The 72,089-nt window shown below is 38.4% G+C and overlaps 1 protein-coding gene across 1 annotated transcript; it reads left to right on the top strand.

Annotated features, from left to right (window-relative positions):
* Window positions 1-14,091: 14,091 nt before the first annotated feature.
* On the top strand, window positions 14,092-58,715 carry LOC137658712 (protein PRRC2C-like). Its single transcript, XM_068393709.1, is given in 18 exon segments — window positions 14,092-14,251; window positions 20,656-20,791; window positions 21,508-21,783; window positions 21,965-22,082; window positions 24,147-24,719; window positions 24,850-24,942; window positions 25,203-25,363; window positions 27,318-27,571; window positions 27,742-28,934; window positions 40,308-41,109; window positions 41,552-41,674; window positions 43,393-45,115; window positions 49,581-50,135; window positions 50,137-50,830; window positions 51,495-54,170; window positions 54,855-55,045; window positions 55,319-55,658; window positions 56,848-58,715. Coding segments are annotated over 17 exon segments (9,978 nt in total). The 5' UTR covers window positions 14,092-14,251; window positions 20,656-20,710; the 3' UTR covers window positions 56,973-58,715.
* The last annotated feature ends 13,374 nt before the right edge of the window (window positions 58,716-72,089 follow it).

Raw genomic sequence — 72,089 nt, 5'->3', positions numbered from 1 at the left:
CATTGTTCGTTTTAGGAAGATTATTATGCACTCTAGAATACATATTCCACATATCATGTGGAAAAAGACGTGGACGTCGACCGTACCGTCTATTATGATATTTATCACACTTCCAATAAACTCGTTCGTCATTTTCACCATTTTTGTAAAACGTAAATCCATTCTCAACTAATTTCTTACGACCTTTTTCCGATTCGATGAATTCAAGAGGCATTTTGGGCTATAGGTGTAACCAGTTTGAATATTACCATAATAAGAACTTGTTTTGTTTATGTAAAATGAAGAAGGATTTTTTTTCCATATCTGTTTTTAAGAGAACAGCAGTTATAATTACAGTAAACGACTAATTTTAGTAAACGGCCATGGTTTAGAAGTAAAACGATAAGGAACGATAGAAATTCAGGAAAGATTGTTTCCCTTTCAAAACAATCATTACAGTTCTGTAAATAACTTTTTTTATTCACCTTTTTCAATTTTCGTTTATTTGATTTGATTAGTTTGATTATTTTTTTTATTTTTTTTTTTATTCTAGACAAATTGTATTTTAGACATCTTGTTATTAGACAAATTGTACTTTAGACAAATTGTTTTAGACGAATTGGTCTAGACAAATTGATTTAGACAAATTGTATTTTAGACAAATTGTTTTAGACAAATCCGCCTAGACCCAATATATATATATATATATATATATATCTTATGAAGCTGGTCTAGTGTAGAGTACATAATTTATTAATTTATTTCATTTATGTATTTCATTTGTATATCTAAGAGGATTAACCAGCTCTTAAGGTGAGTTCCTCTCATGTAGATATAAGTTTTATATGTAAATTTCATAAGACTTTCGTCGTTTATTTCATTGTATTCTTCATTTTTAAGTCAGTATATGAAAATTTACGTTATTTTTAATAAGAGTTAACTTTTTATTTCACGTATTTTGTTACAAAGTCTTATATAAGCGGTATAGGAGTGTTATATGACCTTACGAGGTATGAACGAGGACTTATGTAAATCTAATTTTTATATTTTTATGAGGTATTGCGTCATGTTTGTGAGAAAATACCCAATCTTATATTTACCACATGTTTTGGAAGGTTCTTGAAAACCCCAGTGTTAGATTTTTTCTTTTTTTTTATTTCCAAGAACAGTAGGTGGGCGGAGCTAGCTGAGAGAGAGTTGCCGTGCAGCGAAGATGATTCTCCTGTTCGGTTTATGATAGTTGTTCTCCTGTTCGATATGTTACTGTGGATAACTCTGGAATCGCTGGGTGCCGGCCCCAAGCCATGAGAATAATCTATTAGAATAACTTAGAAGTTACTGAGTTCTTATATATGCACCCCCAGGATTGCATAGCAGCAGAAGAGAAACAGCCGTCCTGTGAAAGAGCCAAATTTCATCCTCTCTCTCTCTCTCAAGTGCCTCTTTAGTGTGCCCTCTCCAAAGTGATTTTGTGCCCCAGTGTATATTGTGCGTAGTGTGTTAAAACGTTGCTGTAAATTTGCCAGAAATTTAAAATTTACTGTATTGTGGTGAGTGCTGGTATTGTGTAAATCTTTATAACTGGCCCAGGGAGATTTATGTACAAACGTGAAGTATATTTGTATCGTTATAAGGTTAATTATTTTCATTTGGTGTCAAAACTAATTAATTGTGTAAAATTTAATTTCAAGTGAAAGAAGTGATTGTATAATTTTCATAAGTATCAATTCCTTTTGTCTTAATTTAAGTTTTGTTCAGACTTAATATTTCGAGTGATTTATTTTTTTATGTAAATTCTTTCAAAGTACTGTAATTTTTATAGAATATATTTATTTTTGTAAAAAGTGTATTATTTCAATTACCACTGTTTATTTCTGTACTGAAAGTTTGACGTCTTTAGTCGTCAATTACCATTAAATCCTTTTATGGGAGAAAACTGGAGCAAGATACAGGAATGTGTGATACCAGTATAATCGGATACCGGATGGTACGTGCACCCTTCCCCCCCAAAAAAAAAAAAAAAATGTGACCCCACCCGCCAAACCTACCAACAACCCCGGTTTTACTTTGTAAGCCCTAAAGTTTCACTTGTTTGGTTGTCAACTACAATTAAATGCTCTTACGGAAGAAAACCTGAGGAAGATATATGAATGTGTGATTCCAGTTAATCTTGTCCTGCCATTTACCTCCCAACATTCTTCTGAGAGCTTTGCTGTCAAATCTATAAAATCTGTTGGATATTGTTTCACTTAATGGAATTTGGATATCAAATCGCTCAAAATTACATATAAAAATCAGGAGAATTGATAAATAACACATATTTCGTTCAAGAAGAAACTGAAGACTTTCTTTTTCGATAATTTGGATTTGATAATAATCACCAGTTATGCAGTGTATTATGCAAAATACCTCAGAATGTAGCCTGTACGATAAATCAAACGTGTAGGATCCACTGGATCTTCACTTTTCTAATTCTATTGATATAAATTGGACGGTTCATAAAGAAATAAGCCTTTCAAATAATAAAAAAAAATTTTTAAATGAATATTAATTAGCATTTTATATTTCTCAACTTTAAATATTATATATTTTTTACATAAACGTTTTTAAAATTTGAAGACTATTTTTTATTAGTATAAATATGGAGGGCAGTAATCCCTTACCACAAGTTCTTCAACATCTCTCTACAAAAGCATAATCTTCAAGATAACATTTCCAGTCAACCACCTTTCCTGTCCCTCCTTCAGCTGCCACTGATCCTCCACAGGCCATTGTATATCCATCTCTCAGCAAGAAAAAAAAAACAGACCAAGTCTTTAAAAGCCTCCACTGCCTCCAGCCACGCCTCTTCTCTCCATTTCAGACTTGCTTCTACTGACCCACCTTCTTCCAGCCAAGGCCTCTTGTCTTCAAACCCACCTGCCTCCAGTCTAGTCCTACCAACTTCAAACCAACCTGCCGTCAACCTAATTCAGTCTTTTTCAGACCCACCTGCTTCCAGTCTAATCCTTCTGTCTTCAGACCCACTTGCCTCCAGCCTAGTCCTGCTGTCTTCAGACCCAACTGCCTCTAGACTAATCCTCTACTCTTCAGACCCCCTTACCTCCTGCCTAGTCCTGGTCTCTTTGGCCCACCTGCCTCCAGCATAGTCCTACTCTCATGTCATTCCACTGCCGCAAACCCCACACCTTCATCCTCAGATCCTGTCCAATCAACGTCTTACAGCCCAATCTCCACTGCAATGGAAACAGATGGATCCACTGTCAGTGTCCTGCTCAACTCTGAAGGAAGTCACCACAGACACTAATTGTACGGACTGTCTCACTCAGCTACTGAATGAAGCTACTGTCATGGTCTCCAGGTCTCCTTCATCATCCTCACCTTTGCCCAAATTCAAGTTCCAGCCCACCGAAAGCACCTCTGCGTTTGGGGCAGTTGTTGCCCTTGCACCCTCCAACTCTAAACTGAAGTTATCTATTTGACCGAACTAAAAGAGGGATCTTATCCTCAGCCCCAAGAATCAAGAGAGCGTTAGCCTCCTTCGGATGGAATCCTCCCAGGCGCTCCTTGATACAGCCAAGAAACAGAAGAAAGGCATTGCCTTTAGATAACCTGTTACCATGCCTCTATCCATAGTCACCTTTCTCGGAACGCTGCAAGGACAAAGACGAAGTTCCTGTCAGCAAGATCATTGCCACCTTTATCTGCCATGTTCCACCTTCCCTTGACTTGGAAATATAGGGAACTTTCTCCCCATCAAGGACTATATTCCCAAGCCACTCCGGTGCTACCGCTGCCAACGGCATTGCCTCCACCGTGAAGACTGCAGAGGACCCAACATTTGAGCAGTCTGCAGCCAACATTACTCAACTAAACAGTGCATTGAGGCTCACAAGTATGGCCAGACGACCCAGCCCAGATGTCCCAACTGCTCCCTCCCCCACCATGCCTGGAATAGGAGGTGTCCAGAGCATCTGAAGAGGATAGTATCCATGCCTGGTGCCCCATCGGTCAACCCACCTCAACCACCGTTGCAGCCGCCTAAACCTCAGAGAATTCATTGCCAGAGACTTCATTGTCAGCCCACCTCTCCTTCTAATCCTGACATCCCAGGCACCACTGCTCCTGATCCTCTCATCTCTGCTGGTCCTAGCACCGTCCCCTCTCCCTAATCCTTCTCTGTCCCAGTCCTCTCCATCCCTCACTCACTAAATTAATACCATGTCCCTTCCGGACCTGTTCCCCATTGCCATTCACCTCTTCACCCATGTCCTATCCCTTTGTAATGTCCTCAGTTCCCTTCACTCGCTTAGTCAAGTCCTCCCTTTTTCCAATCTAATCCCTCCGTCTCACCTCCCCTTGATCAGGGTCAAGTTCGAACACTTGAAACTGTTTTTATTCTCTCCTACTTAGACTCTTTCCATTCTCTCCCAGTCTCTTCTACTCACTGGGGCTTGCTGCTATACCACTAATCTGTACTACTAAAATTCTTTTTTGGGGTTCCCGAATTGGGCCGATTTCTTTTTATTTTTTATTTATTTATTTTTTTTTTTTTTTGCTTCCCTTAGGGCAAGCCACATACCTAATAAAGCTCTTCGGGCTTAGCAAAATCACTGCTGCTCTATGGGCAGAGCAAAAGATGTACTCTGTGAGTACACTCTTTCTCGGGTATATTGACTATACTAGGGGCTAGGGCATCTTGTCTATAAGCCCCATTCCAGATAAAATTCCAGGCAATCAATCGAACAAAGTTCCAGACTCCATGTTGTACTAATAATAGAAATACTGTCTTGAAATTTTAAAAACGTTAATTCAAAAAATATATAAACGAAAAAGTTGCAGTCAATACAGGAAGATTTAGGCATACTGCGAATAAGGAAGCTCTTCAAGTTCATATCTTCTTTGTCATGGTTTCTTGAAAAAAATTGCCAAGAGTAAGAACATTATTATTATGGTAAGTGGCTTTGTTAGAAAGGACAATGTAGAAATTAATTGCAATGGATATAAACCTAATGGACAGTGTAATAGATAAGAACAAAGATCTGTCTTCAAACACTAAAGAAGCTGATACACGAATCATTCCTCACCTGTCATGCTGCGTCTGAAACTTACAAACACTGCAGTTAAATCGAGTTATATCGACGTTTATGTTCTTCTCTTGTACTGAATAGAATTGGAGAGCACACAAGATACCTCTAATTATATGTCTTGTATGAAAAACTTTACCAAGAAATGAGTGATGTTATCCTGAAAACTCATATCTTGGCTGGCTGCGATGTCGCTATATTAGGTTGGCACAAAAAATGAGCAGTAACATCAAAACCCATTCTGCTATTTACAACATTTGGAGAGAGAGAGAGAGAGAGAGAGAGAGAGAGAGAGAGAGAGAGAGAGAGAGAGAGAGAGAGAACACTATCTTATCAAGGTCTTGAAATATTGGAGAGTTACTAAGTGTCACTAGCCTAATAATTTACGATAGGAATATGAGTTATAAAAAATTTGACTATGTATCGGGATTTGCATGAACAGCATATTCTTGCTAAGAGTTTGGAATTTAAAACCCGGAAGTATCTTTATATATTTAAAAGCAGTTAGGCCTATATATCCGTATTAGACTAAACAATGAAAGAAAGTCATAGAATATAATACCATATATCTCCATTACATACACTGTTTGAGTGTCTGAATGTTCCCCCACGTCCAACGATAGTCATAAAACATCATTTATTGTTAGGCTACCTATTGTTGCAATAAATTGATTAAATGTGATAAGTAACCAGTCAATCCTCTTCTCTCTCTCTCTCTCTCTCTCTCTCTCTCTCTCTCTCTCTCTCTCTCTCTCTCTCTCTCTCTCTCATTTATGTCATGAATTTTCATATTACATTCTCGCAATACACTTCAATTTATAGAAAAGTTATTCATTGAATTCATGTTCAGGTTAGGCCTAGGCCTGCGACGAAACATTCCTGCCTATATTAGACCCACGGTCCAGATATATATAGACCTTGATTAGACCATAACCGTGTGGACTAAGTAACGTGTTTTTAATCATGAAAATAGCGTTAATCTGAATACGCGAAATGATACAAAAGTTTAAAAAAAAAATAGGTTGCAGAACTAATAACGAATCGCAGTTATAATATATCTGCTGAGGCGGAAAGGTGAATCCCCTCCCTCATTTCCATTTCCTGGATAATGCGGTTGGACGTTGTGTCGGCATGTCGCGAATTTAAATGCCGGCGAGATTCCCAAATCAGCTCACTTTTTACTTCCTTTTACCATCCCCAGCCCTCCCCCGCCATGCCGGAAATAATAGTCCCTCCCTTCAAGCTACCTGGCGATCTTCTTCTGTCACTCACAGTGCGATTTATTTTCCTTAAAATCTCCTTTAAATTTTCGATCGAAAACTAATTCTCCATATTCTATAATATGTTATTACTTATAATATCCTCTTGAAACATTATTGTGTGAGGGACAGAGTGAGTGCGTTCGCTTTTTTTTTTCCTTCTTTCTTTTCTGCAGCCTACCGGCAAGTAGGATTTTGTCCTTTTAATGAATAACCACGTTCTTTACCACGTTAATGAATACAGTCAAAAAAAAAACACACACACACACACACACACAAGGCCACAGAATAAACGAATCATGAGAATAAAACCAAACCGAATTTTAGTTTTCAGACTAGACTAATAGGCGCACTGTCTACAATAGTCGCATGATGGCCGAATAAGGTTTCCTTTTGAAGGTTACGGTGCTGCTTTAGATCAACAAGCCATGTGTTTTAATGTCACGTATCTTTATTTATGACATGTATTCTTTAATCTTTACATTTTTTTATTATTAAGCTATTTTTCATCGTTGAAAAAATACGGAGATATTCTTAATTTTGGTAACTTTAGGCTAATGTTGTATATCTTATATATATGTATATATATATATATATATATATATATATATATATAATATATATATATATATATATATATATATATATATATATATATATATATATATATATATATATATATATATATATATATAGTTTTTAAAACAATATTCCGTATATGTGTATGTTTGTGAGTAGCCTAATGAAAATTGCAGAGAGAGAGAGAGAGAGAGAGAGAGAGAGAGAGAGAGAGAGAGAGAGAGAGAGAGAGAGAGAGAGAGAGAGATTTGAATGGGCAAGATCAATTGGTAGTATTCTTTTATAATATTGACTTTGATACAAACCGACTTAACATGGAGTATGATGCTATGGGTGACATTTCGGGCATCACTCCTGATGGTGTCTTTGCTGACCCTTAACTATAGGTCTACCTGGTTCAACTACAGTTTAATTTGCTGCCAATGTCAATTGGTAGAAATACCTCCCAAGAAGTCATACAAGCAGATAAGTACCCAAGTTTTCGGACACATGTTCACTGGCCCTGAAAGCTCACCATCCATGAATCACCAAGTTCACCAATTCTGCATATACACTAAGAGAATTCAACCAGGTAGCCTATAGCTAATAGCCAGGCAAGGGAGGTTTGATGTAAGCCAAATCGATATTCTTCCATTTCGGAGTCAAAAACCCAAAATTCAGTCCCATCATATGAACATCCAAAGATTGAGAAACTTCTAGGGTATGTCATCTTTATTATTATCATTATTATTATTATTATTATTATTATTATTATTATTATTATTATTATTATTATTATTATTTGCTAAGCTACAACCCTAGTTGGAACAGCAGAATGCTATAAGCCCGAGGGCTTCAACAGTAAAAATAACCCAGTGAGGAATGGAAATAAGGAAACTACAAAACAAGTAATTATCTACTGAAATTAAATATTTTCAGAACAGTAATAACATTAAAATAAATCTTTCATATATAACTATAAGAACTTTAAATGAGGAAAAGAAATAAGATAGAATAGTGTGCCCGAGTGTACCCTCAAGCAAGAGAACTCTACCCTAAGAACTCGACAGACCAAGGTACAGAGGCTTTGGCACTACCCAAGACCAGGGGACAATGGTTTGATTTTGGAGTGTCCTTCTCCTAGAAGAGCTGCTTACCATAGCTAAAGAGTCTATTCTACCCTTACCAAGAGGGAAGGAGCCACTGAACAATTACATTGCAGTAGTTAACCCCTTGAGCGAGGAAGAACTGTTTGGTAATCTCAGTGTTGTCAGGTGTATGAGGACAGAGAAGAATGTGTAAAGAATAGACCAGACTATTTTGTGTATGTGTATGTACATCTAAAACCTTTCGTCTCTCTATTTCTTACAATTTAAGAATACAATTTAACCATAAAAGAAACCCTTTCTGGTACAACCCCCGGACGATAAGTGGTGGACTACGCTCAAATTTGCACTCTGGTGTAGATGCAACAGTTCCTCCTTTACTTAAACCAGATGGCTCAGACACTCACTGTCCAAAGGAAAAGGTAACCCTTTTGGCTGATATGTTTGACAGTAAACAGAGTAATGAGAAACTCAAACTTCCTCATTCCTGTTTTTCTGAGGCTAAATTAACTAGTTTAGCTTTTCGATCTCGTGAAATTAAAGCTCTGTTGATGGACGTAGATGCTTATGGAGGTGTAGATCCAAATGGTATTTTTCCTTTGTTTTTTATAAAGACTGCAGATTTCTTAGCTCCAAAGTTATCTGTTATTTTGCTCAAGTTAGCAAGAAGAGGAGCTTTTAGCACTTGGGTAATTGGTAATATTACCCCACTATGTAAATGCGTTTGTGGTAGCTTAAGTCCAACTGAATACCACCCAATTTCCATATTATCTAAAGTTTTTTAATGTATTTTGGCAAAACGTCTTTATAGGTTTGCTGAAGGGAATCCTGTTCCTTAGTTTGCAATTTGGTTTTCGTAAAGGCCTTGGAGCATGTGATGCCCTTCTTGCAATCTCCAATGTTGCACAGAAATCCCTTGATTGTGGTCAGGAAGTTTGTATGATTGGCCTTGATTTTAGTGCTGCCTTTGATCGTGTTAATCATGAGGCCCTTGTTTTCAAACTCAAACAGTTGGGAGTGGGTGGGTCGTTTCTTAGCATCATTATTGAATATTTAAGTATTAGATCGCAAAGAGTTGTTGTTGATGGGCACCATAGTGAGTATAGGAATGTGATATCTGGTGTTCCTCAGGGTAGTGTTCTTGGCCCATTACTTTTCATTCTATATACACATGACATGTGGTTTGGTCTATAAAATAAGCTTGTTGCATATGCAGATGATGCTACTCTCTTTGCATCAGTTCCATCCCCTGAATGTAGATCTGGGGTTGGTGAATCCCTTAATAGAGATCTAGCTAAAATTAGTGCATGGTGTAAATTATAGGGTATGAAGTTGAATCCTAACAAAACTCAAAGTATGATTGTAAGTAGGTCAAGGACCGTGGCTCCTCAACATCTGGATCTCAGCATTGATAATGTTTCTTTAATTTTGTATGACTTAAAATTTTAGGTGTGATTCTCGACAGCAAATTTACTTTTGAGAAACACATTAGGTATGTGTCTTCTTCAATTGCACAAAAGATTGGCTTATTGAGAAAGTCTTTTAAGATTTTCGGTGATTAATCTATTCTGAAGAAGTGTTTTATTTTTTCCATTTTACCTTGTTTCGGGTATTGTTCTCCTGTGTGGTCTTCAGCTGCTGATTCTCATCTTAATTTGTTGGACAGGAACTTGCGGTCAATTGAATTTCTTATTCCTGATCTAGATATTAATCTCTGGCACCGTTGTTCATTTAGTTCATTGTGCATGTTGCATAAGATTTTTTTATAATTCTGACCATCCTTTACATTCAGATCTTCCCGGACAGTTCCATCCTATTCGTAATACTAGGTATGCAGGTAATTCTAATAGTCAGGCCTTCTCCATCATGAGGCTCAATACTACACAGTACTCTAGAAGTTTTATTGCAGGTGTGACCAAGTCGTGAAATGATCTTCCTAATCGGGTGTTGAATCAGTAGAACTTCAAAAGTTCAAAGTTGCAGCAAATGTTTTTATGTTGCACAGACTTACACAAGTCCTTTTATAGTCTATACATCAAATATTTGTTTTAACGTTATTAATCTTATTAAGATATTATATTTTTATTTTCATTACTTCTTATATCGTTTATTTATTTCCTTATTTCCTTTCCTCACTGGGCTATTTTTCCCTGTTGGAGCCCTTGGGCTTATAGCATCTTACTTTTCTTACTAGGGTTGTAGCTTAGCTAATAATAATAATAATAATAATAATAATAATAATAATAATAATAATAATAATAATAATAATAATAATAATAATAATAATAATAATGATGATAATAATAAAACTCATGAACAAATACATTACACACTTGTTCAAATCATCTACACATGAATTCCACTCTAATAAAGTTCTTTGTCAAATACAATTTGCTGTAAGAGATGCAAATGCCACCAAATAGGCCTATAATATACATGTAACTGTTCCAAGGCTCCACGTGTGTAGGGTAGACTCATGCTCGCCTAACGGGTAAGAAACGAATAAATTATTAAGAGAATTCTTCAGAAAGAAACTGGTTATTCTATTATTCAAGGAACACTTTATACCCGATTTATTTTAGTTATGAGACATCGTGAAAAGATGTAAACAGAAAAAAAAAGAAAAAAAAAGGACATCGTGATTAGCGTTGTTTTCTTTTAAATAGACTTAGACAAAATATATCAGAAAGTGATACTTATAGGCCTACATCATAATCATATACAAGTGGTAAAAAGAAAATATATAAAGAACGCTCTAACCCGAACCTTGCTAATTACCCCAGTAATTTTATTCAATAATAGCCAATAAAAATTCAAAACAACTGCAAATAACTCTCTGACAGGTAGGCAAAGTTTAATTTCATAATTTATACAGTTACATATCTGTTTGATATTATTATCTATCTTAAAATTCTTAATTCATCTTATCAATTTCTTCTGTAATTCTCTTTTATATTTCATTCATTACTTCTAAATTTATTTTTTTCGCACTGGGCTGCTTTCTTTGTTGTGGTTCTCTGATCTTATAGCATTTTTCTTTTCTTACTAAGAATGCAGCTTTTTAATAATAATGATAATAATAATAATAATAATAATAATAATAATAATAATAATAATAATAATAATAATAATAATAATAATAATAATAATAATAATAATAATAACAAATAAAGAAATGGTTGGGATATGTATCCCTTTGTATCTTTATACACGAAGACGAAGAAGAAGACACGGTGTTGTAAAGTTCAAGTTTAGACGCTTTAAAACAGGGGTATTTTATACATTGATTCCCTGTATTTGGAAATCTTGCAAAGGCATAAAATGAAATTGTATTAAGCTTTGGGTTAGAGTTCTCTTGCTTGAGGGTACACTTAAGCACGCTATTCTATCTTATTTCTCTTCCTCTTGTTATGTTAAAGTTTTTATAGTTTATATTTGAGATATTTATTTAAATGTTGTTACTCTTCTTAAAATATTTAATTTTCCTTTTTTCCTTCCCTCACTGAGTTATTTCCCCTGGCCTTATAGCATCCTACGCTTCCAACTAGGGTTGTAGAATAGCAAGTAATAATAATAATAATAATGATAATAATAATAATAATAATAATAATAATAATAATAATAATAATAATAATAATAATAACATGTTCTTCCACTCACGTCTGTTTACGGGCTTTCTATGCCAAGCAAATTTTGTTAGTTCGTCAATCCACGTTTTCTCTTCCTTTCCCGGCTTCTTTTTTCATTCTCTAGGGACCCATTCTGTTATTCTTAATGCCCATTTATTCTCATTGTATATCCTACTCATTTCTATTTCTTTTTCTTACTTTTTGTTAGAATATCCTCTACTTTAGTTTGCTCTTGTATCCACATTGTTCTCTTTCTGTCTCTTAGTGTTAGTCCCATCTTTATTCTTTCCATAGCTATTCGAGTTGTAACTAGCTTATGTTCTAAGACTTTAGTAAGGCTCTAAGTTTCTGATGCATGAATTCGTTTTCAGAGAAAGTGGAATTTTAATTTTCCATAATTTCATTTTGCTTATTAAAGCTGTCCATCCCAAGTTTATCCTTCTTTTAATTTCGGTCTCGCATGTATGTATGTGTCGTTTTGATTGTGTAACCTCTGAAATATTACATATCCTATGTACAACAGATATCTATTTTTATGTGTTTAATCTTACTACAAACCATTTTAATTGCTTCCATAGCATTACTGTATTCTCTTTTAAAACTCTTGTGCCATAGCCTCTGTACCATGGTCTTCCACTGTCTTGGGTTAGAGTTCTCTTGCTTGAGGGTACACTCTTGCACACTATTCTAATTTCTCTTCCTCTTGTTTTGTTAAATTATTTAAAGTTTATATAAGAAATATTTATTTTAATATTACTTTTCTTAAAATATTTTATTTTTCCTTGTTTCCTTTCCTCACTGGGCTATTTTCCCTGTTGGCGCCCCTGGGCATAGCATCCTGCTTTTCCAACTAGGGTTGTAGCTTAGCAATAATAATAATAATAATAATAATAATAATAATAATAATATTAATAATAATTGTGTAGAAGGCTCATTAACAGCATGTTGAATGATCCTACATGCACTGCACCATCAAACCCTGGCATTTTATGCCATGTTTTGCCTTCTGCGTACATTCTCATATTACCAATATTTAGTTATTCATTCTTTCTACATGCGCAAACCACTTGTGAAATTCTTTGATCAAATCTTTCTGTAATCTTTTTATCACTTTGCGTATCTTCATACTATCAGCTCCGCGTACACAATGTAGCCTACATACGCAAATGGTCGATTTCAACAGCGTGTTTGTGTGCTCCGTAAACACGAATGCTGGCAGTAGGCTACTCTCGGTGTAGATAAGTGAAAGTTAATAACATTAGCATAAGCATGGAAAATTTGACGCTGAGAGATAAATTATCGGTGACTCACTGGCGCAGGTGCATCGTGTATTACCGATAAAGGAGTCCGTCTACACTTCGGCGAAACTAAACATGTGACTAAAGAAGAGTAGGATGCACTACATCAGCCCTCACCAGCAATCTCTGTTGTCATTGAACTGGTGCTAAATGGATACAGTTCAATTATTTTATTATATGTGTTTATGATTCAATGCCCACCTTCTCGTTTAACACCGAAAGTGTCATATAAACTGCCCTTTTAAACTTTTCTTTATTCAAGTTTAACCTAGACTATTAACATTATAGAACTTAAGAAATGAGTACTATAACTAACAGTGGATTAAACCGGAGACAAGTTAGATGAAATAGTTTCAAAGCAATGGAAGAGAAAAGTGAAAATGAAGAAATATATGAGAAGCATTTTACCGGAACTAGCCGGGGTACGCGTAGGAAATTACGTGCCAGGAATCTCACACACGTACCTGGAATTTCACTTGAAATCTTGGAATCTAACGTGAATAAGATTCTGATCTCTGCTACCTCAGAAAAGGCGTGGTTTTTATTGATGACGAAAAATATACACTCATTTACTGTATATCATGTTGATAAAATTGATTGTTTTTGGTGTTATATTAAATTGTTGAATATCATGAACCACATCTAATAAAAATACTTCAAAAACTGTAAATTTTCTTTAAAACCGTAGTATAAGTTTTATACGAGGGACATAAACCTTTCCATTTATATTGGAAATAACTGTAAACTTTAATTTTGCATGATTTATACAATGTATCTAATATAATTGAATTACTAAAACAACAATGTAATATGGGACCCATATATGTAAGATTCTGTAAGTGTGTATGTCATATTTACAACATTTAGCCATATAAAAGGTCAGTCTTTTGTGGGATCCTCAGAATTAAATGACCCCTGTTGACCAGCAGGCTATAACTTTTACTTCTGAAAGAAAGGGATATTTATTTGTGTCTATCTACAATTTTATCTATAGAAAAGAGATATGATAGAAACATTTTATTTAAAATAAAATATAGAATACAGTAGATTATATATTTAATCAAAATAGATCAAATAAAATTATTAATAAAATCTTGCTTAATTGGTCCAAAGTAAAAGAGTTGGTCTACGGTGTGATGGCGCAGCGCATTGTGGGAGTGTGACGTCACGCTATCGATCCCAAGAAGCTTGGTACTAGTTCGCCATTTTGAGAGTCGCTCGTAGGAGCGTAGTGATAGTGAGAATATCTTATATTTCTGTCGCCATCCGTCCCTTTACCTCTATTATTAGGATAGGGTTAATTTTTTCAGTCATCCGTCATTGGAACGAGCCCAGGTAAGTCGATGTTACTGTTGGATGAAGCCTTTATTTAAGCGATATAGTAGCAGACGACCCAAATTGCAAAGTAGCCTCTGTTTCTTCGTAGTTTAATAATATTCGAATGTGGATGTGGGTAAATGTGATCGGCGGTGGATAGTGGAATCTTCCTCGGGTGTTTTTTCACCGTTGCAATCAACGCTGCTTAGTGAAGTGATATCAAAATGGGCCTCTTTCTGTAATAAACAAAAATTCGAGAGTTGAATGGAGAGGTCACTTCCGCCGCCCTACCCCTCCCACATTACCCCCTCCCCCATCATCCCGAGACGTTGGTCTTCGCTTTTTTCAGGATTCCTTCCTTCCTGGAAGACAATTTTCACCAGTGAGACGGTTTAGGACCCAATCGAGTCCTACAGTCGAAGGAGGTCAGTGTTTTCGTCGTATTTTGACGCTGGGAAACCTATTGAAGTGTTCGGGGTCATCGAGGATTTTTTTTTATTGTTTTTGTTTTCCAGTTCATATTGGGAGATCCTATTCAGCCGTGTTGCTCTCCTTGGCAATGGCACTCGAGTGCCCCACATGTTTTCGAACTATAAGTAAAATCACCAAAAGCGCATTTTCGAAGAAAACTTCCACTCGTGTGCGTAGGCCTCTCGTACCAAGGTGCGGGTTGTGATTGCTGGTGGTATATCGTCTTTCTTAACTTTCTTTTGTGTTTTTGAGGTGAATAATTTCGCTTGGGATAATGTGATAGTCGTGGGTCAGTACCGAGAAGGAATTTTACCCCTTTTTCTGTCGGGGAAATGACGGGAATAACAGGAAGTACTGGGAGAAGTTCTACCGTAGAGAAAGCCTTGGCGTAAGGTCAGCAGAAATTTCCATTGTCTGCAGCAGGCTGTGAGTAGGCCTACCGTAGGTCGAGTCCTGGCTTTGGGAAAGGCTGCTTCTATGGTCCGATTTAGAACTATAATTTTAACCGAATCCTGTTCTTGAAGAAGGATATTTTCTCTGCGACCTGTGTGTTTTGAAGTAGACAAAGGTCTGTGTTTAACCTGAATAGATTGATATTTTGTAAGGTTTTAGACGTTAATTCTGGTGTTAGGTAAAGATTCTACTGAATAATCTGCAATTTATGCCTTGTTCATGTAATACACCTACACTACTCTTGAGTTTGATTTTGAGCAAATTAGTGGTGCAGACAAAGGTAATTGTCATTTCATGGTACAATACCTTATTAGTATTATGTCGATCTTCCTTTCGTACTAACTCTGTTATGGTATGAATGTACAATATAGTTTTTTATTTATTTTTTAGTTTAAAAAAGTGGGGAAGTCTATATCAGCAGCCAGTTCCTCATGCGTTGATTAGAAATGGACTTAACCTTTCCCCCCTAACCTAACCTACAAGCCATGTCCTTACCTACATACTTAAAGGGGGGGGAGCTAATACCCCCCCTGCTACCCCCTTACACTACCGTATTCTAAGTTAGCCATAATACATGCAGGTGGCCGCTATCATACATACACCCCAAAGTTGGTTTATAGATATGGATCAGTTTTTATGGAATTTTTCTTAATATGGTTAATATATGATACAGAACTTGTGTATATCAGCGGCCAGTTCCTCCCGTGCGCATAAAATAATGAACACAAACTTGCCTAACTTCCCCGTCTAACCTAACCTACAAGCTGTGTCGTTACCTACTTATCTAACGGGGGTGAGACACCTCCCTCAGACCCCCCTTACACTGATGTATTCTTAGTCAGCCATCATCATACATGAAAGTGGCCGCTATCATTCATACACCTGAATTCACTGAGAAATTAAGTGCTGGCTATTTTGGCATTTTTCTTTCAATAACTAACGATTCTGGGACATAACTTGCATATCTAATGACAGAAATGTGAACAATTTTACTGTGCATGCGTTGTTTGCATCTACTTTTAGGCAGCTTTATGCTTTTTGTATGATGTAATCGGCTATTTATTTTGTAACAACTAGAAGTTCCAAATATTTATGCCAAGTTCCCTGATGTTATACAAATTCAAGAGCCATCTTTTTTCCCCAACTGCTTCAGTTCCAATATGACTGCTGTTGCTAGAAGACATCTTACATGGGAATGCGATCTATTACGATATTTAGTATGATTTAATCTATTTTGGTCATTGTTTATATATGACAGTTAGGTAAATACCTATTGTTGCTCATGAGAAAGTAAAATATATCCTCAAAGTTATGACGCACATGATGGCCATGTATTGTTTACCAGAAGAGAGTAGCAGCGAGATAACGTTTTATTTGCAAATGAAGTGAGCTATGGGTAAGCTAAAACCCATTGTGGAAGGTGGTGTGTGTCATAGGTAATCATAGTATTTTAATTACACTCCATTTACATGAACCATATTTATATATTCCTACTGGTTAACGTGTCTTATTCTGATCGTTACTATTGCTGCAAGTCACTCGTATATGGTGTTTCCCCTACCCAAAGCCCCGGATTCCCACATCCCCTCCTAATTATTATTATTATTATAAAGGGGGTTAGAGAAATTCATGAAGGGATGGTTTTCCCCAATATTCATTGTCAAAAATGGAGGAAACGGATGAGGCGTAGGAAAAAATATAGTACACTACCGAGAACAATGCCTCGCAAAGTAATTGTACCAGATTTAAAAGGAATCATTTGTGTAAAAATTAAAGAGTAAGGCACTCGCAGGTATATGTTGTCATCATCTTCAGTTCTGGGTAGCTAAGAACGTGCAGCGCCACACTATGCTTAATGCTCTAATCACCCAGTTTGAATTTTGAGTTATTGACTTCTGATTGAATTTAAAAATGCTCTCTGGCAATGGCCCAGGTCAAATGAGGACCCTTTGGGTCATTTCAAATTTCTTCTGTCCACTTATTAGTTCAGAGATCCGCTGCTAAAGTGATCAAAATGTTACTGTATCATTGTGAGCGAGAAAATTATATCAGGAATGAGCTCTAACTACTAATAAAATCTTAACTTTTATACCGTCATTTTGAATTAATATCTTGGGTATCAGTTTATGTTGTAAAACTTTTAATTCTTTTGTACATGAAGGCGTCATCGTTTTGTATATCATTGTTGACAGTGAGGTGTGCTTGTAATTGATTGGATCATGCTTTGTTACGTTCTTAGGGTGGTGCAAATCTAAGAAATGAGAAAGACTTTTTTTTAGTATATTGTAAATGTGCTTTAGGCTTTTTCAAGTCTGATGAAAAAATATATCTCAAGCTTCAGGCTTTTTTTTTTTTCTTATTTTTGTCACGTTACTTAACTGATCTTGGTACATAAAGCTTGAGCGGCAGGAATTCAAAATATGTCAATTGTTATATAGTTTAGCATAAGCCAAAATTTGTATAGGTAAATGATGAAAGATATGGGCCTCAGGAGAGTAAAAAATTCTTGACCTAGATTTTCTTATGAGATTTATGTGTTAATGGTCGTTGTAACTGTAATTATGTAATTTTTCTCTGTATTTTGACAAGAATATATCATTAACCCCACATCTTTTTGGATATCTTCCCATTGGACGGAGATGGGAAATAACAATCACAATTGTTTGGGTGGAGGCAATTATAGCGGGAGGGTAAGAGGTGGTACAGCCTCTGTATTTTGTTTCAGGTCCCATTTCTCCTTTTGGATAGACTCTCTGCTGATTTTTTATTACACTGTCATGTATGTGGCATAATATTTTTGAAATCTTTTCTTTGTTGCACGTACAGTACAATACTCTTTCCATAAATTTACTTTGGCAGCTGTGTACAAGCCTAACTTACTTAAAAATAATGGATTATGAGAACCATCACTATTATTCCTGTTCCCTGTCAACAAAGCATCTTTAAGAGAGTAATAACACCCATGAGAAATCTTTCAGTAAGAGGAATGACCATGGCGGAACATAGAGGCTCTATGGTGTGTGTGTGTAATTTGTCCCCCCCCCCCCATATAGATGGTGGAACTAGCCTGCATGGTGCTATTGTGGTTGTGATAGCTTGCTGTCTCGGTATCTTCATATCTTCTAATGGCATGAAAAAGGCATAAAGCTGCAGTCAGGGTCCCTCACCTTTAATATACCTGTCTTAGCGTAGCTATCATGTATCTAGTGTGTTGAGGAGTTAGGGGGAAATTTGTTTGTAGATATGTTCCATTTTTCTGGGTTTGAAGTAGAAGGTGCAAAATCGGTAACCTTGGCCATAGTCCATGTTGTCATAGAAGGATCTTTAGATGTTGGGACAGACTAGATTTGCTGCCCTGTTAGTTTTAAACAAAAGGTTGATGATCTGTCAAAGTTCTGTTAGCTGCTGTTGTTTGGGAGGGTGTGGGCTTTATTATCCTATCAAATACAGTAACCAATCTGTATACATATCTTAAAGAGATGAGATGTGCTTAGTTTCTTCCCTTACACAGCTTCCACCCGAGAGAAGGCTTTCTTTAGTAACAAAATTGTATGAGGGACTTCTTCATACTCTTTAGAGAGTAAGGTTGAGGCAACATCGAAATGGGGAAATGATTCTTGGGACTTCTATTTTCTGCTTCCTTCAAACTTTCATTTGGGGGTTGGCAAGCGAAAGGCAGATTCAGCCAAGCTTTGGTAGGTCTACTCCATCATCCTTAGATTTGAGCAGATGGGCTTCCTCTTGGAGACCCTGTCAGGCCATTAACCTAGTCCCCTTCAGTCCTCTTTCCATGCTACTGTACATTCGAGGAGGCAGCTACTGAGACTAAAGGGCGATTCTTTTGGTCTTTTGTACTAGTAGTGTGGCAATAACGGGGTTGAGGAGGAGTAATCATTCCTTTATTCCTAAACTGACGCCCATATTTTTCTCGTACACTGATCCCGTTTCCAGCTTTCTCTCTAGGATTGAATGGAGAAAGTCCCTCAAAATTGGCTCTCAAGGCTTTTATAGTCTGCTGCTCTTAGTAGATAATGCTACAGGAGTCTGGAGACCATTTAAGTTTCATTGTAGAAACCACTTCAGGATGGAAACCTTCTTTACCATGCTGGCCTTTATTGGGAAAATCTACCTTTTCCTTTCAATGTATCTGAAGGGGGTTTCTCTACTTTCAGTGCTACTGTTTGAAGGACTGCTGACATCCTAGTCCACCTCTTAGACAATACTATCTCTGCATCTGCAGGAGAAAATTATCATGCAGTCCTTTCTCAGGTGTTAAAACTAAAGGGTATAAATTTCTCTTTATTATTGGTCTTGGTGCTAATGGTTGTGGTAACCTATTGGAAACATCCCTGCCTGATGATCTTCTGTATTGGAGTTCAAGACTGCTCAAGCTTTGTAGTTTCTTCTGTTTGTAACCTTACCATCCTTGTGACCTAAGGATGGTGGTGTTTTGGGGAACTTATAGGTGTACCTGCTGAATCATCAGCTATTGCCTGACCCTCCCTGGACCTATGTTAGGTGGAGAGGAGCCTTGGGCCACTGATCATATGTATGCATGGACAGTCTGTAGGGCATTGTCATTGTGCCTTACTTTGGCCATTCATGAGTGACCTTTAAAACCTTTTTATAAAGTTTATAAGTCATCCCCAACTAGTGAAAGCCAACCATCATATAACGATGTTTCTTGTTTTGCTATTTACCATTTATATAGAAAACTGAGTAGTTCTCTATTTTTTGTATTTTGACTTTTTTAAGAAACTGATATAGGTTTTATAGATATGATTGAAATTTCTATTTATCACAGGTTTTTATCATTTATTTTTATTCAGATTCGATATATATATTTTATTAATTTGTTTAACATTATTTTTAATTTTTTTTTCTGTAATTTAATTGTGCCATCTCCGGAAGAGTCAAACGAGTCATTTAGGTGGGTGATCTCCTCTTAATAAAATTTTATTTACCATGATGTCAATAAAGACATTGGGCAAGCTGTACAGCTTATCTTATCTATTGCGTCATTCCTTTTGGGTTTAGGAGTTAGTAGCAAAAACCGCATAAGGAACCTAGAGAAATTTTTAGGAATTTATACAAGGAAATCAGAAGAGAGAGAATATTGATATACGTTACGTATGAAAACCCTCAGGCTTGGGAATCTGTATCTTGGTACATGTACTATAATGGTAGACTGTCTATATGATATAATGGAAGTAAATGTCTTCTGAGATGACCTGTTGCCAGGATTGTAGCCTATACCGTACACTGTACTTTGTACTACTTACAGTGATTGTAATTTGAATGTGTGGATGCCTAATGTTATTTTTTTTTAATGTTGGATTGAAGGGGGATTTTTGTCTGATTATCTAACTTTAATTCAAATAGATGTCTTTATTTTATTGGTTGGGAAGTCGTCAGCAAGGATTGATGTAATTGTTTCTTGAAATTTTTGTATGCTTATCTGAAAATTTGGTTTTGAATTTTTGTTTTCTTTTTTTCAGCTTAGCGGTTCGTTCCACAGGTTCCTCAGCATCTAAATGAGCGTCTGTGATCAGCATGTCAGCATCGTCTGGGCCACAAGGAAAGGGGGAGAAATCAAAGAAGTTCCAGTCACTCAACATAAATAATATATTTAAGGTACCTATGTTTACTTAAGTTGCGCATACGGAAGTTGTTTTGTCACTGCTGTAATATAGTTAGTGTGTTGTAGCTGTGCTGGTTGTATTATAGAAATAGAAGTGCAGTAGGTCTCTGCAGTTTGAATTTGTTTCAACTCTGCAGTGGTGTGGTATTAACATCGCTCCTCAGTGTTATAACTCTCGTCTGTCAAGTTCAGTAGGGTAAATCCTTGTTAATTTTGTCTCCGGAGGGTGTGGCTATTTTAAGTGGATACATATTATTTGTTAGGCTGAGTCCAGCAAAATAAATTCCAGGTACTTTACTTACTTTTACCCCATAAAATGCCTATGTTCGACCTGTCTAATATCATTAGTGTCAATATTATTAGTGTACTTACTGCCAAAAAAAAGTATTTGCACCAAATATCCTTATGACTGGCAAATATATATCAGATTGTTACCCACATTAACATTACTAATGTAAATAACACAGTACAGTACTGGTACTTAGTACCATTTTAAATGTTTAGATGGGTTTTATTAAAAAAAAATATATATAGAATTTCAATATTTGCCCATATATACCTGTTGTGTAATGAGTTGTAAGTCTTTAGTCTTTTATCCCTCATATTTCATATGTATTAATGGGTCACTTGGTGGCCCCACAATGCTCTCGTGAACTTTTAATATTTTGTTCTGCTCTCCCAACCTCATTGATAATGTATTTTATTACAGGGTAAATCCATTGAACCAACTCAAAAAACCGTAATCCAAAAACATGGAATGCAAAGTTTGGGTAAAGTGGCGTCTGTACGGCGCATGCCCCCGCCTGCAAACTTACCTAGCCTGAAAGCAGAGAATAGCGGCAACGACCCTAACGTAAATTTGGTACCAGCTGGTGGGCAAGGATGGGGCAGCAAGGTGGAGGAGATGACCCCCGGTGGGTCCTCGACACCTCAGGAAGTGATGGTGACTCCGTCACCAACACCACCGCTAGACATCACTCCCAAGGTTAGTTGATTTCTTTCCACTATTGTCATTTGTATTATTTTACTGTACAGTATGTTTAACAGTTGGCCAGAAAATCCCTTTTGTTTTAAAAGAAGCTATAGCAATGTATGTTATTTTGACAATTTTTTTTCTTACATTTTATGAATACAGTATGTGCTTAATTAGGTTTTTGATTTTCAAGGCACCCGGGGCAGGGGGACCTATGAGTGTGGATGTGGGCGGCCAAGCATCAACCAAGAACATAGTAGCCAGCAGCAACAACAACAGTACAAGCTCAACTCCAAATTCTCAACCAGCAGGTCAGTTTTTTTATTTTATTTTTTTTTTCTCCATGTTATAATACTAACGTGCTGAAGTCACTCCCTGTGCTAATGAAGTAATGTCGTAATCTTGGACATAAACTACACTTTATGACAGAGAAACATAACTAGAACTAGAGAGAGAAAGGGAGGACATATTTGCAGTATGTTTATATGGATTTGTGAACAAATATAGAGTACAATACTGTAGTGTAATACAACTTTCTATCTATTGGGTGATTTATCCACATTGCAACCCAATCACTTATAGTGGACAAACCAATTAGTAGGAGGTAGATGGTAAAAGACACCTATTGATCAGACTGTTTCTACTTCCATTTTTTTCTTGGCTGCAAGGAGTACAGAAATGCTCATTTATACTCTTCTCAACTGTTGGATCTTTTTGTTTGATATGTTTTTGTTTTGTGTAATTTTGAGGGTATTTGCATAACAGCTAAAGTGCATCAAAGCTAAGCATATGGTATATTGCAATTTCTTCCTAAGAGGATGTACAGTAATCCTTTTGACCCAATTGATGAGTACCTGTAAAGGGCAGAACTGTGATGGGGTCGCTCCTGAAGGGCAGGACTGTTTGCAGTTCCCCTTCCAAAGAGAGAGTGCTGCCATCACAGAGACGATAAACATTGGATTGTATTTTGGTTTGCTTTGAATTTTTTTTTCAGGAAGGAATTTCCTTGTTGCTGCTGAGTGTTCACATAGTGATCTTCATCATTTGCTATACATGCCTGATTAGGCCCTGAGTATGAACCTTGTGGAATGGCAGTGTTCTCTTCCTTCTCTCTCTTTGTAGGCACTACTTTTGGGGAAATTATTGACCAAGGGTTTGGATGTTAGAAAGGCCTTTCGCGTAGATTCTCTGTACTTGGAAATCACTTTGCTCCTTTGGGAAGGAGGGACTGTACTCTCCTACTAAGTAGTATCTTATTGGTCAATCAAACAAATCGGAGTATGTAGGTCAGTGGAAGGTTGGGGGTTGCGCTCACCTTTCCTGGTTCCTGTCATTACAAGAAAAGATTGTTCCTTGCCCTTATTGTGTTTTTGTGTGTGGAAGTCTCTGCTGACTTTTACCTTTGGGTTCGGTTAGTATTTGTGAGGCTGACGGCATTCAGATATGGGTACTCTGTTGTGTTACTCCTTGGACCTAAGGAAGCTCAGTTGGATATCAATTGATACTTTTTGAATTGTTTAGTAGTGTATTTTTTTAATGCTTGCTACCTTCAGGGTCGGTCAGTAGAATGTGAGACCAGTGTGTTTGCTTTTTGCAGCGGCTTGGTGATTGATACCATGGTTCCAATCCGTCTCCTTTGGAGGGATTTTACTTGATATGGCTTGTCATATTGGTACCAAGAGAACGGATACTCATGATGTCATTGAGTGATATGACAGGTATGCAGTCCCTGTTGAGGAAACTCCTGTAGATTCTTCCTCCATGGAAGCATTGATGGGCGACAATTTTCAACTCCAAAGAAGACAGGCAAGGGAAGAAGCATTTATACTTCTCCTTCCAGTTCTTCGCTCGATTTGTTCGACGTTGCAGCTTTTCCTCGAGCAAAAGAAAGAGGCTGTTCACTATCTAGAACTGGCCCGGCCAGAGAAAACCTTGTGGCCCAGTATAATAGCTCATACGAGACATTTCCGCACCTGATCACAATTGGGAATATGATCCTCCATCCGCACTAGATTTAGATGCAGGGGATGTCCCCGCAAATTTTGGCAAGGGGACCCAACAGCTTCCTCAAGATTTTTTCAAGGATGAGGAAATTCTACGATCTATAAATTAAGACTTCATTAAACTTCATTAAATCAGTTGGGAAGGGATAGGTTTTTTGTTTCTATTGTATTGGCTTATTTTATCTTTTTTTTTGGGGGGGCTTTATTCCTATCATGATGAGTTGCATTATTACTAGTCAATTATGTATATTTAAAAAAAAGAGAAGAGGAAGTGTACAATTTACTTTTAAGCCAGGTCACAAGACCTAATTGCATCAGCTTGATTGCATTATAATAAATGACCGTATTAATGTAAACTTTTGTCTCCTGCAGTTGGTGGTGGTGGAGTGGTGGACAATGGGAACGGTGGGAATCTTCTAAATCCACCTCTGGCAGCCAACAGCAGCGGCAACATCATCACAACCACCAACGTCAACAACAATGTCGCTGCCAATACAAACAGCAACAACAACATCCCTTGCAGCATACCTTCAAGTGCTGCTCCAAATCCAACACTTGGGAGTGCTGTTGCAAATGCCGGAAACAAGAATGCCAACAATTTCCCTGCAAATTTGAACAACTCTCCAAACCTTTCCACATCTGCTATGAACAGCAACAACAGCAGCAACAGCAACAACAGCAGCAGCAACAACAACAGCAGTGTAAGTGGGAGCAATCTAAGCAACAGCAACAGCAAGCCATGGAGCAGTGCCGCAGCCGGTGGAGGAGGAGCACCGACCGGTGGTTCCCCTGGAGCACCACTCCCACTGGATGGTGGTCCCCCACAGTCCTCCTCAGCCCAACAGTCGCCGTTTTTTCATCGGGAGTTCCCCAAGCTTGGTGGTGGCAACTCAGTAGCAGAGTCATCGCCACAGTACGGGCCTGGACCCAGCTTAAGGCCACAGAGTAAGTATATATTTTTTTTTGCCTAGTGGTTTAGCAATTTTCTTTGGTGTATCTATATGGACTAACAACTTGTGTATATACATTATATGTACATATACAGTAATAGCTAATGTTCTTGTTTTGGACACAGCCGAGGGCAGTTGGATACAGGGTGGGGGTCGTGGAGTAGCACTGCCGCAGGATGAGCGTCTGTCTAGTCCACAGAACACAACTACTTTTAATGGTAAGTCTATAAATGTTGGTATGTAATGAGTTAAACAAACGTTTAATAATGTTGACTTTGTGAGGCAAGCATATTTACTGCTATGTGCTCTTGATATGGACCTGTTTACAGTGCCATGCCTTAAGACTTCTACTTGCATATGTTTGTACTTACCAGGAGTCTAAAACATCTGTGTTGAGGCAGGGCCTTCTGTATATGGTTTTAGTGGTTGTTTATTATTTACATTGCCATTCAATGGATATCTTATAAATTTTTTGCAGGTGAGGTTCACCCGCCCAACCGCAACGGTGGAATGGGAAATAGAGGAACCCCTCCCGGCGGTCCTCCAATTTTGCCTGGAGGACCCATAGGCCCCCTACCACCTCCAGGCCCTCCCGGAGGGTCTGCACCTCATCAATTTCGAGGAGTTGTGCCCCCTTTTGTAAGTGTAGAACCTTTAAAATTTTGTCAAGATAGGATTTTGATTGGTTGAACCATGATGTTAGAAATATTGTGAAAGATGGTATCTGAAATTGACTATTCAGGTGTTGATAAATTCTCAAAGCATTAGTAGTGGATCATGGTTCACTTAAATTCTAAAAGTGAATGTAAAGATGAAGATATCTTGTTAGCTTTTTCATGAATTTTTAAATTTACCCACAATTTATGATTACTTTAGTGGAACTTTCTTGAGAATCATGTGCTATTCAAGGGTAAAAATCAAGATGTAAAATAAAGATTCTTATGAAGATGTGTGGAAACCCTTTGGTTCCTTTATTCAAGGAACCCGTGGAGGAATGAATATTAGAAACAAGCTGATGCTATCTTGATTCCTCATTCTTCTTTCAAAGTCAATGAGACCCCTCATATTTTATAAGATGTGGATATATCATATCGATTTATTATCAGATCATTTTTGTTAACTTTCCAGGAAGATAAAACTGTATGGCATCTATTTCGGAAATGAATACAGATTTTAAAGTGGGGATGTTTACTTGCGTAAAACTTTCTCCTTCAGTAGTTCGATATACTTACATTGTTTATTTAGTCATTCGATTAACAAGTGTAAAGGTTGTAGTTTTCTTATTGGGTGAAGAGGATCTCTGGTGCAGTGAGAAGGGAAAGGGAAAGTGGAAGGGTCCCTTTGGCCATCAGGAAAACAAGCAAACTTAACCTTGTCTTCAAAGGAAACATAGGCTATATCATTTAATGTAGCTTAGGTAAACTATTCAAACATTCAGTGTAGAAGAATTTGGGTGGTGGTGTGTGTGTTTTTTTTTTTTTTTCCTTCAAGAGGTCTATATTTAAATTGAATGTTATGTTAGCCATAGTCAGTAGGTAACTATTGATGTAAAGAATTTAGTGGAGTTTTGTTTCATGAAATTTAATTTGAAATATGGTCTGTAATATGGTTGCAAAAGTAATCTTTATGCCCTTAAGTATCCATGATGTGTTTATTCAAAGTTGAATTTAAGGTAAAATGTTGGACCTTTGCCTTTGTCTTGTATACCCTACTTAAGATAGGAGAGCGCCGCTGTCCCCAGCAGGGAAGTGACGATTCAGCGCGTGACTCGTGGGGAAGTTTCGCTGAAATAAACATTAATTTTCTTCAAAATTATTTCCCACTTATTTTTTATTAAAATGCTTTCCTCGGAAGAATGAGGAGTCAGGAGGGCGATGAATTTTTTTTACTAATATTTATTCCTCCATGGCATGCTGAATGAAGGGAACAAATGGGAACATCTTTTCAAGACTTGAAAAAATTTATCACGAGCTTTTTCTTTGGAAGAATTTTTATTTTGCAATTCTGTGGGAAGTACTGTACTGAGATGATTGTAATGCGAAAATAATTTTTACAGTTCAAGTACAATTGTGTTGCTTTCGTTCTTGTTTCCTACGTGAAATTAGTTTATATTAATTTTGCTATGTTGTTCAAGTCTCTCTTCATTATTTTATTTATCACAAAGCTTTTATGTATCACTAAAGTATGTCCTGTATTAACCCGGAAGTCAGCAAGGTAGAAATTTGAAAGCTGTCATAATTTTGTGATTTGGGAAAGGTTTTATTAAAGTGTTTGTGTTTGAGCCTAACAAAGTATTGGTATTTAGAATTTGCCAAGCTTAGTTTACGGGAGTTGTAATTTTAATACCCTGTAGCAGGAGATGAATATAGAATGGATTTGCCTCATTTTATACATTCAAATTTTATGGTCTTTATAGGTAATTTTGTACAGTGCTGTATTCCTTTTAAGCTAACATCAGCTTTGGCAAAAGTTTATCTCGCTTTTACCATCGGAAACTAGATTTCGTTTGCTTTTTTTATTTGCATGCAAGTATTAGAAACTTGCAATTTACTGTATAGCTTGGCCTGGTTATAACTAAATTGTTGATTTCCAGATGATGCGAGGCAATTTCCCAGGTAGTTTTGTACCGCCTAACTATCCTGGTCACGGTCACCCACGCCCCCCCTACGTGCGTGACCAGCGGAACCGAGGGGGCCCCGGACCTTCTCCTGCCGGTGGAAACTCTGCTCCAGATGATGACGTTGTGATGCCTCCCCCTATAATTAAAAAGGAAGCCTTGGAGGGCTTTGAGGATGTTCCGTATGTGGCTGAAGGCTGGGCTACTAGTGCTGGAGAGGTAGATTACAAGTAAGTGTTGTCAAATCAAGAATGAAAATGTTAATCTTTTTATTTTCTGAACCGTAGTTGAAGGCTATTCATTGAATTATTTTTGCTAAAATTTGGTAAATGAATTATTGACAGCTTGAATGTCTTTCTAATGGAAATTTATTTATTCTTATTGATTTTTCTCCCATTAGCCAAAAATTGAACTTCAGCGAAGATGAGGGAACTGCGGAAGAAGAATCTTCTAAGATGCGCAGCTTGGATCGCAAGTCAGCAGACAGACGTGATCGATGGGAGAAGGACGGAAGTAGACACCCAATGCGTGATTGTGAAGAGCGACGTGACGACCATCAGGTGTCTCGGGACCGTGACCGGGACAGAGAGAAAGATCCTCTTGGACCCAGGGAGCGGGACAGTAGACGTAGTGATGGTGATGAACGTGATAGAGATAGAGGTGAAAGGAGGTTTTCTCCTGGGGAGAGTGGAAGGTGGCAACAGCAACAACAGCCACAGCAACGTGGAAGTTATGATTATCGAGGGGGACCCGGTAGAGATTATGGGGTGGGCCAAGGGTCGGGCATGAGAGTTCAGCCTCCTAATCAGCACCCTTCCCAGATACAGCCACATTCTTCGATGCATAATTCATCTCATGCTCCTCCAGCGCACGGTCCAGTGCATTCCCCGTCACTGAATTCTGTGCACCCTCCTCCTCCTCACTCCAACTCCCACGGTCCTCCGCACTCGAGAGATGAGGACGACATGTGGCGGGAGAAGCGTCCCGTCGATGACGTGCAAGTGGTGATAGAGCGAGCTCGGCAACTACATGAAGAGGAGGAGAAGCGCTATGAGGAGAAAAAGAGGTATGAGCAGAACAAGGCTGGTGGCAGTGTTGGGAAGAAGGGAGGTAGAGATCCCCGTGATGCTCGTTCGGACTTTGTGATGGATGAGCGGGAAAGGGACGATGCTGCCGACCCGATAATGCAACGGTCTCGTGGTAACAGTGAGTCTAGGGATGAGAAACCCCCTAGTCGTGATGGTGGTGGGAGAGAGTACAGGCAGTACCAAGATAGAAGAGATAATAATAGAGACAATTATCGTGATTCCTATCGCGATCACCCTAGGGAACAGTACGATAGGTCATACGACCGTCGTGATGGTCCCAGGGATCAGCAGCCTGTTTTCTCATCACAGTTCAAGAGCAAACTTCCTCCCAGGTTTCAGAAGCAGCAGGAGATGATGCGCAGTGGTGGTGGTGGCGGTGGAGGTGGCAGTGGAAGTGGAGGCGGCCAGCCTTCTTTCCGACCAGGCAGAGCCCAGACACCCCCTTCTTTTGAACCTCGTTTTGGTGCAAGCTCAGGGAACAGATTCATGGGCCGAGAAAGTGAGGGTAAGTTATATCTCTTATTTGTTTTTTAACTATGTATGCAACAAGTAAGGGTAACCATATTTTTTTCAATTTCTAGTCCATAAATTATTTGGAAGGGAAGAAATTTGTTTATGCCAACTTCTGCTATTAAGTTATGCAAAACCAAAAGTAGTTATTTTGTGTAATCTGTTTAATGGATAACTGATTTGAACCTTGGTAGAAAATTGCAGGGTTGGTTTGAATGTACGAATATGGTCTTACATTCTTTGGATGTGATAAGTTTGATCTAAAAGCACCATAAAAATCAAAGTTGCTTCATGTTTAAATAATGGTTTCTGTGGAAATAGTGTTTAGATTGCAATCTTTCAAGTCTACTTTTTCTACCATATTGATATTTGGCAAAGAATGTACAGGGTTTAGGAGGAAGTACAGTATACCAGACATGATTATTTCTATGAACATCAGCCCCGGCTGTTCATGTTGCTTTCATCTCGAGGAGCTTGGACTGTCGACGTTACTCAAAATTAAGAAATTTTCATTTTTATTGTCTTCAATACACTAATGCTTCTAGTAAAGCAACATGCTGCACATTTATCTCTTCTGAAGTTTCAAAGTCGACAGTGTGGGGTGAAGACTTGCCCTCTGCTGGTCTAGATGTTGTTTTTATATTTATTGTAGTGGTTTTAAGATATAAGTTACTTTAAATATGCGGCTCACGACCTCTGTTTGGAGTTTTAGGAATTTAGATTATATTTCTGGCTTGGAGAACATCTATATTTCACGTTTGAAATATTTTTTTATCCCAATTTCTTTTATGGCTAAAATGTCCTATTGTTATATTTATGCAAGCATGCCCAGTCCCTTATGCAATCATTTTCTGTCCAGTGCTTTTTCTTAAGAATTTAATTAAAAGATATTTATGCTAGTCTCCCATAAACTTAGAGTGCAATTCTCTATGAGCAAGGTTGAAAAGAGAACTTAATCTCCTTCTTAAGGTAGTTGCGTGAATAATCAAGTTTTGAGTTTCTTTGAGTTACATACATTGTATTTCTTTGTGTGCTTGTTTATACATATACAAATGTTATGGTTATACTAAATGATGCAAAGTGTCCGACGATAACTAAATGTCTAAAACGTAAAATTTGCCCAGAAAATATGCGGATGAGACTACTGTATATCAAACTCGTATGGACTTTTGGTACATATAACACACACATTTCTAGATTCGAGGGAAGGGCTCACCACTGCTAAGTAAATAAGACGGAGATAAAAGTATTGTGACTTTAGGATCCCAGTGTTAAAGGAAAATTACTACTATAAACCCATACTTGAGACCACTAGAACATATTTGACTGACTACTAGAAAATAGAAAAAAATTTGAAGTCATTATTTCTTTGTCTGCTCGTTTATGTACTGTAATTACAATTTTTGTTATAGTTATGTTGAAATATGTATGAAGTGTCAGATATTAACTAATTATGCCTGAAGAGTAAAATTTGCCCTTAAGTCAGCTGACGAGAATATATCGTGTTAGCAACATAAGTCTTACTTATGTAGGCCTTTGGTGTATGTAGCACCCATATCTGGATTTGAGAGACGGGCCTCATTACTGCTTAGTAAATAACCTTGAAATATGATGATTATGTCCTTATGATCACTAGTAGTGAGGTATAATTACAGCTGAAAGCCCAAATTAACCTATGATAAAGTTAATCATATGATTTGAAAAACCTTGATGGCCAATTTCTCAAAACAAAATTTCCAGAGAAATTTGCCATTCATACATGAAAAGATTAATCAAAACTTGATACCAAAAAATGGCAATCTTTACTATTATTTCCAATGCGTAAAATTAAAAAAATTAAAAGATTATCAAAACTTGAAAAAAAAAAATGGCAATCTTTACTATTATTTCCAATGCGTAAAATTAAAAAAATTAAAAGATTATCAAAACTTGAAAAAAAAAATGGCAATCTTTACTATTATTTCCAATGCGTAAAATTAAAAAAATGAAAAGATTATCAAAGTTTGATACAAAAAAATGGAAATCTTTACTATTATTTCCAATGCATAAAATGAAAAAAAAAATGAAAAGATTATCAAAACTTGATATAAAAAAAGGGCAATCTTTACTCTTTTTTCAATGCGTAAAATGAAAAAAAATGAAAAGATTATCAAAGTTTGATACAAAAAATGGCAATTTTTACTATTATTTCCAATGAGTAAAATGAAAAAAATGAAAAGATTATCAAAGTTTGATACAAAAAAATGGCAATCTTTACTATTATTTCCAATGCGTAAAATGAAAAAAAAAAAATAAACGATTGATAAGAAAAATCTGTTCTATCGAATTTTTTTTTCAAGAAAATTCTCTTTCAAATGGTTCGATGAAAGTCGCTCTCAAGTTTTTTCAGTTTAAAATCAGCCCAAAATAACATTGTTTTAATGTGATTAGTTCAAAATCCTACTTTGTTCCTCAATTTTTTTTTTCATTGAAAATTTTGAAAGAATTTTATACACCGAAAGTTGTATACCGGAAATTTTCCCAGCATTTTAATTTTTTGTATAAAAATCAGTTTTATAGGTAATTGTTTCATGTGGACATTTTTAGTTTTTCCTAAAAGGGAATTTACAATTCCCTATCTAGTCATGTTTCACTAAAATTTCCTCAAATACATAAATATTTTTACTTCATGTACTAAATATGCTCACAAGAGAAAGATGTGGCTGGTATGATATATTTGTGTGTGTATTTACACTTGGCACATTAGTTATCGTCATTGACACCGTATACATCTTCTAGTGAGATCATTACATAGAAATAGTAAATATTTAGATGAACAAAGAAATAAATAAATTTATTTACAAAGAGCACAGAGAATACTGTACTGTATAAGAAAATTGATAATTATTCCTCAGGAAATCTGAGAAAATGGTGGTGTTATTGTATATCGGATACTGAATTAAATAAGTTTCATATTCATTCTTTAGGGAAAAGTAAGTTTTGCGTACAGCACCGGGCACTTATGTTTATATATATATATTTACATATATATATATATATATATATATATATATATATATATATATATATATATATATATATATATATATATATATATATATATACTGTATATATATATATATATTATATATATATATTATATATATATTTATATATATTTGTATATTATATATATTTGTATATTATATATATATATATATATATATATATATATATATATATATATATATATATATATATATATATATATACAGTATATATATATATATATATATATATATATATATATATATATATATATATATATATATATATAAATAAAACAAACTTTCCTTTAAAATCTATTTGGAAGAAAATATAGACATTCTTCAATCCAAAAAGGCAATTATCAAAATTTCCAAAGTGACAAGCAGATGTCATGAGTTGCTCCCTGTAAGATCTCACAGTAAAATTAATTTCTGTTGGCCTTGGCATCAGGTAACAAATTGGTAATCTGTGTGCTATTATTTTTTTATACGGTCATCTAATGCAATCATAAGAGTGTTTTATCTCTTGCCTGATACAGTTTAAATGATTGAGGGTAAAGGTTTAATTTTTTTTTCTTCATTTCTTTAAAAAAGGTAGTGGTAGTTTATTCAGGGAATTGTTTTTGGAGTTGATTCTACTTATATTAGAGATTGATCATTATTTAGGGTATAGTTTTCCTTGATCAGTAAGAGCTGTTTGATATTATTTATACAATTCCATTGACTTTGTAGGTAATGTCATTTGATGTTACTATTTAGTCTCAATGTTCAAGAAGGTTTGAATCCAGACTTTATAAAAGATTTTAGAATTAGAGATCATGATATAAGTACAGCTATTTCCAAGATTTCTTCTAGAATCTGGTGTTTGGAAAGATTTTTAGCAACACCTCAAAGGCATCTCAAATCCCTATTTGCCAAACATCGTAAGGAATCCTTGTTTACTTGTCACAACTTTTGGGCTTTATGTTTCTGTAGTGGTCTTATACATTGGTGAATTCAAGTGGTTGGTTAGGTGCAATTATGCTCTGAGATTCCAGTTTAGTAACCTTTTGAATGCTAATTTTTGTAAAAATGTGTGTAGCACATTAATTGTTTCTTTTCATACAAATTAATAATTAAGTGATAAATAATTTTTAAGATACCATCAGGAGTATAGAGTATCCAAAAGGCCAGACTTAGAATTAATAGGAGAAACTAGATGCCCAATCTCTTTCCTTCATTGGCTACTCGCCACTAATAAGTGTGGGAATTGACCATATGAACATTAATTGAAGTTAATAGGAATAAACAATTTGAACAAAATTTCTTATACCTATACTCGATATTCATATACATGACCACCCTCCTCCCCACTAAGAAGTATTATTTTGACGTTGAGACTGGGAATGGATATGATGTGTAACATTTTATTGTTGCCTAACGCTGGTCTCATTGCCTTACTAGGCATTTGTGTATCGTAAGGAAAGGTATCTGGAAATTTCTTGATTTTAAGGAGTAACATTGACATTCCAACTTCCTGAGTTGAAGCAATATGAACAGGAGGAGAGTAAGGAAATTATAATTTTTTTTTTTTTATTAGAATTGTTAATTGGAAAACATGTTACGTAGCTTTTCAGAATTTTGTGTTAATGAAAGGAAAAGAAGTTGAACATTAACATATAAATAATTTACTGAATTACGAATTGAAATACAAAGGAATGGATAATTATTTGTTCTCCCAAAAGAAGTGAAAATCAGGTGTCATTTTACTCATTTATCATTAGCCTATTTTTGAATGCAAACTTTGGTTCTTTTAATTTGGAGTACTCCTAGTTGTATTGACTCTTCGTTGCATAGGTTGGAATTTTTATATAACCTTTTGTTCTTTTAATCAAGAGTACTTCTAATTAAAAGGACTAAGGGTTGGACTAATAGGAAAACTATAATTGTTCTGAACATTTGCAAATTTAATGGGAATCCACTCTTTAGATAATATAAGTTAGGCCGTTAAATTTTCAACCAGCTATAAGGCAGAGAAGGCTGGATCATTTGGAAAATGTAGTAGGTCAAGAAAAATTTGCCAAAAAATAAGTGGGTTTGAACTTTGATGGCATCGTTATGTCACATGTCATTGATTTAAATTAATTGTTCATGCAAGTTTTAGTTAATCTAAGTACAGTACATGGTAAGAAAATCAATTGTAAAACGAGACAAAAAAAAATTTTTTATCGATTCAACAATGTTTATGAGCTTTCGTTATATTCAGTTTATATTTACTAAAACAATGAATTTCAATACATTTTAACGGTAATGAAATCACATTAATAAAGAAAAAAAACTATGCATATCCATTTACTCATAATGGAAGTTTTTCTTCTGTGGTTAGTAACAATATTTTAATATATGATGATAGATTTAAAAGATTCACAAAATCAATACAATGCATTACATAAAAAAGTGCCTAGTGTAAGAACCCAAATAATATATTTTGGGAATTAGCAGTTTGCATATTAAAAAAACTTCTACCTTGAATTTGCTTTATTTTGTGCTGGAAATTCTCAAATCTGGCTTTTATATTCATTGTAAGAGCACACCACAAGTGATGTTGGGGGGAATCCAGTCAATTTCTTGATTTATTCTTAATTGTAATGGGGTTTGTCAGCCTCCCGAGTCGAAATAGGCTACTCGTACTTAGAACGGAATATGACAAGTATAGTGTTTTATGATCCTGCCTCTTTTTGTTAATGTGTCCAGTAGAATCTTTACCTTTTCCCACTAAAGTAAATCAGTTACATTAATGAAAATTAAAATATGAACCGCTGAGAATTGAGATATATTTTTTTGTATGACCCTATGGCAAACCTGAGAAATATCTTGGCAACCCTAATTTGGGTCATGATTCTGGGGTTGGGAACTGCTGGTTTAGGGTTAATTCCCTTAAGATCTTTGGTCTTTAAGGTTAGGGTCAATTAATTCCCTTAACACCTCCCGTAGGACCTTTGGGCCCTTAGGTTAGGGCCAGTTCCCCATAGGACCTTGGCCCCTTAGGTTAAGGTACCCGTAGGACCTAGTCCCCTTAGATTAGGGTTAATTCCTGTAAGACCTTAGGCCCTTAGGGTAGGCTCAATTCCTGTAAGACCTTAGGCCCTTAGGGTAGGCTCAATTCCTGTCGGACCTCGAGGCCCCAGGGTAGGTTCAATAGTTAGCAGAAGTCATGATGTCAGTTACCATGGGAACGGCCTCACTGGTTCAAGCGTAATCACTCTTCAGAAGGATCCTTGTTTGGTATGGCTACTTTCAGCCAAATGTTGTTGATTTCCTACTTCTCTGATGACAAAAAATACATAAATCATGGCGAACACCACTGCAATTCAGGTCACATACTGTCCTTTTCCTATGCAAATCAGATGATGACTGGAAAAGTCAATGCCAGCATAGAGGAAAAGATTTACTAACTTATCTTAATTTAGTCCTCGTTTGTGAACATTTATGGTTGGTATTTGTTAACTTGTTCACTATTTGCGATGTATCAGAATAAATAATGCAATGATAATTTCGGGTATCCACAAGTTTTAGTGATCTATTTTTTAACAATGTTTTCATTCATATTGTTACTTGAAACATTTCTTATGAATAGTGTTGGTCCATTACCTTTCTTACCATCAACAAAAGGACAACTGCACACATGTGATGATCTCATAGAGGTTTTATCGTCTCTTATTAAGTTTTCCCATCTCTATTTCTTTTGAATGGGAAACAGTGAAAAGCTGCAATTTAATGCCTTTGAACATTGATTACAATGTGGAATAAAATACTGAACCATGATAAAAGGGTGGCGGTGTTAGAACGCTGGCAAGGTCCTAGGTCTGTAAACACCTGAAGCAGTAGTTGTGAACTAGCCTACAGTAACTTGATGTCAGACTTCGGCTCCCTATTCTTGTAGGACCTTGGGCCCAATTTCTGTAGGGCCTTGGCCCGTAGGTTAGCCGCAATTTCTTCAGGGCCTTGGGGCCCATTGGTTAAGCTCAGTTTCTGTAGAGCCTAGGGCCTTTGCCTCTAAGGTTAGGCTCAATCTCTGTAGGACTTGGGACTTTTTGGTTTGACTCAATTCCAGTAGAACCATTACCCCTTAGTTTAGACTCTGTTAATTTAGAACTGAAGAAAACTCAGTGATGAGGTGTTCCAACACAAATAAGGGGGGGGGGGTGCAAATGCCAAAAGTTTGGGGAAATTTATTAAAATTCATTTTATTCAAGAATTTCTTTTCTATTAATTGAATTAATTTTTACTGTTATACTAACATTTTGGCACCATCTGGCACATACTAGGTTACATAATAGATGGTGGGCATGATTTGGTCAGGTATTTTGGGTGACTACAAACCCTACAATTGAAAGTGTGGAAAGGTTAACAACTGGCATGGCTTGCTTATCAAAATGTTGCGATCGCTACAAAACAGCATTTTTTTTCTTATTAAACTTTTACTCCTCAGTCGATACCAAAATTATATAAATGTTTAATTAGGGCACCACGCAGGGTTATTGTATCCCCTCATATAAATAGCGGGCTTGTTTAACCCATTTTCAATTCGGCCCTTGTGTAGCAGAAACTCTTGAAGTATGTATAGCCATCTGTGTTTTAACAAGCTATGAGTAAGTCTCAAACAAAATTTCCGCAGAATTAAAATGTTCCAACATTGTTTATTCAAAAAGTTTTCTTATATAAGATATCTTGGTCTTTCATCTTATGTTTATCCTGGTTCGTGTTGGCTTCTGTACCTAGATAGATTCCCGTTCCAAACGTTGTGTTAGCACATTTATTTTGTATACGTGTTCCGTGCATTACATATTTGACAAATAATTAGTATTGTAACAGTGTACAGTCTAAAGGTTTTTCTTGGTTTTCAATTGTTGCATGTTCACACCAAAATTGTTATTAACTTTATTTTAATCTTAGCAGTTAATTAAATTGACAATATTATAAGAAATATTAGAATCAGAAGACCTCGCTTTGACTATATTATAAGAAATATTAGAATCAGAAGACCTCGCTACCTTTTTAATATATAGTGTATAGTATTTTTAACTTGGTATTTTGTATTTATCTTGTCAAATCACTTAATGTTTGCATAACCCTAATTCAAGACAACAGATGCATTAATGATCAGTGGTTGTAGGTACATGTACTTTTTTCCCTGACCCTCCCCCCAAAAAAGGAATTAAATTCTTCTGAGGATATCTGATAAATCTTAGTAAAAATCCTTTGTTATTGCTTACTGTATGACAAAATTCACATATAACAGCTTCTGAATTAAGATTTTTGTTGTGGTTTATATTTTCCAACTAAAGGAGATTGGTCATTAGAAAATTTTGAAACCAAGTTGATATAATTGTGCTTAGAACCAATTTTTTCATAAACAGTATAGTGTACTGTATATACAGTAATCTGGTAATGAACATGAATACATTAGATAATGAAATATCTAATATTTCAAAGTAGATTTGCCATGTAAAAGGTAAACTCACTGGGTTTGCAAAGTAGCAGTCTGTGATTTTGGGGAGTGGGATTTGAGTCAGATGCAAAATCCAAAGCATTGCATGGAATTTTAATGGGTAATTAGTATTTTTAGATGGTTGTGTTTATATGTCGGTTCAGAATTGGAAAATGCCACCAGAATCAGGTAATATCTGTTTTGTTCTCAGAATTTGAAAGGCTTGCCATCACGAGTCTTGTTACTTGATATTATGTTATGTAGGGAAGGAAGGTCATCATTTAGATAGCAAATAAAATTATTTGCATTGGAAAAATTTGAATCTTGAGATATTGGTTGCATAGAAAGACTTGATTCTTCTATGGGGAAAATAGAATTGATTTTCCTTCTTAGAAACCTTTTAACCCTTTTACCCCCAGGCTCTTTGGAAATTTCCAACCCTTAACCCCCAAGGGGTTATTTTTTCCCCAGCACATTTTGCAGTATATATTTTTTAAATTGCTCTAACAGCCTTAATTTTTGTCATAGAGAGGTCAGGTTGGTCTCATTCTCTTGGAAAATGCCTGAATTTTCTCAAAAAATTATTAAAAATATGAAAAAAAAATTTTTATAGCATTTTTTTGCAAGGACGTACCGGTACGTCCATGGGGGTAAAGGGATGAGTTTTGTGAAACGTACTAGTACGTCCTTTGGGGGTAAAAGGGTTAATGTGTTTCCCCATGGTAGTGGTTGCCCCTGTCCTTTTTGGTTACTTGAACCATCTAATATATATACTTACAAAAAAATGTAAAGGGGAACTTGCTTAGTTCAGTGCTGTACTGTCTTGAAAATGTGACTAATTGTCGGGGGCTCAAAGCATTTCTATAGAGGTATAGATTGACTTGGTGACTTGACTCCTCTTGATGTCAATGATGCTTTATAACAATTTGTCAGGCTGCATTTTGCGAAAATTGTCAGGCTGCATTTTGAGAAAACTGATTCTGAAAGAGGATGAAAAGACTGAACTTTTCAATAACAATCAGGTGTGAGAACCTGGCCAATGTGTGGGAGCACTGGATGCTGCTAGTGGGATAGAGGAAATTCTCTGAAGGTTGATTAAGGTGATCTGAACTCATGGAAAGCTGAATAAGAGGTAAATTGACTTTGACCAAGAGGTTACTGATAGAAGAGCTAATATAGTAACCTAGCTGAGGTTGAGAAGTAGAAAATCCCTTGGGTTTAAGAAGCAGTGGTATTTGCCATTTAGTGATGGTGGGTTTGACTGGTAACAAGGCAAGTAGCACTAGTCAGATATGTTCTTTGCCTGTTCCTTTGGTAAAGTGGGAGTCCATAAGTTGTGACTAGTCCTTGGAAAGAGGGAAAGATGTGGGTAGACATGTCATCTGGATACTGGTGGTCCAATGGAGTAACCATTGAGGTCACCATGTTTGAGGCAGAGGATGACATAAGACCTATGTGGATGCAAAGGCAGGCATACGCATTTCAAGTTCAGTATAACTTAGTAGTTCCTCTTCTTGCTCAAGCAATACAACTGATCATATAGCCAATGACAGCTTTTACAAGTGAAGCATAAGTACCTGTTGTAAGAACTAATGGTGTCAGTCCAATGAAGAAAGAAAAGTTTTATGCTTGCCAAAAGAATTGTTAATATACTTAGAGTATGTTCTCTATTTCAGGGTAACATGAATATAACGGAACACACCCAGAATAATAATAGTGTAATGTACTATAATGAAATTGCTTCAAACATTTAACACTATTCCTGAGAATGGAAAATGTTATTGGCACGCCTCAGTAAGTGACAAATACACATACATACCAAGGATGTGGGTAGCACTTGTCATTGAGAGCTTGGCCTCTGGGGATTTTATTTAATGATCCTGGAATTTTTGATCACCTAAATAAGCCATTCATTTCTGTAAAAAAATAGCGGAGTAAAACTGTAATTCTTTTACTCGGATAAGAATGATTTGTCTCGTAAGGTTGCAATTAAACATCACAAGACACTAATATGTATATTTGAAGTGATTTCATTGAAACCTTATGGCTTATTTTACTCTGGGAATTGACCTATTTGCCTTTTGTATCTTGCTGTCTGCTAAGGTTAAAGTTTTGGGAGGGCATGTAACTTAATAGATTAGATACATATTACCTGTATATTGATGAGGGTTGAAGCAGTTTTTCCAAGGTCATATTTACAGGTCAAATATCAAGTAGGAATCTCACTTGTTAACATTAATATACCAATGAGTTGCTTGGCAGAAACAATTTTAACCCCTTACTTGATTTATGAATAACTGCATATTATTTGTTCCGTGCGCTTCAGGTTGATTGTCAATGAATGGCTGCATATATTGAGTTCTGATAAATTCCCATTAAGATAAGCCCTGTTTGGTGTGTCGGATTATTATTGATTGAATTTTTTTTTTAGGGAACTTCTTGATTGGTGTAGTGATGTATTTAAGGATATGTACAGTATCTTACAAGATTTTGTAAGAATTTATGTACACAGATCTCAAAAATTTAATTTGGAATAACTTGCTGGGTAAATTTGAAGAGATATTGAGCTCTCCAACTTTATTAGATATCATAGTCCTGTATTATTTTGTGTTATATGCAATGTAATATTGTGCTGTCTGTTCAGAATGTTTGATGAATAACATTGTGCTGTCTGTTCAGAATGTTTGATGAATAACATTGTGCTGTCTGTTCAGAATGTTTGATGAAAGCCTTTAGAGGTACCTGATTTTCTATTTTGTATAATCCTTTTTAGCACTAGCTAATCTCTGGGTTATTCTAAATGTTAATAGTTAATTAGTTTTCTGTCATTAGCTATCTTTAAGGTTAATGAAGTAACTTTATTGTCTTACAGTTGGTGGGAAGGACAGACGTCTGCGGACAGACAGCGACACTTCAGGTGAGGTAGATGAGCGGCCAGCCAGTCTTCCTTCAGCTGAACATCGGCACCGTGAGGAACGCGACGATCGTCTGGATCGCTCAGACCAGAGAGATTTCCGATATGACAGACAGGAAAGAAGTGAACCTCCCAGTAGAGCTGATCGCCAAGAGAGGCCTGAGAGGACTGACAGGCACGATAGAGCCGAGAGGTCTGACAGGCCAGAGAGGATTGACAGGCCAGATAGATCTGATAGACCAGACAGACCAGATCGGTTAGAGAGGCAAGATAGACCTGAGAGAAATGATAGATTAGAACGGCCCGACAGGCAGGAGAGGCCCGACAGGCAGGAGAGGCCCGACAGGCAGGAGAGACCCGACAGGCAGGAGAGACCCGACAGGCAGGAGAGACCCGACAGGCAGGAGAGACCCGACAGGCAGGAGAGGCCCGACAGGCAGGAGAGACCCGACAGGCAGGAGAGACCCGACAGGCAGGAGAGGCCTGACAGGCAGGAGAGGCCCGACAGACAGGAAAGATCTGACAGGCAGGAGAGGCCCGACAGACAGGAAAGATCTGACAGGCAGGAGAGGCCCGACAGGCAGGATAGGCCGGACAGGCAGGAAAGGCCCGACAGGCAGGAGAGACCAGACAGGCAGGAAAGGCCGGACAGGCAGGAGAGACTTGATCGACCTGAAAGGCTTGAAAGAAATGACAGAATGGAGAGGTCTGATCGTATGGATTCTCGAAGAGATGATTTCTATGAAAGAGATAGAGATGGGTAAGTGAACAATGTTATCCTCTTTAGATTAATATTTGTTGTTGATTACTCTTAAATTTAATATGCAGATTTTCTTATTTTGTGAGAATTATCTTAAAATGTTTAACAATTGGTCAATAAAATAAATCCTCGCTGCTGTAATGTTTAAATACTATAACTTGATAAATGACAAGGTGGTTCCATAGGTAGTTATAGTATCATGGCATCTTATGTAATATACTCTATATATAATATATATATTAAATTGACTTTTATTTTGTTACTCCTGATGAGCATTACAGTATGTTCATGTATATATTTTTTTATTTTTTATTAAACTCTTGTTGATAATGGGATTAAGTAGACTTTAATTTTGAGATTAAATAGATTAGTAAAGTTCAACTGAGCGGTTACACAGTGCCTTAAGGATGTTGATCATTAGATTCTACTTTTTCTTTCAAAGAAGGTACAGAGGACGTTCTTCTCAAGGAAGCTACAGAGATCGGGATAACTGGGGCCGTTCCTATTACGAAAAGTATGATGAACGGAATAACCATGACCAGAGGGATTATGACTATGATAGGAGGTAAGGTGGAAAGTTTCACATTTTTTGTCGTTAAATATCCCATGAGTTTGCTATAGAATTTACAATATTAGCACTATCGGAAAGGGTGACACTAGATTAATTTTATTGTTATGTCTATTGATAGTAGTTTACTTTCATTACTTTCTATGTAAAAATGAAAGTAAATCTATTAGATCAGAAGTGAAGAGCTGTGGGAGTTGCTTTATGCAGATGATTTGGTGATAACTGCTGAAAATGAGGAAAACTTGCGAAAAAGGATTTTAGACTGAAGCTATGGTGAACAGTAAGGAAGGTAGGGACAGGATAGCTATGCATGGAAGTGGTCTTGGTTATAAAACAGAGGGAAGTAGCAGGAGTAGTATGAGATAAGAAAATTCTAATCAGGCTAAAAGTCAAAATCTACAGTATAGCAGTGTTAATATATGGATCAGAAATGAGGCCTCTAAAACAAAAAGAGGAACCTAAACTTGAGAAAACATGAGAATGCTGAGGTGAATTATGGGAATATCACTGCTTTAAAGATTTGAATATTATATAAGAAGAATTGCAGGCATAGTAAAGATTACGGATGTGATAAGTGTGTGAGAACTGGGATGGTGTGGGCATGTGGTGGGGATGAAGTGAGGAGGACTTGGGAGGAACCTGTTAAGGGCGAGGAGATCGAGGGGAGGCAGAATTAGATGGTGAGATAAAGTGAAGGGTGATATAGAGAGAAGAGGATGGCTTTGATAAAAGGCTAGTGTTCTTTGGGACTTTATCTTATGCTATACAGTGATGCCTCAGGATACGAAAGTAATCCGTTCAGGATACGAAACCAGGATACGGTTTCGTATCCTGAGTCGCGTTTTACATGTAAATAGCCTAATGCGTTCCAAGCCTTACAAAAAGTCACCTTTTCTTTCATAAACACGCTAAACTGTAGTAATAAACATGCAATGCAGCCATTTATATCATTCAATAATTAACCCAACCGTTAAAAACAGCCTAATCCATTCCAGAAACCACCATGAGATTATTCAATAATGTAGTTATAGCCTAGTTATCCCCTCCAAGCCCAAAGAAAACGGTCCATTTTCTTTACTACTGTATAAAAGTTATGGTACTGTATGTAAAGCATTTGGATCAGTGAAGGTGTATTATTACCTGTACACCTAAATTAAGGGTTGATACCCTGAAAAAAAAGGTACTGTACTCTCGGCGACGAGTTGGGATCTCGTAAGCTTTTCGTATCCTGAAAATTTTTTCGTATACTGGGGCATAAAAATCTTTGTATCGCTTTTCGTATCCTGAATTTTTCGTAAGCAGAAACTTTCGTATCCAGAGGTATCACTGTACTTAAACTTGAACAATTTTTAACTGATCTTGGATAGGTAACCTAGCTAGCAATTTTATTTATTTATTTATTTACTTTTTTTAAAAAATCTGTACCTAGTTGTACAGTAGTTTATGTTGAAGTTATAGCTCACAATTTTGTAAGTCATATAGATAGTAAGTTAACAAACTGGGAATCAAAGTATACATTTTGCTATTTCATCAATGTAAAGGAAGATTATACATGATTATTTATGTGTATGGTGTATACAGCCATACGAATGCTCTTAGGATTAACCAGTTAGTGTGCCCCATATATGATAAATTGCTCTTTATGTTTTGAAAGCTCCATTTACTCTTATCTGTTGAGCAGTCAATGTAATATTGAGGCCTTTTTTTTTTTTCAGGAGAAATGTAAATGGAGAAGACTGGGACAATCGTGGAAGGGTAGAGTTTGAGCGAGAAGGCTCTAAGAATCGTCGAATTGATAACCGGAAAACCTTTGATGACCAAAGGTCAGAAAGGGGAGATGGCTTTCTTGAACGGAGAGATGGAAAAATGGAAACATGGTCCCGAAGCCCATATGAGGCGGAGCCTCTCGGAAAAGAGTCTAATGACTACGAACCAAATGATTTAAGAATGACTCATAAAGAGTGGGACAAAGAAGTAGAAGCAACAGAAAAACTGATGGAACTGTGTGATGAGCCAAGAGACCGTCCTCAAAGGCCTGACAGCAGGGACAGTCGCACTAGCCGTGACTCCCGCGCCAGTAAGGATTCTTTTGAGAGGGGCTCCAGTCTTTCCACGTCGAGAGAAAAGAAAACTGAAATCACATCATGGGCAGATGCCACATATGAGTATGATGATTACTTGAGGTCTGAAAATAACATTAATAGAGATGAATTTGCTCGTGATTCCATGTATCAAGAGTCTCCAAAAAAGGGAGATTGCAAAGAAGAAAGGCCGAACAGTAAAGGGAGTGCAGAGAAGGAACTAAGTCCTAAAGAAAATGCCATGACGAGTGAAGAGAAGGAAGCTCAGGAAACATTGAAGGAAGCCGCTCGTGCCACCCATGCTCCTGCACCCATTACGAGAGAGAGATTGGAAGCATCTGATAAGGAAAAGGAGATTAGGAAAAACATGACCACTTTGAAAAAGTCTGTTCAGGGAGAAGTTATCAAGAAACCTGAAGTTAAAGAGGTGGTCCATAGTAAGGAACAGAGGGATAACGTATGGTCGAGCCGTTCAAAAAACGCCGAACGCTCCCGCCCCGATTCCAGCGGCACGGGAACAATAGCCAGCAATGCAGGCAACAGTTTGACCAAAGCCGGGGAGTCCAACATATGGGGCGCAGTCAAAACAACACCCACAAACAGCGAGAGCACCACCCCAATCACCGCCGCAACTACAATGGCAGCGGTGAGCCAGGTCAGCAGCAACACTACCACCACCACCAACAGCAGCAACAGCACTACAACCACCCACACAAACAACAACACAACAGCAGTAGAGGCAATGCCAGGGAGGGTATCTACACCACAGGGCATTGGTTCCAAACTCATGAACCCCCCACAGTCACAGATACAATCTCAACAGCAGCCTCAGCAACAGTTAATACAGCAAACAGTTCATCAGCAGCAGAAACCACCTCAGGCGAGCCCACCACCACCATCACCCAATCCACAATCAGAACAGCAGCAGCAGCTGGCCAGGACAACACCAGACACAACCATCCCCACCACAACTACGGCCACCACCACCACCCTCGCACCAGGATCTTCTCCAACAGTAACCGCTGGAGGAGAGACCGTTGAAGGAGTAGGAAGTAGTGGAGGAGGAGGGGGTGATGTGGCTGAGCGGGAGAGTGCTGAACGGGGCGGGGGCACGAAATCCTTATCTTCAGGGAATAGGGCGAACAGAGGAAATAGAGGAGAGTCTTCTCGAAGTGGAGGACGTGGTGGTTCTAGAGGTAGTACTTATCCAGTTTATCGCGGAGCACGAGGGGCCCGTGGGGCTGAATACAGCCGGAGAAGTAGGGGTCCTCCACCAAGGTTCCAGAAAAGAGGCTACAGAGATGAGGATTACTATTATTACGAGGAATACCATCCTCGAATGCATAGAGAACGCAAGGTAAGAGTTTTGAGTTATCTTCCAACAAAGGTATAGAAAATTCATCCAAAGATTTTTTTGCAACTTTATATAAATTACATTTAGTATTCCTTCCTTGTTGGCATACATACATTAATTTCACTTGAGTATAGATAATGCTTGTCCCTTTGAAATTAAGTATGTCAATTATTTGAATATTTAATGACTGTTTCAAGTCTTTAGACGAGTTAGATATTGCATACTTTTTAGACTAGTTGAATATTGCATACTTTTTATCTCGTTCTGGGGAACTAAACCCTCAAAACTGATATATGCCCTCAATGTTAAAAAAATCTTTATTTGTACATTAATGGTAAAAAAGAATAAGATTAGGAATTGTGTTGACCATTTTTTTTAAATTTGTATAAATGTTCACACTTGAACCTTCAATTTGCAACAATATTTTTTATAGTAAAAATTGTTTATCCTCTGATTCAACTATAGTGAATGCTGTTGAGCTATTGTTAACTTTGTGAACAAGTAGAAAGAGGAATCAAAGATTTCAGACTTCTTCCAATGGAGATTGTCAACATTTTACTGAAGTCTATGGACCAAGGTTTTTCATAGTTGACCATGAATGAATTTACTGTAATAATAACAACCTGAACTGCAATCTTCATCCAGATCGCCTCCAAAATTTAATTGGTTCTACCTAAGCACATCATCTATCCGTTTTGAAATTAGGTGAAAATCCAGCTAGAAGCTTTGACATAATACAGCTAACATGAATAAATAAATAAACATAGGTGGTTTTATAACCTTATTGGCGGAGGGGAAAATTATACGCTGGAAGCACCGGGCAAAATTTTATAACCGTTCGCCTTTACATCACCACTCGGTAAAGTAGTCTGCTGTAATGAATGTTGGCTAAAAGGTTTCTCCCATTTCTCCATCTTTTTCTCCGTTTAATTTGTTACTCTCACAATTTACTGTTCATTTCAGTCTAGTTTATACCTTATTCTCTTCCTTATTTTGTTTTATTGATTTTATTTAATGCCTACGTCTAAAAGGTTTCTCTAATTCTTTTCTCTTCCATTTCCTTCTCTTTTATTTTTTCATTTGTTAGTCAAACATTTTTACTACTTATTTCAGTCGTGTTTATTCCCTATTCACTTGTTCCCTTATATTCAGTAATTGTATTCTATAATTTATTCAAAGTATAGATGTACTGTATTTACTTTTATACTCAACCCTTTGCAGACTTCACTGAACCCTTTATTGCTTCACTGAAACACATGGTCTCCCCTGCAGACTGAGTAAGTGAAGTCAGATGTAAAGTCATGTTTCAAGTAAAGAGATTATTTTCCCAAAGGCTAGAAAGTTTCTTCTATTTTTTTCTTTATATTTCTGTTACTTTCATGTCTTAAGTCTTGAGTTTATTCCTTATTTGCATTTTTTCAGTACTGTATTTTCCTCTATTCTGTGTATTCATAATATTTAATGCAGATGTTTTGTCTACTAGAAACTGCAGTCAAATTAGAAAGTCTATGTTGACATCAAATTTGGGTTTAAAGAGAAATTTCATTTCAGTCTGACTGTTGTAAAAAATTGTTATTAACATAAAGTAGTTAGATTTTCAGAATTTTCACATGAATTTCAAGTACTGTACATCATTTGCAACCTGAAGTAACTTACTTTTATCTATATGAAAATAATTTTAGCTTATAATGAAATAAGAAATATTTAATTCATATGATTATAACTTTTATTTCATATTGTTGATCACATATTACAGTAATTTTTATCATGTATTTTATATCATATTACAAATATGCTGTTTCCTTGGTTTTAGACATAATAATTTGGAGATTTTCATGCGGTATTATGACACGAGTGCTGAATGGTTTGCAGTGTTGATGATAGAGTTATTGTGTATTAGTTTTTTCATTATTGAGTTTTGAGTTGCTGTTGTTATTTGTGAAGCAGAACCTCATAAGCAGGTTGAGTTGAAAATTATTGCGGCTTCAACGAAATTTAAATCAGAAGAAACTGTTTCTAATTTATCTAAACAAGAGTACTGCGGTTCACCTGTACTTTGAGTGCAGTAATTCTGTGCTCTTGAGATCAAATGCTCCAGAACTAACAATTTGGTGATTGAAATTTTTTAAAAACATTTATCTCAGAGGTAGAACAAAAATTCTGTGGTTGAACATTTTGAAAGAACCTGTAAAGAAGACCAGGACGAAAGTTCTTCCACATTTTTCTTCTAAGTTTTTCGTTAATCTTATTTGTTCAAGTTTTTTTTTCTGTATCCATTCACAGTGGCAAAGGAGGAAATGTGTTTAGAGAGAATCAATACCCCCTAGTTCAGTGATGAATGAAACTAGCGCGTTGGGCAATTTTGTAGAATATTATCCAGCAGAGCAAGCAATTTTTATATGGAAAATACATTGTCATTCCAAGAATTTGTTAAAACGAGCAAAGAGGCTTAAACAATCCTCTCTAACAGTTGTACTACAAGGTCCTAAAGTCCTATAAGCAAAAAGAAAAGAACCTCAAAAGGGGAGTTCCCAATTTTTTATATGGAGCAGAGTTCCCTTCAAGCAACATTTAACACCACCACCTCACCACCCCTGTATGGATTAATGCTCTGTGTACCTTATGTATTGCCCTGTAGGCATTACCCAAGAATCTTGGCAGTGTTCCTTCGATCTCCAGTTCCGCTTGCTTTATATCCAACTTTACCTTTGTTCCCACATACTTCTTTCTTCCTTATTGCTGTACAACCTCTTCTAACTGTTACTATATACAGTAGTACAACTGTTAGGTTCTTTTCCCCCCCCCCCCCAGTTGCACTTCAGGTTCCAATGCCAGGCAATCTAGCATAAATTCATCCATTCGTATTGCCACCTTTCACTCGAGCCATCTCTCTCTCTCTCTCTCTCTCTCTCTCTCTCTCTCTCTCTCTCTCTCTCTCTCTCTCCCCTCCCTCCCTCCCTCCCTCTCCTCTCCCTCTCTCTCTCTCTCTCTCTCTCTCCCTCCCTCTCTCTCTCTCTCTCTCTCCTCTCTCTCTCTCATCTCTCTTCTCTCTCTCTCCCTCTCTCTCTCTTCTCTCCCTCTCTCTCCCTCTCTCTCCCTCCCTCTCCCCTCTCCCTCTCCCTCTCTCTCCCTCCCTCTCTCCCTCCCTCTCTCTCCCTCCCTCTCCCTCTCCCTCCCCTCCCTCTCTCTCCCTCCCTCTCTCTCCCTCCCTCTCTCTCTCTCCCTCCCTCCCCCTCCCTCCCTCTCTCTCCCTCCCTCTCTCTCCCTCTCTCTCCCTCTCTCTCCCTCTCCCTCCCTCCCTCTCTCCCTCTCCTCTCCCTCTCTCTCCCTCTCCCTCCCTCTCCTCCCTCCCTCTCCCTCTCTCTCCTCCCTCTCTCTCCCTCCCTCCCTCTCTCTCCCTCCCTCTCTCTCTCTCTCTCTCTCTCTCTCTCTCTCTCTCTCTCTCTCTCTCTCTCTCTCTCTCTCTCTCTCTCTCTCTCTCTCTCTCATCTCTCTATATTTTCTTTTTTTAGGAGTGTAGCATAGCTAGTAATAATAGTTAAAATTTCACACTCCTGGACCCCTTAATTTCTGCATTGTGTATTCATTCTCCTTTACTACTTTAACTTTCCTGTTTTATATACAGTTCCCATTTTGTGCCTTTACTTAACTGTTAACCAAAACATCCCTCCGGCATTATTGGTGTGGTGCTCAAAATTTATTGATCAGGGCTGGAAATGCCATCTCAGGGATATCTCTCATGAAATTTACAGAAAATGTTAATGATATGAAGGGTCTTGTTAGGTTTCTGTATGAACTAGGTATTTTTGATAGATTTTTTGCTCAACATACTGTATATTCCTAATGTGTGAATGGGCTTTTGAACTTTTTTCATATGGCTCTCTGTTTTTAACACTTAGGTAAATGTTTGCTATGGCACTGAATGACCTCATCGTTCCTTGTTCCTGCCTGGCCTCTGGCCTAAATTTTATGATCCAAAGTATATTGTTCACTAAAAGGAGGATTTTTTTCTTTTGAGGTTTGAAGAAATTTTTCATGGCGATAAAAATGTCAGTTCATCCATAAAATGAGTGAAACTAATTGGTACTCCTAAAAAACATCTAGAATCATCTTGATAATACTTATGTATTGTAGTACATTTGTAGTGTTTATATAGGTACGGTCTTCGGACTGACAGTTCTATTTATTTTTTTATTTTTCATTGGGGGACCTGTTTGATTGTGTTTGTTTCTTTTGTTAATACTGTACCTTAATCTAGGTGGAACACTTACTTTAATATAGTTGTGACATTTTAGATTTTTAAACTTGATGTGAACAAGTATGAAATGACTTAAGATACTATACAGTTCCCTCTGCTTTTGCTCACTGATTATTTGTATAATAAGGAAACTTATAGCTGCCTAAAGTTAATGGGTTTTACTTGTAGGTCGATTTTCATGTAAAGATTTTCTTTATTGTTTAATTTCAGGATGACAGAAGTATGAGCTGTGACGGTGACTGGAGCAACGCCGGCATGCCATCCGAGAAAGGAGGTGGTGGAGGAGGAGCTGGAAATGTGAACTTCGGCAGTGGGTCGTCCTTGTCCAACAGCCGGGAGGAGAGCGGTGATGGTGAGCGCTCCCAGTTTGGTCGAGGTGGCGGCCGGGGGCGAGGGGATACCAGGCGGGGAGGCTCCAGGGGTGGTGGAGGAGGTTCTGGAGGAAGTGTTGGACCTCCTAGCCACATAGGAGGAGGAGGAGGAGGGGGCCGGGGCCGTTCAGCACCAGGTGTTAGTGCAGTAGGAGGAGGAGGAGGAAGTGGTGGTGGTGGTGGCGGTAGCAGTAATGCTGGCAAATCTGGGTCTACTGAAGAGGGAGGAAAACATGCCAATGTTGATGGTGGGTCTCAGGATTCAGCAATTGCTGCTAGTCGCAAACTGCAACAACAGAGCAGGTATGACCGGATGCCACCCAGATTCCAGAAGAGAAGAGATTTTGAGCGTGAGAGGCGTGGTGGTGGGGGTGGTGGAGGTGGAGGTGGTGGCGGGTGGCGGTGGCGGAAGTAACAAGAGAGGGCGTGTTAGTCAAGTCACAGGTACAATGTCTGGATCAGGGTCGGCAACATCCACAACCACTAATGCTATGAAAAATGTAATGAAAGAAGGCACCCCCGAAACTACAGAAGAGGCAGATTGGGAAACGGCCTCTGAGAGCAGTGACCCAGAGGCTCGAAAGGAGAACAAGGAGAAAAGTAGTGGCAGCAGCAAGATTGAACATCACCACCCGTCGCATCCACACCGCAAGGGTAGCAAGACTGAAAGGAAGATAGGAGGAGGAGGAGGCAGCAACAGCGGTAGTGGAATGTGGCCTCTATCTTCCTCGTCAGCAGGTGGGGGCTTAGCACTGGGACGCAATTCCCTTGGCAAAGACAAAGCGGAAAGTCCAGGTGCTCCCCAGGGTTCTAGCCAACAACCACAACAGCAACAGCAGAGGTTTGGTGAGAAGAAGGCTCCTCCCCCCAAAAATGAGAAAGCTATTAAGAATGGTCCCTCAGGTGGTGGTGGTGGAAAGGGCATCACTAAGAATGAAACTACTACTGTCAAACAAGTGCATGAAATAAAGATAAACCCTAGCATGGTACACCAGGCTCTCTCTGAAGTCACCAACAAAAGTAGTAGTTCTAAGCCCAAGCAAGAGAAAGCCAACCCATTGGAAGGCATCGACTTGAATAATTATGCTAGTAAGTAGTTTCCTCAGTTGCCATTTCCACAACAACAATCCATGTTCACACACCAACTCTTGATCAGAATGAGAGATTAAGATTCAGGCTGTAGCAGCCCTCTTCAGGTGATGAGATTGCTTTAGCATAAGAGCTAAGAAAGAAAAAGGAAAAGATTTTGGAGCCTTTTATTTCACCAAGCTGATTGTCAGTGTTTTTTGCATTGAAGTTTTATAATCCTTTTGTTTTTTATGGTTTTTGAGAATTCGTTTGATTTTTTTTTTTTTTTTATGCATGCTACTAATACACCTGGGATTTAGAAATTTTAGGCCTTTAGATTAAACTAATAATAATGATAATAATAACTGAATCGGTTTGTATTTTGTGTAATGCTTGTTTGCACTTTAGTTGTGTGCTTTTCAGTAACTTTTGCTAAAGCAATTGAGCCAAATTTAAGTTGGACATAGATTGTTAATTTATTGTTATTGCTTGTTGTTGTTATTATTATTATTGTTATTATAGATGGATTTTGTCCTATAGTAGGCAATTTCTAACTTTTTTCTCCTGTTGATGTGTGGTTCCTATATCACCAGTTAATGGGTGCTGTAAATATTACTAATGCATTACATTTACTTTGGTGAGGTATAACATGTTTCATTGCAATTTCTTATTTCTTAACTTTCAGGTGTTGTGATTGTTGATGACCAACCCCAGGTGTCGGAACTCATTAGTGATATTTTGGACGCCAATGATGGGTTCAAGGAAGTAACAAAGCGCAAGACTGGCAAGGAGAAAAACAAAAGTCCTCTTGATGAGCCGTGTGGCGCTATAACAGCAGTCGCCACTGAACCCGTTACTGCTGGGGTTGCAGCCAACGTTGGTAGCCCTGCCCCTACTGCTGCTAGTAAGAAACAAGCGAAGGAGAAGAAAAGCCGGCCTAGTAAGTCTGGTGGGTTTGAGCGATCCAGACAGAGTAAGCTACCTCCCAGATTAGCCAAGCAGAGAGAAAACAATCGCATTAATGCTATGAAGTCATCTGTTGGAGCAGGTTCTAGCAGCCCTGTTGAATCTCCTACCAATACTCTGTTCCCGTTGAAAGACTCCACAGCGTCTGCTAGTGGATCTATACCTCCCCCACCAAAGAATGCTTGGGATAAGCCATTGACAGCTGCTCTTCGAGCTAACTCTCCATCACAGGCTACAATAACCATGGATGGAACTACTCCTTCAGCTGCCAAGCCAGTGTCCTTTGATAATCATGACAGTGGTGTAGAAATAAGTGATCAGCCAAATTCTGGTGGGAGTAGCCAGCGGTCAAGCCCTAGTGATGATCCTACCACCACCAACTTTGCGAAGGTGGACAAAAGTACACTGGATGGTACATCTGTTCCTTCACAGACAATTATTATTGAGAACACAAACTTCAAAGCTGCAGGGATGGTTAATGCTACTGTTGGAGCTGAATACAAAGCTAAGTTTGGAGATGCTCCTAAACCCCAGAGACAACGGGAGAACAGAGACAGGAAAAGTGTCTCCCCAGATTCAACATTGTCATTGAAGGAAGAAAAGGATAAGCCTGAAAAGGCAGAACCTATTGAGCTCCCCTTGAGTTTTCCAACCAAAGTTGAGGAGAGTGGTGCTGATATGAAATTAGATTTCACTTTTGATTCTGGATTAGCTGAAGTCCCTGGTTCTGTAACTACAAAGGGCATTAGTTTGCCCCGGTCACTTGTTATGACCACTGGTAGTATGCAGAGCCCAATATCACCATCGACAGATGATCTGAACCTGAAGATTGCTTCTGTTAAAAAAGTATGGGAAACCATGGCACCTGTACCAGAGCATGCTGAAGATGTTACAAGTTCAGTAGCATTTTCTAGTCCAAGCTTGTCTGCAGTTGACAGTGTAGCTGGACTTGATCATTCCCCTGCATTGGAAGCCTCCTTCACACCTAAGGATTCACCAGCTGTAGTTGGCTCTTGTGAAGATCCTACCCAGGATGTTGGAGGTGGATATCAAGGAGGACCACAACTCCAACAGGGAGCAGCAATGGCCAATGCCATGGTTTACACATCAGCTGCTGCAGCAGCGTACACCTCAAATGCAGGTGCCTCGTTAACAAAAGCAGAAGTTAGTCGATCAGGAAATGTCTGCAAAGTGAAACCACAACAGCAGGCAGCAAGCAACTCTGTGTCACCTGGCCCAGGTGGCTCTTCTCTTGGGATAACAGGGTCCCTCTCACCTCCTTTAGCATCTGGTTCTGCTGGCCCTTCAAGTAGTATGTATCAGGCTTTAGGAAGCACTGCACCCTTTGGAGGCATAGGTGGAGCTATTCCTTCCCCCCCAATGATGTTTAATTCTAACCAGCAATTACCCCAAACAGGTCTGTACCAACCATTCCTTGATGGAACACCAGTGCTTGGTCAAAGAGGTGCGTCTCAGTTTTCGCAGTACCCACCTTATGGCTTAGGTCAGGGATTGAGTAGTAATGCTTTTGGTCAGCAATCTATGTTTTTACAAACTCCTCCACCTCTCACTACCCCTGACATATATACCAACAACCTGTCACAGTATCGTTTACAGCCAGCTGCAGGTGTCACGGGTTTTGGGCAAAGTCAGCAACCAAACCAAAACACTGTGCTCATTTCATCAACAACTAATTCACTCATGTCATCAGCAGTGAAACCATCGTCACAAACGTTTGGTAATTCTCAGCAGAATTTTGGTACCATTGGGTCAAAGGCTGGCACACCATTCCAGCAGAGTGGCTTAGGGACTGCCCTACAAGGTGGACCACAGCCCTCTCAATTGTACATATATGATCCCAGCCAACCCATGGGTCTTTTAGGATCTCAATTGGTCCAAAGGCCTGGTGTTCAGAATTCTGTTATTCAGGCTATTCAGCCACCAAGCTCCTACTACTCCAATAATGGGGCTGGAGGTGCTCCAGGAGCTCCTCCACCTACAGCCCCTCCCACAGGCCCCGGGGGCCCACAGCAGGCATCCGTGGCAGCTGCAGCAGCTGGGTTTTACACTGCTTCTGGATCACCACTTCAGGCAGCAGTCCAACAACAAGCCCAGCCTCCTTTGCAAACACCACCAACAGCTTACAGCTTGCAAGGCTTCGGCAATCAATCTCAAGGGCCGGCAGGAGTTGGCATGCAGGGGTTTGGGTCAAGTATGAGTCTGGCAGCACAGCAGATAGGAGCACAGGCCTATCGTGGTGGTCCAACTCTTCAAGCTAGCTTTCTCAAATCTCTGCAGCCAGGAGCCAACATTCAGGACACCGCAACACGGCAGCAGCTGAAATCTCCAGGGGCTGCACAGAATTCCTTCTCGTCTGCGTTTTTTCCCCCATCAAGTGAGTTTTGTACTGTTATCTGGCCAAATGTTTGATTTGGCACTTTGCCTTCTAATTAAGGCAACCCCCTTTTAGTGATTAGAAGGCGCCTAACTTTGATTTAGCATACTTGAAAGTTTTACAACTTGATAGATGAGCATTATACAGTTTTATAGATTTTCCCCTCAAAGTAGCTTTTGAGAATAGTTTGTAGATGCAATGCTAATTTTAGGTGTGACGTTACTTTTATGAAGTTCGCATAAGAAGTTCTTACCTTAAACCTTGAGTATTTTTACAAGAAAACTATAGGGGGTGGTAATGGGAGTTTTTAGTTAATGTTTACTGCCTTCCTCCATTAGGAGGATGTAGTTGTAACCTAACATTGAAATGGGACAATGTTTCTTGATGCCTCAATGGAAGATGGGTTATCCATTTGTTATTTCATGATAAATAAAATGGTATACCGAAGTTACATACTAGGCTTGGGCTTCTCTCATTCTCTCCCTTTTCATAGTTGATTGTTCAGGAAGGACGTTTTTAGTTTTTAATTTCTCTCTAAGTCCATGGAATATTGGTGCTTTTTAATGTCACTTGGCATATTGTGAGGAGCATATAAGTTTTCCTTTTTATTGACTACATCAGATGTAGGAAGTACAGTATTCAGTTAATTTAAAGTTATTTTTGGAATATGCCACTCCCTTTCAGGTGGCATATCATCAGTGAACAGCAGTGGTAACAGCAGCTGCAATACTAATAGTGGCAGTAATCACAGTGGCTCTGGCATCCCCCAGATATCGTCACCCAAGACACAGAATCGCAAGATGACTACCCAATCTGGCTTATCTCATCAGAGCTCAAATAGAAATGCATCTTATCCCACACAGAATGCATCACAAGTCAGTATAAGATTATGTTTTTGTTTAACTTTTAAGAATTATAAGAATCTTTATCTTGTGTGGTATTCAGTACAGTAAATCTTAATACTATACTTTGGTAACTAGTTATTGCATTTAGTGTATTCATCAAATTTTTTTCATAGTTCTTTAGTATTGAAATTGCTTTATGGTCAATTTTGAAGTTGCAAATTTTTAAGAATATTGTTTGTTTCATCAATACTCAGCCAATACAGGTGTAATGTATAGTTCTAGACTTTCCCCAAATTTTAACAGATGATGAGTGGCAGCCTCAGGTCTACAGGGATGGTGATGGGCCTTAGAGGCCAACTTCCAATGGGGAACCAGAGTGGTGGCTTGGGGGGACCAACTGCTGGTATGGGAGGAACCAGTTCTCGATTTTCCAACCCTGGCCCCATTCAGCGGCCTCCAGCCTCTCAGGGACCAGGAGCTAATAGCAGCCATCGCAGTGGACGTGGACAGTCGCAAGGCCAACAGCAACAGCAGCAGCAGCAACAAACCCAGCAAAGGAGTTCAAATCCTCCAAGCTCGGCCCAGCAAGCAAAGCTCAGAGCTGATGCTCTGAGTACAACTCAGGCTTTCTTTAACCGAGATGGTAAGATCAAATATTAGACAGTCACTTTTTGTTAGAATTTCCCTGTTTTCTTTACTACTAAATTCCTTAAAACCATAATCATGAAAATCCAATGTAAAGTACAGTATGTCATTATTGTAGCACATTACCTTTAGTGTGTGTAAAGTAACCTTGACCATTTTCTTGACCCTTTGCGAACCTTCTGTCTCTCTTTTCATGGACGCAAGAACTATTGACTTAACGACCTTAGTATTGATTTGTATTTTATTTTGAAATAATTAGGGCTTTTAGACAACCATATACTGTATTGGGCTAGTATTAACTCGGAAATTATTTATGCTGACCATCAAGAAAAAATTATTGCTAAATGTATTTTTTACTATTATTAAAGATTATGAAATGGGTAAAGTACTGTTTTTAATGCCGAGAAGACAACTGATTGTAAGTTCATTATCATGGTGTACAATTGCAAACTTTCATAACAATTTTAGTTAATTCTTTGAGCTGAGTTTCAATGATATTTTAAAAAAGGAAATTTTATTGTATTTCAATTCCCTTAGTGTATCTGTGGCATTTAGCAATTTTACATGTTAGCCGTCACGAAGGGAATGACTAGAGAAGCTAAATGAAAACTTGTGCTAACCTAATAGAAAATCTATAACTGCTGTACAGTAAAAGGACATTTACTAATCTTTAATCCAAACCATTTGCTATAAGTAGCCAAACTTCTTATTGTGTAGCATTTGACTTGTAATTGAGTAGTTAAGAGGGATGTATCGAATTCAGTTTCATATATTACTAATGCCAGATTAGTTTTTACTCATTAATTTTTTTTTATTCTGATGATTTTCATACAATTTTGCAAGGATTTATTTTGGGCGGAGATACAATTAGTTTTTTTTTTTTTTTTTTTTTTTTTTTTTTTTTTTTTTTTTTTTTTTTTTTTTTAAGATTTCATTATTCTCCCTTTTGTCATGCACTCTGGGATGTAAATATATAAATGCTTATAAGTATGAATACTTGAGTAATTGGGGATTTGGCAAAACCATAAATCGAAATGGTGACCGAAGTGTCCTTTGGTCTTCAATTTTTATTAAACTTGGATTTGAGTCTGCTTGGTAATGTACACGAGATGTTATTTATTTGTGGTGTATGTATTTCTATAGCTTCTGAATACTTCTGACACTCTCTCTCTCTCTCTCTCCAACAGCAAATAAATCAGAGAAGAAGATAGAGGATAATAAGACTTCTGATTCTATTACATCCAAAGACGACTTGTCTTCTGACAAAGTGTCTGCAACGCCTGCTACTGTTGCCGATTGCCCACCAAAGTGAAACAGGCTGAACTTAATATTTTAAGTACTGTACTTTAAAGAAAAAAAATTTAAGTGATTTTCCTCTTTGTATTTATACATAGGTGATGTGGATTGGGAATTATAAATCTGATGGTGGTGACTAATAGAATTTCACTTTTTTTGTTTATTTATGACAGTGTATAAATGGAAAAAGAAATCACGGCATACTTCTGTTTATGTCAAGTGGTAATGAGTATTTTGCCAGGAACAAAATAATTGTGGTTTATATGTAGAAACAAAGTGCATTCTGTATTGCAGTGATTTTTCCTTCTTTTTGAAAATATGCTTTTCAGTGCAGTGCTAGAAACATAGACATAACCAATGCTATGGATTCTTTTACTCTTCAAAAATATAAAAAAAAATGTTTTATGCATGTGAAACGGTGCATATATATATAACATATATATATATAGTTACTTTGGGTTTATTTTTTTTCTTTATCTTGCTGAAAACTTGAAAAATGGTCTAGTGGGAAAAGGCACGCAAGTGCTGGTTCATATTGTTATATTACACATATGGAAGAAGTGTGTGAAGCACCAAGTCTCTCTTCTACTAGTTCTTAATCCCTAATATTGGGTTTTTCTTAACTCCAAACATGATCATATAAATGAAAGGATCAATATTTCTTGGACGTAGTACAGAATAGGATTAGAAAGGATTATCTTTTTTTCTTTTTCTAAAAAGGTAAGGAAATTTATCCTGTTGTAGAAAGGTTTATTCCTTATCATTTAAAGCGTAATGTTAATATAATAAAAGCCAGAGACATTGTAAGTGGCATTTATTTAAAGAAATGCAGATTTCCAGAGAAATTTTCAAAGAAGTTCATGTAATGGTTATAAGTTTAGACTTTAAAAAATCATGTAAAAGATGAGTTGTCCCTTCTTCACGCATGTGAGGAAGGCTCGACTTATTCTTTGCCATTTTCTTATGAAGGAATAATAGTAAGGATACAAGGGAGGTCACCTCTGACGGTGTTTCGACTGCTGGACACGGCGCCAACCTACTGCTGAGGAACCTGGGGCCACTGCTTTACCTACCTTATAATTGGACATATGGCGACAGAATATATATATATAAAAGTATATATATCCATATTTCCCCCTTACTATTACCCTTTTAATTGCCACAAGATATGTATGATGTATGGAAAAACAAAAAATTTAGTGAACGAATGAGAGAGTGCTTGATGTACTCGCTAGGTCTCTCGGCCTTGTGGTGGCGCCACTGCCCCTGATGCTGCCTCCTCCTCTGTGCCTGAGTAGAGCTTTGTGGGTCATCATGTTCTTTTCTCTCCTTGAATTAGTGGCATTTTACCATATAAATTGATCGTTCCCTCATTGTTACGCTGTTAAATAGCGCACTATGGGCAACTCTGGGATGGCTTCGTGTTGCTTCACGTGGCTGTGGCAGCTAGCCGGTGTGGTTCAGTAAACTATACATAAATATATACATAAATCTATACGTTGGCCAAGGCCTTGTTTCCTTGTCCCAACCACACTTGGCGTAACCACTACCCACGTGGCACGCCTATGTCACAGTTTTTAATTTTAATTGGCCCCACACTATTGAATACTTGGATGGGACTCTTTTTACACCCCTCTGCTTTTATACTACTGAATCAGAGCGAGTGAGGGGTGTATTGCCGCCTCAGACACTCCTAGCAGCAAGCTCAACACACCTACTTGTGTAGTTGTCTTATTGCAATAAACTCGATGTCTCCTGATGCCAGTTGTTTCATTAGATTTCCTTAGAAAATGTTTTATTCATTTAAAGAATGGAAAAGAAAAATTAAGATTTTACTATTTTGATAACGTGTATACTATGCGAGATACTTAGTTTGTGGCTTAGCAAAAAATTTCAGTCCCTTGTATGTGAAGATGTAGCTTTATTCCAGAAGTATAATTTGTAGACTTAGGATAATTTTGAAACCCTTTACATACAGAGATTGGCTGTGACTGTATCTATAGGCTTGCTAGTTAGTGTAATTCTACTAATCTCATTCTGGATATGGAACAGCGATGATAATATAAATATCACGAGTCCTGTTCCAGGTTGGTGAAATGAAAATCATAACTAAGGACTTCCATATACAATAAAATGGAAGTTAGAACATGAAATCATTCTATGCTGAAAAATTAGGTTATTCCAAAGTATGTTTTATTGTCATATCTCGATGCATAAAGGCTGTTATGGCATACAAACAGTCAATATTTCAAAGCAACGAGTGCCTGGAAAACGTAATTCCGTGTGTTAGTTTGAAGAGTATTTTTCTTTTCTAAGACTTTGAAATACTGTTACAAAGAAGGGTAAATGTATGATAGTGTAAAAAAAACGACAAATCCAGTTTAGAAATTTTATTATCTACCATTTCTATATAGGTGACAGTGTTTAGATTTCAATGGTTGTTTTAGCATGGTAGAGCCAATTTCCACCATTTAAATCTTCCTCAGACCATTTGGGAATTAATGTACACTTGGTTTTGACAGATCTTGACTGAAAATAAAAAAAAAAATTCAGCAGTGCTCTTGTTTCATTTGTAAAAGAAAAAAAAAATTTCCTTATGTGTTTATTCTGAGAAACTACTAGGGTGGATATGGCAAAGTGGCCCTTTATCCTGGGGAAAGGTCATTTTGGAATCTGCATCCAACCTTCATCTTCATTGAGCAGGGGAATAAATGATATTGATATACCTCATAAGGAGGTACCAGGCATCATTTAAGTGTGAAACATACCTATAGTCTGTAATTTACCTTTGGCCAAGCTTCCTTCCATTTAGTTGTCCTCCTTAGCCTCAACAACTTTACTAAATCTGCATAGTTTTCCTTCTAGTTTCACTAGTCCGTTGAATGGCCACACACTTTAATTCCAAAGTCCAAACCTAAAGGGTTGATAAGCAAGAGAATATCTATCGGGGAAAATTGAAACAAGAAAATTTTTTATTAATGATAATACATACATATACCAAGGCACTTCCCCCAATTTTGGGGGGTAGCCGACATCAACCAATGAAACAAAAACAAAAGGGGACCTCTACTCTCTACGTTCCTCCCAGTCTAACGAGGAACTCGACCGAGTTCAGCTGGTACTGCTAGGGTGCCACAGCCCACCCTCCCCCGTTATCCACCACAGATAAAGCTTCATAATGCTGAATCCCCTACTGCTGCTACCTCCGCGGTCATCTAAGGCACCGGAGGAAGCAGCAGGGCCTACCGGAACTGCGTCACAATCACTCGCCATTCATTCCTATTTCTAGCACGCTCTCTTGCCTCTCTCACATCTATCCTCCTATCACCCAGAGCTTCGTTCACTCCATCCAACCACCCAAACCTTGGCCTTCCTCTTGTACTTCTCCCATCAACTCTTGCATTCATCACCTTCTTTAGCAGACAGCCATTTTCCATTCTCTCAACATGGCCAAACCACCTCAACACATTCATATCCACTCTAGCTGCTAACTCATTTCTTACACCCGTTCTCACTCGCACCACTTTGTTCCTAACCCTATGTACTCGAGATACACCAGCCATACTCCTTAGACACTTCATCTCAAACACATTCAATTTCTGTCTCTCCATCACTTTCATTCCCCACAACTCCGATCCATACATCACAGTTGGTACAGTCACTTTCTCATATAGAACTCTCTTTACATTCATGCCCAACCCTCTATTTTTTTACTACTCCCTTAACTGCCCCCAACACTTTGCAACCTTCATTCACTCTCTGACATACATCTGCTTCCACTCCACCATTTGCTGCAACAACAGACCCCAAGTACTTAAACTGATCCACCTCCTCAAGTAACTCTCCATTCAACATGACATTCAACCTTGCACCACCTTCCCTTCTCGTACATCTCATAACCTTACTCTTACCCACATTAACTCTCACCTTCCTTCTCTCACACACACTTCCAAATTCTGTCACTAATCGGCCAAGCTTCTCTTCTGTGTCTGCAACCAGTACAGTATCATCCGCAAACAACAACTGATTTACCTCCCATTCATGGTCATTCTTGTCTACCAGTTTTAATCCTCGTCCAATCACTCGAGCATTCGCCCCTCTCACCACTCCATCAACATACAAGTTAAACAACCACGGCGACATCACACATCCCTGTCTCGGCCCCACTCTCACCGGAAACCAATCACTCGCTTCATTTCCTATCCTAACACATGCTTTACTACCTTTGTAGAAACTTTTCACTGCTTGCAACAACCTTCCACCAACTCCATATAACCTCATCACATTCTACATTGCTTCCCTATCAACTTTATCATACGCTTTCTCCAGATCCATAAACGCAACATACACCTCCTTACCTTTTGCTAAATATTTCTCGCATATCTGCCTTACTGTAAAAATCTGATTCATACAACCCCTACCTCTTCTAAAACCACCATGTACTTCTAAGATTGCATTCTCTGTTTTATCCTTGATCCTATTAATCATTACTCTACCATACACTTTTCCAACTACGCTTAACAAACTAATACCTCTTGAATTACAACACTCGTGCACATCTCCCCTAACCTTATATAGTGGTACAATACATGCACAGACCCAATCTACTGGTACCATTGACAACACAAAACACATATTAAACAATCTCACCAACCATTCAAGTACAGTCACACCCCCTTCTTTCAACATCTCAGCTCTCACACCATCCATACCAGACGCTTTTCCTACTCTCGTTTCATCTAGTGCTCTCCTCACTTCATCTATTGTAATCTCTCTCATTCTCATCTCCCATCACTGGCACCTCAACACCTGCAACAGCAATTATATCTGCCTCCCTATTATCCTCAACATTCAGTAAACTTTCAAAATATTCCGCCCATCTTTTCCTTGCCTCCTCTCCTTTTAACAACCTTCCATTTCCATCTTTCAGTGTCTCTTCAATTCTTGAGCCAGCCTTCCTTACTCTCTTCACTTCTTTCCAAAACTACTACTTATTCTCTTCATATGAATGACCCAATCCCTGACCCCACCTCAGGTCAGCTGCCCTCTTTGCCTCACGTACCTTGCGCTTTACTTCCACATTTTTCTCTATATTTTTCATACTTCTCTATACTATTACTCTGCAGCCATTCTTCAAAAGCCCTCTTTTTCTCTTCCACTTTTACCTTCACTCCTTCATTCCACCATTCACTGCCCCTCCTCATGCTGCCTCCAACAACCTTCTTGCCACACACATCACTTGCAATCCCAACAAAATTTTCTTTTACTAACTTCCACTCCTCCTCTAAATTGCCAGTTTCTCTTACTTTCACTTCGTCATATGTCATTTTCAACCTTTCCTGATATTTACTTTTTACCTCGGTTTTATTAGCTCTTCAACCCTCACTAGCTCCCTTTTACATCCACCTACTCTATTCCCCCACTCTCTTGCTACAACTAATTTTCCTTCCACCAAAAAATGATCAGACATACCGTTAACCATACCCCTAAACACTTGCACGTCTTTCAATCTTCCAAACATTCTTTTAGTTATCAACACATAACCCATTAATGCCCTTTCTACTACTCTTCCATTTGCCACTCTTACCCATGTATACTTATTTTTATCTTTCTTTTTGAAAAAGCTATTACTTATCACCATCTCTTGCTCAACACACACATCTACCAGTCTCTCACCACTCTCATTTTCACCTGGTACGCCATACTTCCCAATGACACCTTCTACCTCTCCAGCGCCCACATTTAAGTCACCCATGACAACTACATAATTCCTTCTACCCAGTCCTTCTACACACCTAGTTAATTAATTCCAAAACTCATTCCGCTCTTCTTCACTTTTCTCACTACCTGGCCCATACGCACTGACAAACGCCCAACATTCCCTACCCAACCTAACCCTTACCCACATTAACCTAGATGATATCTCCTTCCATTCCACTACTTTACCTGTCATCCATTCACTCGGCAATAAAGCCACACCCTCTCTCGCTCTTCCCCTTTCAATCCCAGACACTCTACCAGACATTTCACCAAACATCACTTCACCCTTTCCTTTTATCTTCGTCTCACACAAGGCCAATACATCCATCCTTCTATTCCTAAACATACTTCCAATTTCACATCTTTTACTCTCTATCATACTACATCCACGCACATTCAAACACCCCAAAATTAGAGTGCGTGGAGCAGTCACTCTCCCCCCAGCTCCATCTCTTTGTCGATGTCTCACAGGATGTAGATACAGGAGAGGGGGTTCCCAGCCCCCTCGTCCAGTCCCTTTTAGTCGCCTCTTACGACACGCAGGGATAACGTTGGCGCTATTCTAATTGTTTTTATGCCCCCAAATAAAAAGATTTCTTCTTAAAATTAAAAAATATTTGTTCTGTTGGGTTTAGCGGTGTCGGTGCACCTCTCGCTACACTACAGGCCTTTTTTTTTATGGTATTTACAGTTGTCCTTTGGCCCTTGGTTGCACTTGCTTATTATCGTACTCGGCTCTTGTTGCTTTCCATTTCCTAGCATGAACTAAATAATGCAACTGTCCTTGTATACAACAGTGGCATTTGGTGCTGTATGGTAGTACAGGCCCCAGTGCTGTGCTATGTAGCCTAAATTAAATACTGAATCAAAAAATGGCAATGCAGGAAAGTTTGAAATTACCGGTGCTGCACTATGACCCAACGAGGCAGCACTGCATAACACCATCCATCCTTTGGCAAAACGTCTTAATAGGTATGCAGTAGGTAATCATCCATTCCCCCGTTTGCAATTTGGTTTTTTTGAAGGCCTTTGAACTTTTTAAGCCCTTCTTAGTATCTATTGCTACTCGATAGCAAATTTACTCTTTAGAAACACAGGTCTGTATCTTCTTCAATTGCACAAAAAAATTGGCTTATTAAAAATTTTCAAGATTTATGGTGTTCAATCTATTCTGAAGTATTTTAATTCTTAATTTTACCTTGTTTCAAATATTGTTCTGTCGGGTCTTCAGCGGCTGATTCTCATCTTAATTTGTTGGACAGGAACTTGCTGTCCATTAAATTCTTTATTCCTGATCTTGATATTAGTCTCTGACACTGTTGTTCAATTAGATCATTATGCATGTTGTATAAATTTTCCATAATTCCGATTATCCTTTGCATTCAGATCTTCACGGATAGTTCCATCCTGTTCGTGATACTAGGCATGCAGTTGATTCTAATAGTCAGGCCTTCTCTATCATGAAGCTCAATACTACACAGTATTCTAGAAGTTTTATTCTAGCTGTAACCAAGTTGTGGAATGATCTTTCTAATCAGGAAGTTGAATCAGTAGAACTTCAAAATTTCAAACTTGCAGCAAAGGTTTTTATGGTAAACAGGTTGACATAAGTCTTATAGTTTATCTATGAAATATCTGTTTTGATACTGTTTATAAATATTTTTTGTTCATTATTTCTCAGATAATTTATTTCCTGTCCCCACTAGGCTATTTTTCCCTGTTGGCACCCTTGGTCTTATAACATCTTTCTTTTCCTACCAGGGTTGTAGCTTAGCTAGTAGTAATAGTAATGAAAATAATATTATTATTATTATTACTTGCTAAGCTACAACCCTTGTTGGAAAAGCAGCATGCTGTAAGCCCAAGGGCTCCAACAGGGAAAATAGCCCAGTGAGGAAAGGAAATAATCAAATAAACTACAAAAGAAGTAATTAACAATGAGTAACATACTTTAAGAACAGTAAAAACGCCAAAATAAATCTTTCATATATAGATAAAAACTTTGAAAAAAAAAAAGGAAGAGAAATGTGATAGAATAGTATTCCCTCAAGTCTTAATTAAAGGTCTTACTGCATCTGTGCACTAATGGCAATTGAACGTCTTACTATAGGTGGTTAGTGCTATATGTGCACCATAGGTGCTCTATGACGTCTGTGCACTATTGTCATTATTAAGGGGTCTCCATTGCGATTAGTGTCATCTGTGCACTATTACCATTACTAATGGGTCTCCCCATTGCCTGTTAGTGCTATCTGTTCACAATTGTCATTATTAAGGGTCTCCCCATAAAAGTTATTGACATCTTTGCAGTGTTGGCATTATGTGAGGGTTTGTACATGGGTACAAACCATTTTGGGGGTTGTTACCAACTGTGTACTCTTATCATTACTAAAGGTCCTTCCTCATTGGGGCTTAGTGCCCTCTGTACATTATTGTTCCCCTCTGATGGTCCAGCACTTTGCTGCAGTAGAGGGGCTAGAGTGTCTTAATGATGGGCTGGGCAATGGCGGTGGGGTAGTTTATCCACCCTGGCTGGCTCAACCATACCGCTAAGGCCAGTTCTGAGAGACCAGACCAAGACTGGACCCCCCTATAGGCCTTCTCCTTTATTTAAGATAGGCAAAGGCTAGGAGAAGGAAAACTCCAAAATCAAACCAAACAAGACCCCAACGGCGGAGCTTCCCAGCGCCTGTCGGGCAGGCAACAAGGCGGGCCTTGACATAACAAGAACCCAGCAGCCCGATGCAACCAACATCGTAGAAGCCGCCTGTCTCATATGTCTTGAGCCGCGGTGAAAACGGTGTGGGCCAAGTGTGTGCGCATGGCCGTTGCAAAGCCACGACCACCCAAAACAATATACCCAGCTACTGGCATTCTGTCGTTTCCCCTACCCCTCTTCATCTCTAGATAGGAGGCTGATGGCTAACGACAGAACCCAATACTCGGACACGAGTGGGCGCTGACAACATTATTGTCATTACTAAAGACTCTCTCATTAGGGGTTAGTGGCCCTCTGTGCATTGTCATTACTAAAGGGTCTTCTCATCAGAGGCTAGTGTCCTCTGTGCATTATTGGCATTACTAGAGGGTCTCCCCATTGGGGCTTAGTGCCCTCTGTACATTATTGTCATTACTAAAGGTTTTCCCCCATTAGGGGTCAGTGCCTTCTTTACATTGTCATTACTAAAGGGTCTTCCCATTAAGGGTTAGTGCCCTCTGTGCATTATTGGCTTTACTAGAGGGTCTCCCCATTAGGGGTTAGTGCCTTCTGTGCATTGTCATTACTAAAGAGTCTTCCCATTAGGGGTTAGTGCCCTCTGTGCATTATTGGCATTACTAAAGGGTCTCCCCATTAGGGGTTAGTGGTTTCTGTGCATTGTCATTACTAATTGGTCTTCCCATTAGTAGTTAGTGCCCTCTGTGCATTATTGGCATTAATAAAGGGTCTCCCCATTAGGGGTTAGTCCCTTCTGTGCATTGTCATTACTAAAGGGTCTTCCCATTAGTGGTTAATGCCCTCTGTGCATTATTGGCATTACTAAAGGGTCTCCCCATTAGGGGTTAGTGCCTTCTGTGCATTGTCATTAATAATTGGTCTTCCCATTAGTGGTTAGTGTCCTCTGTGCATTATTGGCATTACTGAAGGGTCTCCCCATTAGGGGTTAGTGCCTTCTGTGCATTGTCATTACTAAAGGGTCTTCCCATTAGTGGTTAATGCCCTCTGTGCATTATTGGCATTACTAAAGGGTCTCCCCATTAGGGGTTAGTGCTTTCTGTGCATTGTCATTACTAATTGGTCTTCCCATTAGTGGTTAATGCCCTCTGTGCATTATTGGCATTACTAAAAGGTCTCCCCATTAGGGGTTAGTGCCTTCTGTGTATTGTCATTACTAAAGGGTCTCCCCATTAGGGGTTAGTGCCTTCTGTGCATTGTCATTAATAATTGGTCTTCCCATTAGTGGTTAGTGTCCTCTGTGCATTATTGGCATTACTGAAGGGTCTCCCCATTAGGGGTTAGTGCCTTCTGTGCATTGTCATTACTAATTGGTCTTCCCATTAGTGGTTAGTGCCCTCTGTGCATTATTGGCTTTACTAATGGGTCTCCCCATCAGGGGTTAGTGCCTTCTGTGTATTATTGGCATTACTAAAGGTTCTCCCCATTACGATTTAATCCCTTCTGTGTATTCTCATTACTAAAGGGTCTTCCCATTAGTGGTTAGTGCCCTCTGTGCATTATTGGCTTTACTAAAGGGTCTTCCCATTAGGGGTTAGTGCCTTCTGTGCATTGTCATTACTAAAGAGTCTTCCCATTAGTGGTTAGTGCCCTCTGTGCATTATTGGCATTACTAAAGGGTCTCCCCATTAGGGGTTAGTGCCTTCTGTGCATTGTCATTACTAATTGGTCTTCCCATTAGTGGTTAGTGCCCTCTGTGCATTATTGACATTACTAAAGGGTCTCCCCATTAGGGGTTAGTGCTTTCTGTGCATTGTCATTACTAATTGGTCTTCCCATTAGTGGTTAGTGCCCTCTGTGCATTATTGGCATTACTAAAGGGTCTCCCCATTAGGGGTTAGTGCTTTCTGTGCATTGTCATTACTAATTGGTCTTCCCATTAGTGGTTAGTGCCCTCTGTGCATTATTGGCATTAATAAAGGGTCTTCCCATTAGTGATTAGTGCCCTCTGTGCATTATTGGCATTAATAAAGGGTCTCCCCATTAGGGGTTAGTGCCTTCTGTGCATTTTCATTACTAAAGGTCTTCCCATTAGTGGTTAGTGCCCTCTGTGCATTATTGGCATTACTAAAGGGTCTTCCCATTAGTGGTTAGTGCCCTCTGTGCATTATTGGCATTACTAAAGGGTCTCCCCATTAGGGGTTAGTGCCCTCTGTGCATTGTCATTACTAAAGGGTCTTCCATTAGTGGTTAGTGCCCTCTGTGCATTATTTGCATTACTAAAGGGTCTCCCCATTAGGGTTAGTGCCCTCTGTGCATTGTCATTACTAAAGGGTCTTTCCCATTAGGGTTAGTGCCCTCTGCATTGTCATTACTAAAGGGTTTTCCCATTAGGGTTAGTGCCCTCTGTGCATTAAAAAAGGTCTCCCCATTAAGGGTTAGTGCCTTCTGTGCATTGTCATTATTATAGGGTCTTCTCATTAGTGGTTAGTGCCCTCCATGCATTATTGGCATTACTAAAAGGGTCTTCCCATTAGTGGTTAGTGCCCTCTGTGCATTGTCATTACTAAAGGGTCTTCGCAATAGTGGTTAGTGCCCTCTGTGCATTATTGACATTACTAAAGGGTCTTCCATTAGGGGGTTAGTGCCTTCTGTGCATTGTCATTACTAAAGGGTCTTCATATTAGTGGTTAGTGCCCTCTGTGCAATATTGGCATTACTGAAGGGTCTCTCCATTAGGGGTTAGTGCCTTCTGTGCATTGTCATTACTAAAGGGTCTTCGCAATAGTGATTAGTGCCCTCTGTGCATTATTGGCATTAATAGAGGGTCTCCCAATTTGGGGTTAGTGCCTTCTCTGCATTGTCATTACTAAAGGGTCTTCCCATTAGGGGATAGTGCCTCTGTGCATTATTGGCCTTACTAAAGGGTCTTCCCATTAGGGGTTAGTGCCTTATGTGCAATGTCATTACTCAAAGGTCTTCCCATTAGTGGTTAGTGACCTCTGATTATTGGCATTACTAAAGGGTCTCCCCATTAGGGGTTAGTGCCTTTCTGCATTATCATTACTAAAGGGTCTTCCCATAGGGGATAGTGCTCTCTGTGCATTATTGGCATTATGTCTTCCCATTAGGGATTAGTGCCTTATGTGCATTGTCATTACTCAAGGGTCTTCATATTAGTGGTTAGTGCCCTCTGTGCATCATTGGCATTACTAGAGGGTCTCCCCATTATGGGTTAGTGCCTTCTGTGCATTGTCATGATTAATTGGTCTTCCCATTAGTGGTTAGTGCCCTCTGTGCATTATTGGCATTACTAAAGGGTCTCCCCATTAGGGGTTAGTGCTTTCTGTGCATTGTCATTACTAATTGGTCTTCCCAATAGTGATTAGTGCCCTCTGTGCATTATTGGCATTAATAAAGGGTCTTTCCATTAGTGGTTAGTGCCCTCTGTGCATTATTGGCATTAATAAAGGGTCTCCCCATTAGGGGTTAGTGCCTTCTGTGCATTGTCATGACTAATTGGTCTTCCCATTAGTGGTTAGTGCCCTCTGTGCATTATTGGCATTACTAAAGGGTCTCCCCATTAGGGGTTATGCTTTCTGTGCATTTTCATTACTAATTGGTCTTCCCAATAGTGATTAGTGCCCTCTGTGCATTATTGGCATTAATAAAGGGTCTTCCCATTAGTGATTAGTGCCCTCTGTGCATTATTGGCATTACTAAAGGGTCTCCCCATTAAGGGTTAGTGCCTTCTGTGCATTATCATTACTAAAGGGTCTTCCCATTAGGGGATTAGTGCCTCTGTGCATTATTGGCATTAGGTCTTCCCATTAGGGATTAGTGCCTTATGTGCATTGTCATTACTCAAGGGTCTTCATATAGTGGTTAGTGCCCTCTGTGCATCATTGGCATTACTAGAGGGTCTCCCCATTATGGGTTAGTGCCTTCTGTGCATTGTCATTACTAAAGGTCTTCCCATTAGTGGTTAGTGCCCTCTGTGCATTATTGGCATTAATAAAGGGTCTCCCAATTAGGGGTTAGTGCCTCTGTGCATTGTCATTACTAAAGGATCTTCCCATTAGGGGATTAGTGCCCTCTGTGCATTATTGGCATTACTAAAGGGTCTTCCCATTAGGGGTTAGTGCCTTATGTGCATTCATTACTCAAAGGGTCTTCCCATTAGTGGTTAGTGCCTCTGTGCATTATTGGCATTACTAAAGGGTCTCCCCATTAGGGGTTAGTGCTTTCTGTGCTTTGTCATTACTAAAGTCTTCCCAATAGGGGATAGTGCTCTCTGTGCATTATTGGCATTATGTCTTCCCATTAGGGGTTAGTGCCTTATGTGCAATGTCATTACTCAAAGGTCTTCCCATTAGTGGCTAGTGCCCTCTGAATTATTGGCATTACTAAAGGGTCTCCCCAATAGGGGTTAGTGCCTTCTGTGCATTGTCATTACTAAAGGGTCTTCCCATTAGTGTTAGTACCCTCTGTGCATTATTGGCTTTACTAAAGGGTCTCCCCATTAGGGGTTAGTGCCTTCTGTGCATTGTCATTACTAATGGGTCTTCCCATTAGGGGTTAGTGCCTTGTGCATTGTCATTACTCAAGGGTCTTCATTAGGGTTAGTGCCTCTGTGCATTGGCATTACTAAAGGGTCTTCCCATTAGGGGTTAGTGCCTCTGTGCATTGTCATTACTAAAGGGTCTTCCCATTAGTTAGTGCCTTAGTGCCATTACTCTCTTCCCATTAGTGGTTAATCTATTATTGGCATCAATAGAAGGTCTCCCCATTAGGGGTTAGTGCCTTAGTGCATTGTCATTACTAAAGGGTCTTCCCATTAGTGGTTAGTACTCTGTGCATTATTGGTTTTACTAAGGGTCTCCCCATTAGGGGTTAGTGCCTTTGTGCATTGTCATTACTAAAGGGTCTTCCCATTAGTGGTTAGTGCCCTCTGAATTATTGGCATTACTAAAGGGTCTCCCCATTAGGGGTTAGTGCCTTTGTGCATTGTCATTACTAAAGGGTCTTCCCATTAGTGGTTAGTGCCTTCTGTGCATTGGCATTACTAAAGGGTCTCCCATTAGGGGTTAGTGCCTTCTGTGCATTGTCATTACTAAAGGGTCTCCCATTAGTGGTTAGTGCCCTTATGTGCATTGTCATTATTAAAGGGTCTTCTCATTATTGGTTAGTGCCCTCTTTATTGGCATAAAGGGTCTCCCCATTAGGGGTTAGTGCCTTCTGTGCATTGTCATTACTAAAGGGTCTTCCCATTAGTGGTTAGTGCCCTCTGTGCATTATTGGCATTACTAAAGGTCTCCCCATTAGGGGTTAGTGCCTTCTGTGCATTGTCATTACTAAAGGGTCTTCCCATTAGTGGTTAGTGCCCTCTGTGCATTATTGGCATTACTAAAGGGTTCCCATTAGGGGTAGTGCCCTTGTGCATTGTCATTATTAAAGGGTCTTCCCATTAGTGGGTTAGTGCCCTTCTGTGCATTATTGGCATTACTAAAGGGTCTTCCCATTAGGGTTAGTGCCTCTGTGCATTATTTGTCATTACTAAAGGTCTTCCCATTAGTGGTTAGTGCCCTCTGTGCATTATTGGCATTACTAAAGGGTCTTCCCATTAGGGGTTAGTGCCCTCTGTGCATTATTGGCATTACTAAAGGGTCTTCCCATTAGGGTTAGTGCCCTCTTCATTATTGGCATTACTAAAGGGTCTTCCCATTAGGGGTTAGTGCCCTCTGTGCATTGCATTACTAAAAGGGTCTTCCCATTAGTGGTTAGTGCCCTCTGTGCATTATTGGCATTACTAAAGGGTCTTCCCATTAGGGGTTGAGTGCCCTCTGTGTTTATTGGCATTACTAAAGGGTCTTCCCATTAGGGGTTAGTGCCCTCTTGTGCATTATTGGCATTATTAAAGGGTCTTCCCATTAGGGGTTAGTGCCCTCTGTGCATTATTTTCATTACTAAAGGTCTTCCCATTAGGGGTTAGTGCCTCTGTGATTATCATTACTAAAGGGTCTTCCCATTAGGGCTTAGTGCCCTCTGTGCATTATTGTATTACTAAAGGGTCTTCCATTAGGGTTAGTGCCCTCTGTGCATTATTGGCATTACTAAAGGGTCTTCCCATTAGGGTTAGTGCCCTCTGCATTATTGGCATTATAAAGGGTCTTCCCATTAGGGGTTAGTGCCCTCTTGCATTATTCATTACTAAAAGGGTGTTCCCATTAGGTTAGTGCCCTCTCTGTGCATTATTGGCATTACTAAAGGGTCTTCCCATTAGGGGTTAGTGCCCTTCTGTGCATTATTGGCATTACTAAAGGGTCTTCCCATTAGTGGTTAGTGCCCTCTGTGCATTATTGGCATTACTAAAGGGTCTTCCCCATTAGGGGTTAAGTGCCCTCTGTGCATTATTGGCATTACTAAAGGTCTTCCCCATTAGGGGTTAGTGCCCTCTTGCATTATTGGCATTACTAAAGGGTCTTCCATTAGGGGTTAGTGCCCTCTGTGCATTATTTTCATAACTAAAGGTTTTCCCCATTAGGGGTTAGTGCCCTCTGTGCATTGGCATTACTAAAGGGTCTTCCCATTAGGGGTTAGTGCTCTCTCTGCATTATTGTATTACTAAAGGGTCTTCCCAATAGTGGTTAGTGCCCTCTGTGCATTATTGGCATAATAAAGGGTCTTCCCATTAGTGGT

The sequence above is a fragment of the Palaemon carinicauda genome, chromosome 19 (assembly GCF_036898095.1).
Source record: "Palaemon carinicauda isolate YSFRI2023 chromosome 19, ASM3689809v2, whole genome shotgun sequence".
Classification (NCBI taxonomy): domain Eukaryota; kingdom Metazoa; phylum Arthropoda; class Malacostraca; order Decapoda; family Palaemonidae; genus Palaemon; species Palaemon carinicauda.
This window is presented reverse-complemented; position numbering and strand designations above follow the sequence as displayed.